Genomic DNA, 72,089 nt, shown 5'->3' on the forward strand with positions numbered 1-72,089 from the left:
GGAATAAATTGTTTTATGCTCAGTTGCTCAGCGTGTGTGTGTGTGTGTGTGTGTGTGTGTGTGTGTGTGTGTGTGTGTGTGTGTGTGTGTGTGTGTGTGTGTGTGTGTGTGTGTGTGTGTGTGTGTGTGTGTGTGTGTGTGTGTGCGCGCGCGCGCGCGGGCGGGCGGGCGGGCGGGCGTGGGCGCACTGCGCGCGCGCAACCTTGTGCCTTGCCCAGGCTATGCGAATGGATGTTTGTACGCATTGTGGTTCGTCCATGCCCAACATTCTCGGGGAGAAACTTTTGAAAATTCGAAAATTGTAAGAGACTGCTAACGAAATATTGATTATGTAGTATAATCTTTCAAACATGCACTATAATATCGATGATAAGTTAGTTGAACACAATAAAGATGGAACAACGTACGTACGTCATTATTATGGCTTAATACGTCATACCTACTTCATCCATCAGTCTGGGTTAAAAGTGCAATCAGGTACTTCCACGGGAGAAGTTTTCTCTAATAATGGCCTGCGACACTACAAGACAATTATTACGTGCAGTGGTGGCACCTCCTATGCCCACATAGTCGCCGTATGCACCCGCCTCAGGCTAGAACGCCGCGCTGATTTTTCAATCCCCCTTGAGACAGGCATTATGTGCAGTGCAGACAACGTGCACTGCAGGCGTGACCACAGATTCGTCACGCATATCGGCTCTGGCTAGACTGAGCCAGCCCTCACTTAACTATGCCCTAAAGTAAGCTCGAGAGAATGCTGTAAAGGAACCGATAATTAACACCATACCTTGCGCTATTCTTCCGCGGAGCGAAACTATACATGTGGTCCATTCCAGACATTTCCCTTCATCGAACATCCTTCAGAGGGTTTGGAGGCTGCAACAGCAGAAATGGGAAGCGTTTTGTTTCTCCCGTTTGTGATATTCGAATTCCTATAGCCCTCGCTGCACTCCTTTTCAGTACTTCCCATCTGAATGGTGCTCTCTTGAAACGGAATAAGCCATTTATGGCCAGCAAGGAAATTAGGCACAGTTGCCTGAACTCTTCAACGGACAGTATCACTTCCACGTCCTGCTTTTGGCAATTTCAACTCGAGAGGGTACCCAGAGGTTTATCGACGTTTGCGAGTCCGAAATATTGAGATATCACCGTATGCAGTGTTCTGGCTTATCCAAAATCTTTCCAAGGCAAAATGTACCCAAACAGCTGCAATCTTGGCATGCAAGTCTCTCAACCTAGCCGGACTATGTACAACACTTTGGTGTCGTGAGAAGGAAGCGGACAGTGCGCAGGAAATTTAAGGTAAGATGGTAACAGCGCTGAATGCCAGCAAGTTGAAAATAGGCTTCAGCTAAAGAAAGAGTGTGCAGTGTTAAAAAAGAGCACTGACAGATTGAAGGCAAACCTGTGGTGTCTCCAAAGGGCATCCGATGTCGAAAGCTTCCAGGCACATATGCCAGTCACGAACGGCACACTTCTTTCGTGTCACAAATGCAAACGCAGCTTCATACGCATTGCACTCTGTTGTTTAGCACCAACAAACATCGGATCATTCGAAAAGCAATTCAAGCATGCCATATCGCTAATGCCGCAACTGACTTAGTAAACCCTCGATAAGATTGGGATGAAGAGCCTGCTGCTCTGGGGGCTCTTTGACGGCTAAGTGCATTTTTTGTTGTTATGTTTCACGATGAACTCTCATGCCTTACATGTTTCGTGTCTTTTTTCCTACTTAAAAACCAGGTATATCTAATCCAGCCTTAATCGAGAGCCACCGCCTGTGCTATGTGCCCCTTTTCCCATATTTCGTCCTTTGCGTCGTTGCAACCATGGATCGTAACAAACTAGTCCAAGGACTCACTGCACTGCTAAGCACATAGCAGACCTTTGCCAGTTCGGAAAATGAACAAGCGGCTTCAGCTCGATTTTGGAGCGCGCCAATCTGACAGCAGTGTATAGCACTTGGCTAGCTGATAGCCCGACAGCTAGCATCATTTACGGCAACAGGCTGCGCAGATTTGACCTTGACACTATGATCTTGAGCTAAACAGGACAGAGGCAAAAGAGGTAACAATAAAAAGCTCTGTATGCACGAAATACATGCTCACATAAAATCACGTAAAAATGAAGTTTTCTTTTTTGCGAGGTGAATTTGAGCTTACTCAACTTACAACCTCTCGTTTCAAATCTCGAATGAAATGAACTAAGGCAAGCTTACATTCCGAAAATTCCACTGCACGTGCTGTGAGGCATGAGGTCAAGGCATTTCTTAATGCACTTTGTTCTGATTTTTGATTAAGATCAGAACAAATTGTCTTAGGAAACTGTCCATTTTCATACAGGTGTGTTTGAGATAGAACGGGCTTTTTATGTACTGACCTGCTCGTGAACAGCCTATTCAGTGCACCGTACTATATTTTATGTCTTCGGATGATTCTAAGCTCTCTCAACTACCAATACAGCTACTTGCGCAGAAACTTCCCCTTCACATAGCTGAAGCTAACTGCTTATATGCCTGTGCTTACCAGCGTTGGTTCGATTCTAAACCACCTGCCTCTTCTACTACTTAATCTGTGGCTAAAGCATAAGCTGTAACCATGTCAAAGCCGCTACAAAACCTTAACACACCCCTGGGCGGCACCAGCACACAAGACAAATGCAGCAACTCCAAAAAAAACGACGTGGACATGGTTTCATTGTTTATCCACGTTTACACAAATGTAATGAAGTCTAAAAAATCACGGCATCGTTAATTTCAGTTTTCGCCATCAAAAAGTTTCAATGGACTAACAGTGGCGTTTCATTGAAGAAGCATCAAAGCACGCGGAATGCAAGCTCGTGTAGAAGAAGTTGAAGATTTGGAGAAGAAGCCGCTCTTCGCCTTGTCGCCACTGTCTCTAATCGATTTCTTGATCTGCGATACCCCAGAGAGTCTATACAACATTGTCCCATGTCGTCAGGGGCCGCAGATCAGCCAGCGACAACCGAGGCCTGTCCCGCCGGCGTCTGCTCCGCGGTACAGGGCGACAACGTCGCGACTTCCGCGGCTGCACCCGCCCCAGCCTCAGATGTCCTCACCGAGCCCAAGTCTGAGCCGGCGGCGCAGAGATCACACTCGCACGGTGGTCGCAAGCGGAAGCGCCGTACCAGAGAACCCGGCGATGGCGGCCGAAAGTCCGGCGCAGAGCGAGGCGTTTCGACGTCAGCAAAGACCGCACCGGAGCCTGCTACGCCTTCTGGTCATTCCGGCGTGAAAGCGGAGAAGGACGCGGCCCCTGTTCCTGAGGCCGATCACTCGGCTGTTCCTTCTAAGCTTCGCCCGGATGCGTCAACCCTCGCCGCGGCCTCAAAGGTACGCGGAACGATGGCAGCATTGCGAATTTTGGCGCCGAGTTCGTAACAGCTAGTAGTCTTGAATACTAACTAGTTCGCATGTTTTGTTCCTCCTACTGTACTGCGGTCTTCGCTGAAATAGTAAGCCAGCGTTGGAGCAGACGCGTCTATTCTTAACTATAAAAGTGAATGCTTTGAGTTCGTCAACACGTTTTTCCATGAAAGATACGCGGTTGATCGCAGTGAATTTTTGAGGCGTGTTTTGCTTAATGTGCTCTGCCCTACCTTTTTAATATGTTACCGCTGTGAAAGTAACGTTGGCTTAAATTTCATTCTCCAGCTGCCTCTATAATTCCCAAGGAGGACAAGTATGCACAAATTATTTTTGTATATCTTTATAGCATTTCCGCAGAAGACTGAATGCGCAGGATGGTAGTCCTTCGATGTCAATTTCGAATAATGCAGTTTCCGTGTATCCCCATTTCCCGAAGATTGGTAAGAAATTTCATGGAACTGAGAGCGAAGAAAAGCTTTCAGGTTCAAAAAACTAGTGTCGAAACTCACCGCTAGAGGAGATGCTTCACTAAGCGCTTCTACGGCAACAGAGAGGTGGAAACAGACTAATAAAATAACTGACGGATGGGCCAGCTTCTGCGGCAATATTTAGGAAAGGGAAACTATTCAGAAGTTTGCATGATATTGTTGCAGAAATAGCTGTGTGTCTCAAGCCGTTATTCAATCGTCTGTAAGATGTATTTGAGGTTTACTTATAAAAGAAGGGGTTCCTGTGTTTTATTCCAATATGTGGACTTACAGCGAGCTTCGGAATGTGTGATGGTGAAGCAGCTGAACGGCAAAAAGACCGATACTAAGAAGACTTGACACCTCGCTGTGCTTGCGCCGTTTCGCTGTTTTATCATCCTGTGTGATCAACTCGCTGACGAGTTTGAAGAGTCCAAGAATACTGCTTTGCGATGCTTCTCCTACGGAATTATACCGCACCTGTTTCTTGTGCTTTGCTTTCCAAATTGCACAAGTGCAATGATGTTCAGCTTTCTTGTCCTCGCAGCTCATCCCATTGTTTTGCTTTGCAAAAGGAGCGTACAGAGTAGTAGTTCCTCCCTCGCACCAGGGCACTAGAATCAGGGAATGGTCACTTGCTCAAAACCATCTGTCACTGCCACGCTGACGGCGTGCCACAGCAGAGTAAAGAACATTCCGTTTAGACAGGTGAGAAAGATGGCCATCGACTAAGAGCGGCTTCCGACAACCGCCGTATTACCGTGAAAGGTTGTTCAGTCGTTGATATGTTCGTTATTCTAGTGCTAATCCACAGAACTAGGGTGAGAGAAAGTAAAACAAAACTTATTTAAAATTAGGAGGGCACTTGAACTCTGCGCCCTGAGGTATCACGCTTTAGTGTTAATGGCTGCATTGAGCGGCCTAGTGTCCTTTTTACATATCACTTTTTAAACGCGAAAACTGTTCTTTATTGCATGTTGTTTTATATCTTTATTTCTCTTATTTTGTATTTACCACAAGACAGCAAGGCTTCCCTTTTACAAGTCGAACATAGGTTGCAGAATGGTTCAGGGGTAGCGGTTCAAGTCCCGGCTAGAGTGCTTTCCTTTCCAGAGCAACTGCTCTTTCTTTAGAGTCAGTACTTAATAGTGGTGGAATTACGTCATGACCCTGTGTGACCGTTATGGATTGTTTGAATTACCGGCGCTGCCTCATAAGGTTGTAACTTCACGACCCTTTCGACCCATCTGGATTTTCTCGACGCGTCAACGCCAATGCCCAAGACTGCAGCTACGAAACTATAGCGTTTCCTTCGCTGAAACGCGTCCTTAACTCGGTGACGTTAATAAAAGTAGCTTAAGGCCCCTTCATTCAAGCGCCGTGGATATTCCAGAAGCTTGCTAGACTAAATGCGCCGAAGAGTGTTTTAACCACAGGGAGCTGGAGTTAGCGAACCTTACTTTACTGTTCAAGGGAATACAGTTGTGGAGTTCACATACACACCAGCCTCAATGTCCGCTGCTGAGGGCATACCAGTAATCGCTTCAAATGCATCATCGCTGTGATGCCTGAATGATGTAAAGTCTTAGCCGTAACGAAGCAATGGGGTTGGCATCTAAACTCTACAGCGGAGCGCTAAATGCATCCATTAAGTGCTAAATCTTTGGCATATAAAGGAAAGCCGTGCCTGCACATTTCGTGAATGTTTGATATTTACAGGCGCCGCAAAGGCTCGAATATATGGCTGAAAGCTCTACGCCATTGCCTGGTTGCGCTTAACAAAGACGGTGCTGCGTGTTTGCCCCTGGTATACGCTCACACCGCCCCATTGCACGCACTGCAGGGGTCAGCCCAACAGCCGAAGCCGGGCACAGCTGCAGCCGGATCTGCCTCCGCCTCCAATGCGGGGACGCAGGCCAAGACAGTGGCCAGCAAACAGCGCAGCAAAGCGGCGCCTCGGTCAGGCACCCATGGTGCAGCGACGCTGACGATATCCCCGGGACGCAAGAAGCGAGACTCCCTGAAAGCCATGAACGCGATGCTCAAGGCCCACTCGGAACAGTCGGTTCTCACGGTGAGTGGCAGCGGGTTTGCTCTGAAATACGCACTCAAGTCGCCGTACCTAAAGATTTCTGGTGCGCTTTCCCTGTGTCATAGGACTGCTAATGACCCGTGCATTGTGTATGGTGTACGGCATCAGCTATAGTGCCCACGTAAGGCTTGTATTATTACATGTGCCGTCGTCATTAGTAGCCTGGAAAAAAAAAACATTCAGCCAGCATTATGAGTTAGGGACGTGGTCAATGCGGGGCCTCCCACTGCAGTGCGTGTGCGCGGAAATGTCGCGTGACTTTTCGGAAGTGACGACGAGCCGCAACAGGTGGCGCCAAAAGTTGCCCCCGAAATAAAGCCTTCTCCGGCCTTATGCTTGGGCTTGCGAGCATCCTTCGAGATGGCTTAAAATTGCCGACCTGTGTAAGCCCGCTCCTTCAAGAAGTTATGTGCACATAATCAGAAGGTTCTGTAGTTTTCTTTCGTTCAAATTTAGGCAGCGCTAACTTTTAGGACGAATACACAGAGGGCATGACAGGACGGGCGCTGACGAACTATGTTTATTGAACACGTTTTTCGTAGAACATAGAGGAAATGACGACTGTGAGCGCATGCGCATCTGCGACTGACCACAGAAGGAAAGGCCAAGGAAACGGGACGGGGGCAAGAGTAAAGTGAGGTCGCTTTTTTTTTTCTTCTGAAAGATGACAGCAAGGTAGATTAAGGTGAGCAGAATGCATTTCGACCCTTATTTTCAAGCAATCTGAATTCTCTGGCATGCAGGGAGACAGAAGCCGTGCTGACACACATGTCGCATCTTGCCTTGATAAAAAATGCTTCGGATAATTCCCGAGCTAATCTATCTTTGCTCCAGGTTAGAATTTTGATTTTGTTAAGCCGTGGCTCACAGTTCTGATCGTTTAGATCCTTGCAAGAACGGCAATTGGTGGGTAGATTCAGGCATGAGTCTGATGCATTTCCCAAACTTCGTTCATGTTCCCTTGCAGGTTCGTTAACACAACACCCCGTCTGGACAACGTACACTTTGCCACAAGAAAGGGGGATCTCACAGACCACACCCGTCGCACACTGGACAAAGGGCTTAGCGTGTTTTTTTCCACAGCCGGATGTTGAAGGGCTACTACTTCTGACTTTAGGGCACATCTTGGACAGTTTACAAGGCGCAGAGAACACCATCGGAACGCCGTACTTCTTGCCTACCCTTTTTAGGTTATGGGACACTTTGTGGATGTATGGCATAACCACTGGTTTGGCGTTCCCGGGTCTTTCTTTTCTGCGTGTCTTTTTCTGCCTACCCTTGAATAACCTGCACCGGGAGAGACAAATCATCCGCCTGTCGAGCACACGAGCTGGACGGTGGATACTTTCCCAGACTTCCTACGCACCCATCTCTTTCCCACGCCCACCGCAGTCTCCGATCCATCCCCTAACGTCCGCCTCGCACCCATTCCCCGCAACATGTCCGCACACACACACGCAGGCCGCCGCCAAGCATACGCATACAACCACAAGCCACCTTTGGAAGCTACGGCGGTGGCCTACACAGACGCCTGTCTCACGGAAACCGCGGGCTCTACAGCAGCCTTCTTCCTCCACCCTTCCATCTCTACAACCAGCACTCACACAAGCTGTCCATACACCTCCCCACCCTCCACGCTCGCCCTAGAAATACCCGGGATCGCCGATGCCATCACACACTTTGTCACCGTACCCCCCGCCCCCCAATACGTTGTCTATACAGACTCGCAGGCAGATCTGCGTGCCTTCCATGAAAGAGCCCTCCCTTTCCCTACCCGATCGGCCTTAGATGCCGCCCTCTTAGCATTAAACCCACTACCGGTGACCCTCCGGTGGATCCCTCGTCACATGGGCATCCCCGGCAATGAGCTGGCTCACCAGCTTGCCTGCGAAACTATACACCGGACGCCGGGGATCCCATGGACGAGCCCACCGACGGAGCAAGCGGTCAGGGCTTACAAACGCACTGTCGACGAATACTACGCGCAGCAAAAATTGGGTTTAGCTGATTTACCACCACCGCACCCATCCTTATCGATCCGTGAAGCTCACATTCTTCGCCGAATACAGTTTAATCTCCTACATACACCAGCCAAACTTTACCTATACCGGTACACTTCCACACCTCAGTGCCCAAACAGTCCACACACATATGCAGACATAGAACACTGCCTTACACAGTGCAACGCAGCCTTCCAGTCCCCCGCCTATCCTTTCCCCCCACCCCCACCGTGGCCCATCTGGCTCGCCTCCCTGGATCTGAAGCTGCAATAGGCCCTCGTCGCCTTGGCCCAGGACATACTGAACGCCTAATAGAAAGGTTGTTCTAATAAAAGTATCACACCACCACCACGTTAAGCCGTGGTTCACAGTTCTGATCCAATGGGCGGGTAGAATCAGGCATGAGTCTGATGCATTTCCCAAACTTCGTTCATGTTCCCTGGCACGTTCGTTAACACAACGCCCTGTCTGGCCAACGTATACTTCGCCTCAAGAAAGGGAGATCTCGCAGACCACACCCGTGGCACACCGGACAAAGGGCTTAGCGTGTTTTTTTCCACAGCCGGATGTTGCAGCGCTACTACTGCTGACTTTAGGACACATCTTGACCAGTTTACAAGGCGGAGAGAACACCATCGGAACGCCGTACTTGTTGCCTACCATTTTTAGGTTATGGGACACGTTGTGGATGTATGGCATAACCACTGGTTTGGCGTTCCGGGGTCTTTGTTTTCTGCGTGTCTTTTTCTGCCTACCCTTGAATTTCTGTAGGAGGGCTTCGGCCACAGCTGGCAACACGTGATCAGGGAACCCTGCTTTTCGCAGCCTGGCTACCTCACCCCGAAAACTCTCTTGCAACATGTGAGGGCACGACTTAACAAGAGAAAGGGTGGCAATAGCCCTGTTAACAGTTTTTGACTGGGCCGAATCAAAAGGCAAGAAATCTTTCTTGGCTCTATGGCGGTAGCACCAGCATACACACTTTTCTCCGAGCATGATGTTCAGGTCCAAGAACAGGAGGCGGTTAAGCACAGGTAACTCGTACGTACAAGAGAATCTTTTTCCATGTTGCACAAATTGTTCTATAATATTCAGCGCAATTTACTCATACCGGCCTTGGTCACTTTTCTTTAAATTTACTAAAAAATCGTCTACATGTCTAAAAATTTTCAGGACATTGCCTTCGTCAGTTAGTGAAGCCAAACCGTTGTCGAATGATGCAAAAAAAAATGTTGCAGAAACTGGATCGACAATTATCTGATGCAAATGCCCTGGCGCTGTAGATAGCGCCGGTTGTCAAACTCGATAAAAGTAGCGTTGATATAAAATTCTAAAAGTGACATGAAGTTATCTACGCTTAAGCCGGCTGTATTCTGGAAGGCGACAGTACCGTTTGCTTCAATGCACTGTCTGACAGCAATAAACATGTCCTTATGTGGTATATAATAAAAAAGATCTTCAACATCTATGGAAAAGGCAAATCCAATCTGGTCTCCTTTCAACATACTGCACCTTCCAATGAATTCTTGGCGGCAAAGGTATCCAAAAGTTGCTGTAGTTTTAGCGAGGCAATCTTTTAGTGAGCAGGAGTTTTTGCTTACGCAAACAAACTTTGAGGCCGGCTCTAATCTTGGGCATGATCGGGAACCTCCTAGTCGCTTAGCCGAATTTTAGCGTTGCTTTTCATGGCTCACAGCTGGAAAAATTAAATGCCATTGCCTGCGTGCGGTGCGCTGTACATTCCAAACGCAAAGTGGCGTTTCGTGCCTCTATTTTCAGAACGATAGCGTGCCTCGCAGCGTTCTTAGTGTGTTATGTTTAGCCTGCTCATCCGTTTGGCAATACTTAAAAAAAATGTTTGAAAAAAAAAGAACAATATAATAACACAAAACGAAATGTACTCTTGAGGAACACTTTGGCTTTTTACCTGGAAGGTATGAGTAAGACTAATTACTTCTCCAATTAAGGGTCTTCGATTAAGTTCTTCAATAAGGTGTGGGTTAATTCTCACGAAGTTCAAAATCGATTGCGCGGAACGTGACAAAGGAAATTATTTGGAAAAGGCAGTGAAAATATTTGTGAAATGCGGTGTCATGGCATGTTATAATTGACAGCCAGGGGGATTATTGTCAAGTTGTGCCCGCACACCAAATCTTTACACGTGCACAAACAAAATTAGCTAATCACGGGGAAGTTCTAAAAAATGGTCTCCTATGTTTCACTATTGACTAATCAGATGATCGATAAACCCGGAGAAAAAAGCGTTTCCTAACGCACTCTTTTTTATTTTTCATATTTCATTTCTGTCATTTTATTTTTTATTTTGGGGTTTTCTCTGATTTTTAGTTTGTTAGTTCCTGTATTTTATTTATGAAACCCATGCATTCACTGCATGCGCCTGTATTCATGCTTAAGGCATGAGTGTTCGCGGCGCAGTGGTAGCGTCTGTGCTTCGAATACCAAAGGCCCTGCTTTGCTTCCCAGCCTCGACACAGTTCTTTTTTAAGCAGTGGCGCCGAAACGCGGACACATTTGCGAACATTCCTTGGTCACGACAGTATGAGGCATTAAAGGCTTCCGCCTTAATAACCATTCCTTTTATGTAGCTTTCTTCGATCGAACGCGAGTATGTTGCGCGCGATCACTACGTGTGACACACATTTTAACGTTCTGTCAACAACAGCAGTAAGGCGCCTGCGATGTTTCGTTTGTCTAATTCATTCATGGACGTCGGACTCGGCAGCGCCGATCGAGATCCGTGGCGATCACAGCCGATCGCAGTTTTACCTTCGTCGAAAACGGCTTGGATTGAACACGGCTTCAACCTAGTTACACGAGCGAAAGCTCTGTTAAGCATGGTCCCCGTTCTCGGAAATCGAATGTCAAGGTCAGGTACCTAGTGGTCATGTTCATATGATCACGTGTCACACTGCTCTAGCTAGGGCCATACCACAATGGCAGTTAAGTTCAATGTCAAGTTGTGCGGCGCTGAAGGTGCGGCGCTGAAGGTCAGTGTCTCAACCACATCGAAGTCGCGAGTTGCACCTCGAGGATTAGACCTGTCGCTCTAAGACCCTAGCTGAATAGCCGCACCAAATCTGCATACATGTGCCGCCAGGAGCGCCAGTCTATCAGTCGGAACAGTGGAGCCGTCCAGCACAGGAGACAATAGAAAAACTGATTGTAATATCCACAATACCTCCTAAGCTTCATGCTGGCATGTGGACACAATATCCGGAGGCCCAAAATTTGCTGATTACAATCGAACGATCGTTCAACCACCTTATGTGCGATGGTTTTCATACGATTCATTTGCGCGCGCTGTGTCGACATACACATAGACAGTCTTTCGCTGGATTAAGAAGTTGTTCGTAAGGCGTTGTTAGTAAACAACCCTTATTGCCAAGTGTGCTCGGCAGTGCCTCCGCTGCCTGTGACCACCAGCTGCGTCTTCTCGGCGGCGGGGGAAGCGCCTTGCTCTGTCGACACGCTTGGCATCCATGTATGCCACACAGTCTTGGCGAGAAGAAGGAAATAATTCGTGCCTCTGCTGTTAGGACTAAATATGACATGGGCAGCAGGAGATAAACATAAGCCGCGGCGTCGCTCCGAAATTAGTGCACTCCCTCTTTCGTCATGGTGGCCATGCCTTGTGTGGTACGATAACACTGAGGGAGTCCGTCTTCGGTGGGGAGGAGCTTCAATTAGCGTTAATTTCATGGCTGAAATCAAGAAGGAAAACCGATCTTGGCAGGGCATGGTAAGTGCAGAGCAGATATTGAGGTCCCTCGTAGTAACGCACTTAATTCGAAGTCAGTAGCGTGAAATGTTGTCACAGTGGTTTGATAGCTTAGGGGCTGGTGCTGAAAGCCGACGCTAGACGAAAAAAGGCTTGAAAATGTTCCCGAGCGTTGCATTGATTATTTGGCGAAGCTAAATAAGCAAACTCATACTGATCAAGCGCTCAGGTATGACCCACGATGGTATAACTGGCAATCAATGAGAGAAATTTTATCAGATAAAGCTGTCCTTTGAAATTACAATGTAAACTAAACGTCCCATAACTGCTGCTATCTGGGGACCATAGCACACCACAGAGGCGTCATCTGCGGTCCATGATGTATATCACGAACGAAAATCGAAGGATGGACAGGACGACGCTTGTCTGCACAAAGCCCTTGTCTGGTTCGTCCGCTCCCTCTTTGGTTTATCTGTTGCGCTCTATTTTGCATCATGAACGTTCAGCAACTGGCCCAACTTTCGGATTTGCTTAATCGGTGGTACCATTAGATCGCCAAATTTGCCAACATGATTCTCGCAGGAGCGCACGGCCGGTTCCAGTCGTTCCAGTCGGCTGCTCCGCTCGGAGTCACTGCAGGCGATGGGGTTCCCGATTATGCTTGTTTTTGCCATCCTGGTCGGTGCTGCTGTGATCTTCCTGCTCCTATTCCCCTGGGTACCTGCAAGGGCACATACGCACTGTGAAACCATGTCCTGCAGGTTCCACAGGTAAGCAGTAGCTAAGTTGGCTGATTGCATTGCCATGGACAGTTGCGCGGCACGGAGCCCTTGCCCTAGGCCCACCGCAACTAAATCGTGCCATAGCCACCTTTCATGTCGTTCACTCTTCATTCCCTTGCCATCGCGTAACATTTGGTGGGACGTGTGGGGTAATCATCGCCATGCTTGTCCTGGAGCTTCGATGTGCTGTGTCTGCCGTGGTCGTCAGCCTTGTGTTCCTGGTCCGCACCGCTCGGCTGTGCCCCACCCCGCCTGATCAGAGCCGACCTCGTCGTTTGCCCTGGACCCGTCCACCGCCCCTACCACAAGACACGACGAAAATGATCCTACTGATCGGGCGCCAAGCGACCCAACCGATCCAAGGCACATGAGCACACAGTCGCTCCGCCCATGCCGTTTGGTGCGCCCATGCTCCTCGGCCTTCGGCTCAAGGTTGCCTGTGTGCCGGAAGCTTTGTGGGCCAGTGCTCATCCGATCATCTCATCTCTTTAATCACGACGGCAAGTCCATCATCTTCTTCTCTTCTCTGTTGATGATGATGATGTCCTAAGGCTTAATGGCACATACCCACGGTGGGGGATTCATTCCTCGTGTCACGACCATCGTCACTTCTGTTTCGTCGTGACTGCCATTCTTCGAGATAGCGCGATCTCGACGATCGGTAGGCGACACCCGGTAGTGTCCACGGACTAGAAGACGACAAAGTGGGCAGTGGCGCGGCACGGAGAGCCCGTTCTAGACCCACGGCCATTAAATTGTGGCATAGCTGTCTTTCCTGTCGTTCTCTCTTCATCGGCTTGCCGTTACGCAACAGTATTCGCGTATGGTAATCGAGTGGAGGAAGTAGCAAAGATTTTGCTATCCAACTGCGGTCAATTATCACGGCTGTAGCCTTTGTTTCGTCGTTTTTTGAATAGACTTACTAGGCACATAAAGTTAAATTTTCTTAATATCTTTTTTTGTAAGTTATCTAAAAATTTTAGGGTGTTGCGGGAAAATTACGGCAAACGCGACTGGCGGGAAAGCACTACTGGTAACCAAGGACTGTTTTGTTAGAATAAGCAAGCCATATCCTCAAAGAGGACATTCGCATCAGATGGCTGCATTGCGAGAAAATGAAAACCCGTCGCAGGGCATAAAAGGTGAGCATACGGAAAAGAAAACATGTAGCACCAGAATGCAACATTGAGGCCCTATACTTTTTGTCAACTGTAACATAGAGCGCGCAACGTTGATGCGTGATTACGGGACAAATCTGGAATGCCTCGAAGAAGTTCGATTGGAAGGCGCGGATCATAAGCGGATTTATGCGACGCTACCTCGCTCAACGTCCCGTATGCGCGAGGTACTGTCAGGCGGAAGGTTGCCCGAGGATGGTAGGTTGCTGGCGTCTGACATTTTTCTGTCCGGAATCACCCCTATCCGGAAATCTCGGAGTTGACGAGGAGCGCCAAAACTAGAGGTACGATATCGCAGGCTTCTAGGGCCGAACTGTGCATGCCCGGTATACGCTCCGGGCACGGGCAGCTCTACTTCATTTTAGCGCCCAGCGACGCTGCAACGCGGTGGCGCTCAGTTCAGAACTCGCAGCTGATACCTTGGTGCCAGCTACGCAGTGCGACAGGAGATGAAAATAATGTGGGGCAGCGCGTGCCCGGGGCGCAAGCCGGGCACGGGCAGTTCTGCCCTAGACGCCCCCAATGTCGCAGATCTAGTTTTGGCGCTCCACGGCAACCCCGTCATTTCCGGTCAGTAGTGACTCCTGACACACCACGGAAAAACTTCAGGAGTATATCGGATAAGTTGGCCCTCAAATTCGGCGTCAGATTCGCGCCTATCTTAGGCTACTAGTTCAGGAAGTCTTCGCCCTCAGCAAGCGAGAATGAGAGCTACGAGCGCTTGGTGCCTAAAACGACGCTGTGGAGATCGTCATAACGTCTGACCAAACTAAAAGAAAAGTCGCACTGGTGAAACATTTCGGGATACCAAGATGATATCCGAGCTGAAATCAAGAATAGCAATGCTAAATGGACAATTTATTTAACCCGAACATGACTCACGGTCCCTCAGCACTATAGCCTGGATTACAGGAGAACAGAACAGAAGCTTGGAGTACTTTCGCTTTTGGCGATGGCCTTATCTCACGCACACTGCGTTTGTTGTGCCACTTAGGATGATTTGCGCAGCCTGCGAGCAGGCGAGCAATGATTTCGCTTCCAATTGATCGGCGAGCGCTTGGCCGATCTGTTTCAATGTAACTTTTTATTTCTGTTTTTGGACCAACCCTGCTGAAAAAAAGTTTTGTGATGCAGTAACCTCATAGAGGCTTTATCATAGAATATCATACAATCTGAATGATATATCAAACAATTTGTATGATTTTCTATGATATCTCTGTGATGACTGTATGATTTTACAGAAATTAATGGCATTTGTATGATATTTTTCTATGGTTTGCATGATAAGTCTATGATATTGGTACGATAAACTGTATGAATTTATTGCATCATACATCTTTTTTAACCAGGGGAATGTTCTTCCCAGTTCGTTGTCGCCAGGCCTAAGAGGCGCTCATCCATCTCCGCGCTTTCTGGAAGCGCCACTTCTTAAACTTTACGACAAAAGTTTACAACGCCTCGTCATTTCGGACACCCGCGTGGTGTGGCCAAAGTTGTTTGTTGCATCTGAGAGGAATAGCCATTGCCCTCATACATAATATGATGGAACGCCACAATTTTTCGTAATGAGAGAATTCGTTATAGCTTCGGCCGTTATAACTTACCTCTGCTGTGCTTAAAACACACAGATCGTTAATTATGAACGATGAACGTCCAAACATCTATTAACGTTTTTTGAACAGATCTATGTAACCTGTAGGGCATACTGAACTATACATATTTCACGCGGTTATCATTAATTAATTTCAGCGTATCATTAGCAGCAGAATCCTTCAAGTAAGCGCGTCCAAGTCCTTCACTGTCAAGCATACCCCGAGCATTGGGAAACAAACGACAGGGGTCTCAGGTGGGTGTGCGATGGGTGGACGCAGCACACTGGACTGCCAAAAATTTGCTGTGCGATGCTTTCAAATTGCAGCAGCTTCATCGCAAATATTCTGCCGCGTCACAACTGTCAATCAACTAAGTATCTACATTTTTTCGCAACCAATGTTCGGACCTGTGCATTTTTAGCCCATGGGTGCAATAGTCATTGCAGTATGTGTCCTTCCCATCCAAGCTTTCTTCTCAACCGTATTCGTTTCATCAGGCGCATTTAGGAATGCTAAGAAGTCACGTGAAGATTTTTAAATCTCCAGAAATTCAGGTTTAAGCACAAAAAACAAGGTTGACAGGACAGTAAAAAAAAACTATCCAATTCAGGGCATTAAGAATTATTTGTCTTTGTTAGCACCAGAGGATAGAAATTGGTACTAGCTGGATCCTCGTAGAGGCCTCTATGTTTTAAGATCGGTGTTCCACAGCTGCGGCACGTCCTGCGTTAAAAATAGAATCAGTCGTCTTTCTGCAGGGATCTCATAGAAGGCCAGCTAGATCTCACCGTGGACCCGTGCGACGACTTTGGGGCCCACGTCTGCGGCAACTGGAGGGAACGCAAGTTTTCCGACTACTCCACATCTGCGCTGTCTGACATGGTGAGCCAGTGGCAGAACAAGTTTTCAGCACTGCTGCAGGACGGCGTAGACAAGCTGCCCGCGGGGAGGAAAGCGGCCGCCATGTTCAACAGCTGCATGACTCAGACGGGGTCTCAAGTCGACGCCGTTCAGGACTTCATGCGCGCCCGGGGTCTCGTGTGGCCGGAGCAGTCGGAAGAAGGCGGGTCGCCCCTTGATGTCCTATTCGACCTGGCTTTGAACTGGAGCGTGAATCTTTGGTTCAAAATGAGGTTTCTCCCGAGCACTCCAGCATATCCAAAGCGGCGCATCTTCTTTTCGCACAGCAACAGGATGACCGTCTGGAGGGCTATCTTCAAAAACGTACCAAGAACCAAATACGACTACGTTTACGGAGCCCTCTTCAGGCTTTTCGCCAACGCCACCGACAGCGATCCTGTAACGGCGGATATCGCGCAGACCTACAACATGCTGGAGTATGTTTTCGACCTCCTTATACGGCCTGGGACGTCCAAGCCTCGAACTCCTGGTCAATTCGCTCTGCGCGATTGGGAGAAGCATTCGCAGACCGATAGTCCCGAGGAAGTGAGGCGTGCTTTGAACTCTGTGCTGAAAATTCACCCGCCCTTGACACTGGACGACTGGATTCTCTTCAGTGATCTCGCTCTGCTAAAAGGCATCAGCGATATTTTCAGCAAGTTCAAAGACCGCCTCGTGCGTCGTCACCTTGCATGGCTCTTTGTTTGGACATACGGCATCATGGCAAACCCAGCAGCCACACTGGAAATCATGCACGGCGATAAGACTCGTGCGGAAGAGGCGCGAATTCGCTATTGCGCGTCGCAGGTGGAGGCCAACTACAAGCTGCTCGTGGCCGCCATGACTATCGCCTCCTACTTCCCCAGGGAAAGGAGAGTCCTGGTCGACGCTCACCTGTCCGGCATTTTAGAGGTAAGCAAATACCTTTTACTTGGAAAGTACTACGTTATTTATTAGCTGATCTTGTACGATTGTCGCCATGTTGGAAAAGTTCTCTGTATTAAGCATGAAATGCTTTTAGCCCCCGTTGTCGGCAGTGTGGTGACGTCACGCCGAGACCGAGAGCCATCATCCGGGCACTGAAATCCGCTTATCCGGGCACTGAAATCCACTCATCCGGGCACTGAATTCCAGTCATCCGGGCACTGAATTCCAGTAATTCGGGCTCTGAAACGTGAACATCCGGGCACCGTACGAGACTTAACAAGATTTAACGAGACTCTCTAAGCCCTCCTACGCGACCGGCATGCAAGCGCCGGTTGGTCTCCAAAGGAGTCATAAAAAAAACTGCTGCCAGTGCCTTCTCAATGTTTATCAAGATATCAGTCGCTGTGCGTTTGATAATGCACGGAATTATAATTTCCGATTTCTAATAACGCGTGCAAAAAATACATAAATGCCACGATACACTTCGTTGTCATACGTGATCTCTTAGGGGCTTCGCGCATCGAAGCAAAGCCGCGCAGGCGCACAGGGGCCCGGGGGAGAAGCGCTGCGTTCAAAGGGCAAGGCATCGCGCCGAACGGGTGATGGCGTTCCTCCCTTCCATTACGGTGCGGTTCGGGTGTCCACCGAGATGGCAGAGAATTACTGCGCCATTTCCTTTCCTCAAAAAACCTTGCGTTCAAATGGCAAGGCATCGCGCTGAACGGGTGGTGGCGTTCCTCCCTTCCTGTACGGTGCGGTTCGAGTGTCCACCGAGATGACATTAGGCCCGTAAACATTTCATGCTTACTCTACTCTCGGTTACGGGAGAGGCAGAGATTTTTTTGCAGCACAAACCACTAGAATCCTTTTAAATGAAATGTAGATTTTTTCTGTTCACTTTTTCCTTATCAGTGTAGATTTTACGAGTAGTTTGTGTTTACCATCTGAGCCTACCGAACACTTGAAAAAAAAAACGTGTAGACAACAAACATCGAAATGTAGAGACTGTTGCACTACTGAGTTCATTTTCCTGTTTATGATTGTAGCTAACTGGTGGTATATTAAGCTGTATGCGATTTAAAATGTATCGCATCAATTTTTGTCTGCAGCTAACAACAACAACTGATCGGTACAGCAGTTTACATAATAGGCTACCGCCTTTCTGTTAATAACTCCGCAGAATTGGTGCATAGTTTTGTGCAAATGAGGAACCCTAAACTTATACTGCGTACTGGGGAACTCCAGGAACTGCAGGACTATTCAAGGTTAAACAAATGTAATTTTCCACTGCGCGTGGGTGAGCACCGAACACCATGGCATTTCATCACTGTGTGAAGAGAAGAGAGGCATAACAGCGAATATGACAATAAAAAGTGGCAGAAAAGAGGAAAAATGCGGTACAATACAGTACAATAGAATACAATATAATATAAAAAATAAAAAAGGGGGAAAAACAACACTAACAATAAAAACGTGACACATGACGAGTGACATAGAAAAAAAAAAGAAATAACGTCGCAAGCAATGCTTCCTATGCTTTCTGTCGCCCTTTCTGTCAGTCTCTACTCCCAACATATAGGAGATAATTATTTTTGATAGCCGTGATAGCCATGATAGCCGGTTTACGGTTTCGTTGATGCCGCTTGAGACTGAAATCTGTTGGTCAGGTGCGATTCACAGCTCTCAAGGTGGGTGTTGTCAGTGGTTTAATTAAAAAAGAAAAAGTTGAGGAAAATAATGCTGCCGGCCACGGCATATCCTATCTTATATCATAGGCACCCGAGCTACAGCCGTTACACGTTCAACGGAAAGGGAAAGGATAGCGAGGAGAAGTATATAGGGGAGCGATAGCAAGACAGGAGAGGGGAGAGCTTTGTACACAATTTAAAAAAACCCATAAGTAATCAAGTTCGCGCCACTCGTGCGCAAATGCCCAGGCTTTGTCCGGAAGGAAGTGCGCTCGAGCGGCCACTCTGTAGAATCAATTACAAAAGGTGAAATACACTGCATGTACAGAGCCGCGCTCTTAGCGTCCTGTATCGGACTAGTCGCGCGCACGGCACACTGCACTAGCGGCCGGAGTGGGACACCCGACCCTTTATACCGTCCGAGGTAGCACCAATGGTGCATTCATGTCGCGCGTGTACTACCGGGCAAAAAGCAAGCGGGAAGTCAAGCCCTCCTGCTCGATGAACGCACAGAGGCTCACAATTGTTGTGTCACGGGTGCGCATACTGCCGCGCGGCCACAGTAGCACCTCCAGACTTTCTGGGATGATTCCCAGCACCCTGCAGGCCGCGAGCATCTCCTGATGCGGAACTGCAGAAGCGGTACAGTGAAAGAGCATGTTCTCCAACGTCTCCACTGCGCCGCAGTCACCGCACGCGTCACTCGACTAAAGTTCGTGGCGCACCCGTCTCTCATCGGGCCACACGCAGCCGAAGCGCACTCAGATAGTGATCGCGCATGGGATGCGCGACAATCGGCGCGTGCGAACGACAGAAATGCGCTCCCCTCGCGCGATTCGAGGGTACGGGTGTTGCTGACGGAGGTGGTCGTAGATCACCGCATGCACGCTTTCCAGGGCGAGTGTTTCGTCGCTGGGAGGAAGCTGATGTGCGGCGGTGGCGCGCATGTCGGCGTACTCGTTGCGGCAGTGCCGTGGACGCACTGCACACGAATACTAAATCTACGCTCCGCGACACTCTCAATGTGCTCGCGTAACGCGCACAGCAACGAGGTGCACGGGCGCGTGTCTGCAGTCGGCTAAGGGTGACACGTAAATCGGAATCGCACAGCAGAACACACCTGGGCGGCGGCGGAGTAGGGGTGAGCACCACCTCCAAGCCCAGCCGAAGGCCCACTAGCTCCGCTGTGGTCGAAAAGCCCAGGGAAGCCACTCTTTGGAGGCGATGCAGCTGCAGGGCGGGGATGGTGGCCACCGCGGCGAGCGAGCGGCATGCGCTGGCCACGGTATCGTCAGTACAAACACGCAGATGGTCACGCACGTGCTCGCAGATGACGGCTCCGGCTAGCTGCTGCACCGCACATAGTGCTGCATTTTCCCGCAATACCGACGATCTCTCGCTGAACCTCCGTCGTGAGGGGCCAGGGCGCGTCAGCTAGTCACATTCCTATAGTGCCGCGCCCATTCCTTAGCGGCGCTAAGATGGTGGACTGTTTACCTCTACTTCTACCTTGATCCTTATAACCTTTTTCCTTTCTTATTCCTTCCCAAAATTGAATCGTTTTCGTAGTTGACGCTGCGCCATAGTTCTTTATTTTTGTCAAGTTTTCAGCTACCCACGATACAATAGTGCCACGGTCGAGGTATTCCTTTATTGACCTCTACTTCCCGTCTGTCTCCGCACCTGTGCAAAAAACGCCGACGAGTAGAACCCATCACTTTCCACAGGCGTCTGCTAAGGCCTCCTTGATGCATGTGTCGAAGATGGCGCATTTTTGCGTACGCATTTCCTCTGCACGCCCCTCTTTCGACGAATGTCGGCGTTTGTTGAAGATTGGGTATTCGCGGGTTGCATGGGTGTCAGGGTGCCTTCGCTAGAGCTGCGCGGCCCTTGAGGTAAAAGGCTCGCAAGGGAGATGTTGCATAAAATTGAGCATAAATAAATGAATTAATTGTCAAGAGACAAAGATGACGTGACCTTGTGATCTCGTTACAACATTCCTATCGCGCTGTGTGCAAACTGCCCATCGTGGCAGGTAATAATAATGAATGGTTGCGAGAGCTTGCTCGAGGAGAGCAGCGTAGCTGTTACGAGACCAACCTGTGGCTTTGTTTGAAGCAGCCACCCGCCCGTACAGGGAGGAGGAGGTGGATAAACTTTATTTCCGTCGAGAAATGTATCTGACGGTGTGGGGTTACAGCCCCATCAAGTGGCCATGAGCCCGTGGCGTTCGGCGACTTCTAGGGCTCTTGTCACAACCCGGATCTGTGTGTCCGAGTCGGAACTGAGCAATGCGGCCTCCCACTGGTCTGGATTCGAGAGCTGCAAGCCTCGAGGGGGGGGAGTCCCGAGGGCAAGCCCAGAGTATGTGGGATAGAGTGGCATGTTGGCCACACAGTTGACAGGAAGGGGAGTAGACCCCAGGGTATATGCGGGCATATATCGCGGGGTTGGGGAAAGTATTCGTTTGGAGTTGCCTCCACGCAACTTCTTGGGGTTTGGTGAGAGAACTATGTGCGGGGGGATATAGAAGTCTACCTAAGCGGTAGTGCATGGTTATGTCATGAAATGTAACCACACGTTCTCTCGCCGTCCGCAGGACGGGCGACACCACATCCCGGTCGACGAATCCTCGGGCATAATTTTGGGCCGCCTCGTTCCCTGGATGCGATGAGTGCGCAGGGACCCAGATCAATTGGATCGGGCGGAGTTGAAGTTTGGTGGAGTGGAGGAGAGAGAGGGTGACAGGGGAGACCCGGCCTTTGGCGAAATTACGAATCGCAGATTTAGAGTCGCTGAGGATGGTTTCTGCAGAGGTGGAGACCATCGCCAAGGCTATGGCCGCCTCCTCGGCCTCTTCAGGCGATCTGACGGGAATGGAGCACGCAACTAGCGGCCGTCCACAGTAGTTTACAGCCGCAAGCGAAAAAGCTTCGCGGTCGGGGTATTCGGCGGCGTCGACATAGACTGCTGTCCGATCTGTTAAATACTTTTTGTGCAGAGACTTAGCCCTGTGCTTGCGGCGAGCGACATGATACTCTGGGTGCATATTTTTAGGAAGAGGGGTAACGATAAGGTTACTGTGGATATGGTGTGGAAGCTGGACCCTGTCGGGTGCGGTTGTTTCGAAGCATATTCGAAGCTTGTCGAGTATGTGACGTCCCGTGGAGGTGTGAGTGAGACGCTCGTACTGAGAAGTGAGATGAGCTTCCGACAGCTCCGTCACAGTGTTGTAGACCCCTAATGCCAGTAGTTTATACGTGGGGGTCCGGTGGGGGAGATGAAGAGCCGCCTTGTATGCCTGTCGAATAAGGCAGTCAACGCGGTCCTGTTCCTGGCAGCTAAGGTAGAGGTAAGGGAGGGTATATGTGAGGCGACTGATAACAAACGCCTGAACAAGACATCGGAGGTCGGCCTCTCGCATGCCTCTATGTTTATTAGCAATGCGACGAATTAGACGAATGGTCTGCGATACAGAGACTGTAAGTTTAGCTAGAGTGTCGGTGTTTTTCCGATTGCTCTGGTTGAGGAGCCCCAATACCCTAATGGTGGATACTTCGCGTATGGGCTGACCACTAGCAGTAATGCAGATGGGAGGATGGCCGTGGAGGCCGGGTTGACCTCGGATGAGCAGCAGCTCGGACTTCTGAGGGGAGCACGAGAGGTCGGCTGCGGCTACATGGCGCTCAATGACATCGACCGCTTGTTGAAGTGCGGATTCGACCTCAGCATCGTTGCCTGTTGAAACCCAGAGGGTAATGTCGTCTGCGTATAAGGTATGGGATAGCCGGGGGATAGCGTCTAATTTAGAAGGTAGCGTGAGCAAGGCGACATTGAAATGAAATGGGGAGAGAACGGATCCCTGGGGGGTACCATTGCTACCGAGGTTTATAGGGTCTGAGAGGAGAGAGCCAAAGCTAAGTTCAGCTGTACGACCAGAGAGGAAAGTACGTATATACTCGTAGGTACGGTGACCAGGATTTAATAGGGAGAGGTTAGTGAGAATAGCTCGGTGCGAGACGCTGTCAAATGCTTTAGTTAAATCAAGCCCTACAATAGCCTTTGTGCCCGCTCTGGCAGAGGGGCACAGTAACTCTCGTGAGAGCTGGAGCATGTCTTGCGTAGAGAGATTTGAGCGGAAGCCAATCATGGTGCGAGGTAGGAGATGGTTATCTTCAACGTAATTATTGAGACGGTTGAGAATGACGTGCTCCATCAGTTTCCCAGCACAGGAAGTGAGGGTGATGGGGCGGAGGTTTTCGAGAGCTAGTTGTTTGCCTGGCTTCGGTATGAAAGTCACGTGTGCATGTTTCCATGCTGCGGGGATTTTACCCTCTCTCCAGCAATCATTCATAAAGGCAGTGAGGGCCTCAATGGACGGGTCATCTAAATTACGGAGAGTTTTGTTGGAAATGTCGTCCGGTCCCGGGGCAGAGTTAGGACGGAGCTGAGTGAGAGGGAATCTTAGCTCAGCTTCCGAAATCTCCTGATCGAGGGCAGGGTTGGCACCGCCCTTGTAGGGGGGGGGGGGGGAGAAGGTCCGGGGAAGTAGTATTGAGATAGCGCACACGAAGTTCATCGAGAAGATCCTGGTCTGAGCCGGGGTGTTGATGGACTATGCGGGAAATGCTGTCTCGTTGGGATGTTTTGCAACCGTCTGGGTCCAAAAGGTAACGGAGAAGGTGCCAGGTGCGATTTAGCCCGAGCTGTCCACGCATGTTGTCACAAACTTCACCCCATTGCTGGGTAGTCAGTGCGATAGTGTGCGCCTCAATCTGTTTGTCTGTCTGAGCTACTCTACGCCGAAGCGTTCTATTGTGGCGCTGTTTTTTCCAAAGGTTTTGCGGGCTTTCGCGGGCCTGCCATAGGTGGAGGAGACGGCTGTCTGTATTGAATTCATCAGCCGTGATAGGTGACTCTTGAGTAGTAGCAGAGACATCTGCCTGCAGTTTGGAGATCCACTCGTCCAGGTTATTAATCCGGGTAAGGGCGTTCTGAGCACGTAGGGAACGAAACTTGTCCCAATGCGTGATTAGGGTCGGGCGACCTCTCCGGCGGAACGGGGTCATGCTGAGGGTGGTCGCGAGGAGATAGTGGTCGCTGCCGAGGGTATTCCCAGTGTTGAGCCACTGATCGAACCGTACGTTTTTGCAGAATGTCAGATCAGGTGAAGTGTCAACAGACACGCTGTTTCCTACGCGGGTGGGGGTGTGAGGGTCAGTAACAAGGGTGAAGCCCGGCTCCTGTGCTCGCAACCACAGAGTGTTACCCTTTCGGTTGGCGGTGCGGTAACCCCAAGCGGGGTGGTGGGCATTGAAATCTCCTACAATTAGGAGACCGGAATGGTGCGCGAGCCTGTTGACCCGGGAAAGAAGGGTGGTGAAGTAGCGTCTTCTGTCTTTTGGAGAGCTATAAAGGTTAAAAATGAAGAGGCCTTGTTCGCCCCTTTTACGAGGGAGTAGTTCGAGCAAGACGCAGTCTACCCCACATCGTCTAAGGAGTGTTGGACGGCCGTCAGGTTGCGTTGAACCAAAATAGCTGTGTCGGGAGTGGTGACATCTAGGGGGGAGTATGGTTTATAGCCAGGTAGTTTCACTGGGCCATGAGTTTCCTGAAGGGCGATGATATCAGGGGGGATGTCGGAATTTTGGACATACTGCTGCAGGTTGCCTCGCTTGCGGCGAAACCCCCTGCAGTTCCATTGCCACACATTAAGTAGGTGGCGGGGCGCCATGGTGAAGTGTGGGTGAAGCTAAGATGGGTTGGGTGGTGGGAGCGTGCGGCAAGCGACCGTATGGTTTACCGCGCGTCGTGTGGAGGGCGGCCGTTGCGTCTCCCCTAGCTTCAAGGGCTGTGACGCGTGTTTGGATCTGTTGCATGAGGATGTTAGGTTGTTGTTGGATTTGCTGCTGCATTTGTTGTTGGAACTGGAGCATTTGCTGTTGGATTTGATGGGAGAACTCAGCAAATTTCGCTTCGAGCTTAGCATCAATTTTATCCTCTAATTTTTCCTCTAGGCGAGCCTCAAATTCCTCGAGGTCGGCAAAATTAACGTAGCGTTCTGAGCGGGAGGTAGCTTTCCGCTTAGAGGGAGGACTAGAGGTAGTATCTTTGGGTTGCGGGGGAGTAGATGAGGGCGCCTGAGGTGAGATGGTAGGAACAGGTTGATGTGGTAGAGTGGCATTTGTTTGAGGTGGTGGATCCGGTGCAAAGGGTGGACGCTTTAAAGAAGCGTTTTCTTGTTGGAGTCTATGATTGCTAGCTTTAAGGGCTGTTATCTCGTCGCGCAGGGCTTGCAGCTCTGAATCACGAGACTGAGATTGCTGAGAGTGAGAAGCCGCAGCTGCCCAGCTCACCTGGTTTTTCGTGGAGGGCTCTCGGTGAGGAGACGACTTGGAGTCCAGGGGTGGGAAGGACTGGGAGCGATTCCGGCTGGAGCGCCGGTAAGAGGAGGAGGAGCGGTTAGAATCCATTTTGGCCGAGGTGTTTCCAGACCCTTGGCGACGGGTCCAGGATCGGGAACGATGGGAGGTGGAGGCACTGTCTGAGTCAGCTTGTAGCTGGCGTTTCAGTACGGCAGCAGGCACTTTGTAGCGGCGTTTACATTTGGAGGAACCGGTCTGGTGAGGACCAGAACAAACTATACAAGTGGGGGTGCATTCATGGGTTTCGTCAGGGTCGCAAACTCCGCAGTGAGGACACTTGGAGAGCTTGGGAGACGGGCAAACGTCCTCTCGGTGTCCCGTTTTGCGACAGTTAAGGCAGGCTTCCACTTTGTTCTTGAAGATGTAGCAGCGCACAGCACTTCCTGCGTAAGAGACTTGGCGGGGGACCTTTGTCCCTGCGAAAGTGATGACAATAGATTGGGTCTTGCCTAAACGGCGGGCGTAGAGAATGCAGTGTTCTGGATTCTGGGGTATCAAGTACTCCATGATTTCCTCCTGGGTCTCATCCACGTATTGGTGGTGAATGATACCTCGGACGTATGTGCCTGGTGGGGCCAAATAGGTGGCAACTGGGTAGCTTGTCGGACCCAGGATGATTTCCTGTAGCTTCGTGTAAGTGATGGCGCGGTCCCGGTTCGGGGTGCTAAAGGTGAGGGTGTTGTGAACGAAATTCACCCGAAGGCGGTCCTCTGCGGTATCGGAGTAAGTCAAACGAAGGCTTGAGGTGATTGCTCTGCGAAGAGCGTTCTCGCCCCAGGCACGCAGATTGAGGCCCCCGCGAGGGCGAATGATGACTTTAAAGTCTTCAAGAGGGAGACGTGGCAGTGACGGTGCACCTCGAGGTAGCTTACGTGACGTGGAGGGAGGTAGCTGCTGGGACGCGGTATGCTGGGCGGACGCGGAAGGCGTCTCCGTCAGCGGTGGCTTGGGAGTGCGTTTCGATGAAGAAGCGGTGGAGCCGCGTTCGTAGCAGCGGGCTACGTAGGTCCACTCCGTGGGTATATAATCTTGAGGGGCTAAATCCTTCCCCTCCACGGTGACGACGTCCATGCTTGGCGTAGCACTGGGCCCGGCTGCGAAGCAGAGCCTATCGCCAGCGGCGGTAGGCTTAGCGAGGCTGGCGCTGGGCTCGGTGGAAACAAGTGTCCATGCAGGTCACAAAAACGAAGTGCCGGTCCCGAAATCGGGCTGGGCAGGTGCCGAGCACCTTCGTGAACTTCGGGAGACACAATAAAAGTCGGCGGAAGGTCAAAAGTCGGTCAAGATAGGAGAAATGGCCGGAGCCCATACGCACACGCGTCTGCACACCAGGCCAGGAACGCCGACCCGCCCGTCCAGGGAAGCAGCGCTTGGCCGCCCAGCATTGCGTCAGGGGTGCTATTAGGACTTCGCGTGACTTGTGAGTGTAAAATAAAGAATGCGCGTCTCTGCGAAGTAATATGCAAAGTGCAGCCCAGGCCACAGAAGGAACCCATTACCGCAATCCCGCCAGACGCTTAAGGTGGGGCTTGAGTGGCCCCTGAAGTTAAGAAAGCCCACGATCTGAATCTTCGCCGCGCCATGGTTTATGCTATAACTATAATCAGAAATATATGAGAATATCACAATAAATTGAAAAACATTGCAGGATATAATTCACGGCGTTTCATCTGGAGAACCAGCTTTTTTCGAGTGCACTACGGCATTCTAAACACGCAGCTTTTAAAGCATGCGTGAGGTACTTCAATACTGTGAAGCACCAATGCAAACAATGGAGGGGGAGGATCAAAAAGATGTGAAAAGAAAAAGGGAATGGGTGAAAGCTTGAAAAGGTGAAAAATGCATTGGTAAATTGGTTTTGTGAGGAAAGGAAATGGCGCAGTATATGTGTCTCACATATCTCGGCGGACACCTGAACCGAGCCGTAAGGGAAGGGAGGAAGGTGGGAGTGAAAGATGAAAGAGAGAAAGAGGTGCCGTACTGGAGGTCTCCGGAATAATTTCTACTACCTGGGGATATTTAACGTGCACTGATTCCAAAACGTGTATGCAGGTGTTCGGAAGGAGCTAAGGACAGAAAGTAATCACCACCTCACGGCTTTCTTAGAAAGACAGGGGAGTGACCCTAATTTGTCTTTTCTTAGTTTGTGCACCCTGCATCTCCTGTTCTGTTGTCAAATTGCTTGTTGATCAGTAGAATGAGTCCTGATTCATGGGCTACGCTCGGAAATTAGATATCAGTTTTTATCCTTAAGATATGCCCTGGATGGCTGTCTTGCCTTCATTATGCTCATCACTGTAATATTCCATATGTAAATCATCAAGTACGTTAGGTAATTCTTAACTGACTCAGTCCTTGGATGGCTGTCTCGCCTTCATTATGCTCATCACTGTAATATTCCATACGTAAATCACCATGTACGTTAGGTATTTATTATCTGACTCAGTCTGATGTTTATGAGGCGAATTCCTGAATTTTTTATCCCTGCTTATAAGATGTGCGCACTTGTGCTGGCTTAAGTCTATGCTGTGCGCTGCTCCTCGATGTGCACACTTCTTCTTGCTTGTCTTTACTCTATGCTGTGCGTTGCGCCTAGTTAAATATTGAAATATAAGGAAGTTCTCTTGCTTCGGGCTATTTTTTTTCTGAAATAATTTTATTAGGTTTGAGAGTTCTTTCTTCCAAAGCCGCAGAGTCGGGACAAATGTTTCTAGCAGCGATCGTGTCACGCAGTTATATTCTTGTGTCACCCCTGACTTACAGTTTGGTCTTGGGCTAGTTAGTCAATAGTAAACGTGGCAGAGAACTGCCACCTGCAAGCGCTGTGCTCTGCTCTGTTCTATGCCGCACCAACACATTCATCAGCCAGTTAACTTTTCACCTAACTTAACTTATTTAGTTTTTCTTACTCCAGGAAAACTAATATAGCACGAGGGAGTAGTTGAAGATTATCAACGACTGCACGTGTGCCGATGGTTCCAGCAACGTACAGTAGAAGCGGAATAGCATTTTCTGTGCTGTTATTGACGAAAATTCCAGCTGCAGGATTCTTAGAATGAACAATGAAGCATTTGTCCGCAATTTTTGTAGGGTGATTTTGAGGACAGAAATGATTGTATTCGTTCAGAGTAAATAGCAAATCCGCCACAGAGCTCTGCAAGGAAATGATAAAATTTCAGAACTGTAGCTTGAATGGCAGTCAGCCACCCTCACTTCGGATGCCTTTAAACTTATTACCCTCATAGCTTCCAGTAGAACATCACCAGATGTGCAACACACAGTGTTTGCACATCCCTGATATTATTGTGAAGCAGTCAGTCCTTCCCAATGAAAAGATATTCGGTAGTACGCGCCATGGGGAAACCCGAAAATTCTTTTTTCTGAGCACCACCTGACAGTTGACACTGCAGTGCAATGAGCAAATATTAAGATGAAAGCCTTTAGTGACTCATACTCGCGACCATCACTCTGTCGGCCGTCCGTCCGTCCGTTACATCAGAAGTGAAAGTCATAATTAGTTTATAATAGTCACAAGTCCTGACTAGCTAGTCATTAACCAGGAAAAAATCTTGTGCACGGAGAGAATGGACCTAACATCCTTCCTTTTTAAAGCCGAGCGTGCTAACCACTATGCTACGCCAAGTTCCTACCATCACATATGCAGTTCTCCTAGTCTAGCGTAACGACGTTGGAGACCGTTGCGGTAATGGCTTTTGCCTCATCACACTTCGGATCACCAAAGGGCCCCATCGAAAAATTTAGATGAAATTACCCGCTATAAGTGCGCTGCAACTCTGCTGGAGGGTGGCGAGATCGCTCTTTCCCAACGCATACAAAATATTTCGGCGAGGGCCTTCATGGACAAGAAAGCGCGAGAAAAGGAGGAAAATTTTGCCATTGTTTTGTAAGCCGATGACTTGCAGAATTTTTATAAGATGGCCTCCCTTGTAAGGGGTCTTGTGAGGTGTAGCATTTGCCAGTCCGAGAAAAGCATTGTAAACCCTCGGCATAGAATGCGATGCCGTCCCGATTCACGTTCATTCTGTAAATATTTTTGTTACCGACATTTTCTGATGAAAAATGCGGGTGTGTCTCCTTCGTATTGTAGATGGCCATCCAAAAAATTACCGCTGCCTCGTGGATGGACAACCAGACCATCGGCGTCGCTGTCGAGAAGCTGAAGAACGTGCGCACCGTGCTGTGGCCGACCGAAAAGTACATCACAGTAGAAGGCATCGAGGAGGCCTACGCCAACTTCAGCGAGAATGCCTCCTCATTCGCGCACCTCTGGATTGACGCCCGACGCAACATCCATAGCCTCTTCGGCTCCGAGGCGGGAGTCCAGGAGCAGCGGCTGCGTCTGAGCAGCGCTCAGCCGTACATCGAATACGTGCCGGTGCTGAATGAGCTGGCTTTGTCGCTGGGCGCCCTGGCACCGCCCCTTTTCTACCCGGATGGCACCAACGCCATGATACACGGCGGTCTCGGCTACTTTTATGCCCGGGAACTGGTCGGATCGGTGGACCGCGAGGGTGTCAAAGTAAGGACGCGAAGAAGTGGTGCTCGAACGAAAAGCGCCATATGAGTAGAGGACAATATAGATAACAGCTTTTATCGCGCAACCAGTGGTATGAGAATGAAAAACTAGGTAGGCTATAGGAAGTACAGCCCGCCCTGAGCAAGTAAATGACAGCCTGCCTTTTACTTCAGCATTATCATTAGATCACTAGAGTTTCGGGCGATCCACAGAGAACGGAAAAAAGCGTTGAAATACCTCGGTGGTGGAACGGGCCAACAGTTCGCTCTGGTCGTTACTGCGCGATGCGCACTGATTCAAAGTAACGTTCCTTCTTAGAAGGCGTGTGCTTTTTCCCGTGGACGACAAGACACTGGTGTGAACGAATTGTTGTCCAACTGGCTGTGCTCAAGAACCGGTGCAATATCAGTGCAAGATTGTTGACATGGCATTGCGGAGAGACCTTAATAAAGTCGGATATAGACAACGAAGAGAATTTATTCCGTCCACCTTTGGTAAAGCTAAAACTGGGGCTAAAATGTGAGGTTAGAAGTGAGAGAAATTAAAAATTTGTGCACTTCTCTCGTATATGCATGTTCCTAATCTGGGCGCATAGCCACGAGAAGAAACGGCTAGCAATTCTTTTTTCGATTTTTTGCTTTTGCTACAATAGTAATAGTTTCTCTCGACTGTGATGCCAAGGTTCATAGATTTCAAGTGACATGGAACGCTGTTTCCATTATCATAGGCGGGGCTTACCGAACGCAAGCGAGAAAACAAGTAATTAGGTGAAAAATGTTACAAAACGGTGACTGTGCTGACCACCCCAGGCTAACTCTGATTGATAACGTTCCCTCGAGCCACATCCTTGTTCTCCACTTCTTGATTCTCCGCATGGTGTACTTCACCGCTTTGTGTAGTCACCTCACGTAAATCCAGATTTTTTCATATTAATGTGCCTCCTATATGCGCGCTGTCATTCGTAGCGCTTGTTGTTTGCCCTAACCAAATGTGATTCAGCTTTACTTATTCGGAGCTGGTGCTCTGTTAAGCCCAAATAATTTTTCTTCGCCACGCGCGTAGACGTTTGACGTGCACTCCCCGTAAAATGTATATGCACCAAGTGGCTTCATTTGCTTCTGAGGCCTGCTGCATGCCACGTTATGCATTCTCAACGACCGTAACCTCTCAAAAGAGGAATGGCATCGCGTCGTCAATCCCGCCGCATTTGCACTCTAGATATGCTATGGAGCCCCGCTTAACAGCCTGGAAGCAGACTCCTTGGAATGTGTACTTTTGACGTGGGGAGTGCCTCTATAACCAGGAAAATTAGGGGACGACGCCATGGCTTTTCGTCCATGTGCATTGCATGTAAGCTACAAAACTAACGGCAACTGACAATTTTACTTGTGGACTACCGCACTCGTCCTGCATAAACACGTCACCCATCTGCATTTAATCGGAAGAACTACTTTGTAATATTGTGTTGCAATTGAATCGGCTTCTTAGGCATCGTTGTGGCGTTGAACTGAATGTCATTGTAAGCTTATGGTTATCTTCTATATGCGCGCCAGTTTATTTTATAAGCAACTGCATCAGTTGCGCTACATTTCGCAACTAAAATGACATTTTCTAGCGTCCCGTTCATTATGTCTTTCATAGTGTTGCACCAAATGAGCGAAGTCGTCGAGCTCACTGGTAATTTTCCAGGTGAACCCACTGGGCTACATTGTACCCTCCTGGCTAAGCGAGGCCGTCAAACCTAGATTCCGGCAACGCGAACGGGGCTGTCTACGCTATAACGCCAGCGTATTCCCTGAAGTACCGGCGATGGAGGTTGCGTTCGCAGCCTTTCAGCAACACGCCGAAAAGAATGAACTCCAGCTCTCTGACGTAAGTGGCCGAAAAATCTTTTCTGGTCACTTACTGTAAATTGGCTCTCGTTTTTACCTTGCTAAGCAGGAGTGTGAAAAGTAGGTGAAGCAGACTCATTTGAAAGAGCTAGACAAACATCCGCCCTTGGATGGTTAATATCGAAAATGATAATGAAATTATTCGCTATGTGGCATAAAGTCGCAATATAACCATCGCCAATCGCAGTGAATTTCTCTCTTCTTCGATATTTTAAGAATAATGTAGCGATAAACTGGCGCAACCGAGATAAAAGCACTTACGGGAGAGGGGGTAGAGTGTTTATAATGGGTTACCTTGAGGCCACCGAAAAAAACGACCTTGAAATCTTCCTTGGACATATGCACCTTCCAGAAACCCTTTGATTTATCACGCGGCCACCAACCGTCATCTAAAAGACCCTTTCAGAACATTCCAGTGCTTGGGCTTACTTTCTTCGAAGAATTTTTTTTCAATAAGTTGCGAAACTATAAGCATCGAAATAGTCCTTTAATCCGCCGGTACACCAGTCCTAGCGGTTTGTTTCTTTTCAAATTTCTTCTTTTAATTCATTTTATAGCACTGTATGAAGCTCTGTGACTCACTGTCGATTTACGCTCATCCATATAGCATCAATAAGGCAGACCTCTAAGTCGTTATTGCGCTCGGCTGCTGTCCCGAAAGACGCGCGTTCGATCACGGCCGCAGCGGTCGAATTTCGATGGAGGCGAAATTCCAATGTCCCGTGCACTGTGCAATGTCAGTGCATGTTAAGGAGCCCGAGGTGGACGAAATTTCTGGAGTCTTTCTCTACGGCGAACCTCACAGCCTGGGTCGCTTTGAGAAAATAAGCCCCATAAACGTTAAACAAGATTACCTCTGCGTTACACAATGCAAGATCTCTATCATGGGTGCAGTTTTGGTGCCGATAAAGTCATCTGAGCTTGCTCCTCCATGGGGACGAGAGCTCTCGCCATGACGCCTATGTAAGGTCTTTTGACTCGAATGCCATCCTTGAGGCGCCTGTGGACAATGCCTTAAAACTCATATCGCAGGCTACCCTCTGGGTATCAGAGAAGCCAACAGCCACAGAAACCAAGGGGCACAGGGGATGTTTAATTAATTTATTTATTTTGTGGTGTTGATCAATTTATAATATTACTGAATATTTATAACGAGCCCCTCATTCCCCCTTTTCCTTACCCTCTGGGTAGTAATTCATTCTGCTAACGAGGCGCATACATGAACACGGAAAGCAGCAGGCACGCCATTTTTCTTCAGCTCCTTCACCATGTCGGTCTTGAAGCAGTGGTATCCTCGTCTCCACAGAATATATTATCCTGGTCACGACTCTTTGCTTAGCTTCGCCACCAGCAGTCGCACTCGATGTGTCAGTGGCATCATATCTTTTCGCATGCCGTTGGCACAATCTATGGCTGTCACATTTTGCCGCGCAAAAGATTTCTAGTACAAACTTGAAATTGTTCATTGCCTGTAGGCGACGCCGGTCATTGTCAGATTATCCCCTATGTTAGCGTAAAGCCTATTTCGGTTGACACATCCGCTGGGGTAAAAATGTACAACGCGGGAAGGTCATCTTGACTACTTCCGCAGGTTTCTACAGAGCTAGTCAGTCCTTAAAATACAAACGTGAATTGAGGCAGAGTTTTTATTAATTAGTTGGCCGAAAATGTTTACTGCAAAAATGCGAACACGTGCAGAGCATGTCAACAAACATCAACTTAAGTTGTTTCCATCAATGTAACCTCAGCGTGCGTTCCATGAGCGTGAATTAAAGTCTCGAAGGTTTTAAAACTGCCGTGTGACTACGAGCTCTGTCGCCGCAATATGAGCCGATAGAATCAAATCGATGAGCGCAAAATTGTTGCAGTAATCAGAAATATGGAAATTGCCGCCTCTCACAACAATGGGTATGCGCTGAGATTCGAAGTTATCCTAAGATGACGTGTTTGTGTGCAATTGATTAAACAATAAAACCATTATTTTTTCTTGCAGTAGTGGCTCCAGTGTTTGCAGGCTCCTAAGATAACTTTAAGCATGCACCTATGTAATGTTTGCCTCGTAGCCGACTGAAGTTGTCGCAAACTGAGCTCGTAGTCGTTCACCTCAACGCCTGCCTTCGTTTTCTCCCGAGCTTAGTTTCACACGTGTAGCAACTTGCAACTGCCCTGCGATGTCGCTCGCAGGAGCTGAATGAAGCCAAGGTGTTCTTCATCACTGCCTGCCTTACTAGCTGCGCCACGGAAGCGAAGAACAACCTTTACGGCGGCGACTGCAATAAGGCGGTGATGAACTTTGCTCCCTTCGCTGAAGCCTTCCAGTGCCCCGCGGGCTCCAGGATGAACCCTGGGAAACAGTGCACTTTCTTCGACTGACCGCTGCTTGCAGCCAATCAGTGCACGGATGGTTCTATTGAACTGCACATAGATTGCGCTGCTTATTGTAGTACTGACAAGTTTTTGCGCGTTTGAAGTTGTTTTTTTTTTGCAATGTCATTTGTAAGATTCGTCACTTCTTCTGTGTTAGAGCTCTGCATACAAATCCATTCTGATCTTCCTGAAAGCATAATTAGTTTTTTTGAATGGGCTCCTCTATTATAAGCAAAATGAAACTGTTAAACCAAAGGAAACGAAAAATTAACGTCACATTGTTTAAAGCTCGCTGTGTGGTGCAAAATGGGCTTATACTGAGCAGTTTTGTGCACAACGTCTCGGTAGCTCGCAAACAACGATACCTCATATATGCGGAGCTTAGGTGTGAATAGACTTTTTGTGTTCTCGATTCATTTTACGTGATTGATTCCGCGTTCTTGTTTAACGACAGCCCTAGTAAGTGTGAATATCGCTGCGGAACTGTGAACCTGCACATACCAACGGCAAGGACATGCTCATTTTAGAAACTCCAACGAGAGGAGCAAAAGTCGCGGTGGAAGCACGCATTAAGCTCAAGCTTTTTTTTAGATTCACTGACGTGTGCGGAAGGAGATCCCGAGGACTGCGTCATGTATACAGGAATTTTGCTTGTTATATTACACTTCGTGATTGCATTTCTTCATTCGTAACAGGAGGGACTGCGTCTAAAGGACTTCGAAACCTAAACCTTTTTATCACAGTGCATGACTAAATGAACTCTTCCCTGTGCTGTGGATCGTCAAAGGATTCAAAACGAACTTTGTGAGCAGTGTGCCCGCTTTTCTAAACTGAACTCGCGCTGCGAATTGGCCATTTTGAATTTTCTTCTATCTGCTGTGCTCACGTACGCTACTTGCTGACACGCTTATCTCCTGTACCGTCAGATAAAAAGATGTATATAGGCCATATTTCGACCAGAAGAGATGAACTTCAAAAGAAAGAAAATTGGTTTGCTCACCCACTCCATTTTATATTTGTATTGCACACGCGCAGAGGATAATAAAGCCCAAAAACATTTCATGCTGTTGGACAAAATTAAAAATCATTAAGCGTTGCTCTTCCACCTCCTCCGTTAAGGAAGCTGCTATATAAAAATACACCGCCGCGGTGGTTCAGTGGTTATGGCGCTCGGCTGCGGAACTGAAAGGCGCGGGTACGATCCCGGTCGCGGCAGTTGAATTTCGATGAAGGCGAAATTCTAGAGGCCCGTGTACTGTGTGCTGTCAGTGCACGTTAAAGAACCCCAGGTGGTCGAAATTTCCAGAGCCTTTCACTACGGCCTCCCTCATAGCCCTAGTTGCTTTGGGACGTTAAACCTCAATAAATCAAACCAAACCAAACCATATAAAATACACCCAGTTGCGTGCTGTTGCACGACACTTCGTTCAATTTATTAACGGAGTTTGTCACAGTGGGAGCACAAAAATGAAGGAAACAGTTTCTTGAAGTGACTTGCTCGCCGCTTTGTGCATGAAAAATCGTCACTCAGGAGATGAACCGCAAAGCTTGATCAGCGAGATAGACAGGCCGAACAGAAAGGTGGGTCTAAAAATTAACATGCAGAAAAACAAAGTATTATTCAGTAGTAACGCAACAGAACCGAAGTTCACAACTGGTAGCAAGGTGCTGGAAATGGTAAAGTAATACGTCTACTTAGGGCAGGCAGTGAGCACTGATCCGGATCATGGAAGGAAAACAACTGGAAGAATAGGGTGGAGAACATAAGACAAGTTCTCTCAGATCATGAATGGCGGTTCGCTCATGTACGCCAAGCGAAAATGATGCAACAGCTTTATCTTACAGAAACTCACGTATGCGGCAGAAAATTTTAAGGCGAAAGCCTTTAATATCGTTGTAAGCATCAGCTGTCGACAGAAATGTCACGCTTTTCAATTGATCGAAACGGTCGTGACGTCACAGTGCGCGAATTTCAAACGGGGCCAATTGCACTTTGGCTAGTAACCATGCAACCGATTGAAGGGATCGTTAGTGATGCTCCAAGTGGACTGAGCTTAGTTAATTGCTTAATTACCCAATTAGCCTAATTAACCTCTCTAGTCAGGCCATATAAATATATAAAACCGAGTAGGAAATTGATCGAGCTCGGGAATCGAACCCCGGTCTTCGGCGTGCGAATCGAGCATGCTATCCAATCCGCCATGCCAGCGCGATGGTTTGGAATGAACAAAGGCGCGTGTAGTGAATACGGTGTCTTCGCTCACTCCCATCCTCCTCCCTTTCCTGCTGGCGAGGTTCAGGTGTCCACCGAGGTATGAGAGACAGATACATTTCCTTTCCTCAAAAACCAATTTACCGACGAGCGAGGCGTAGAACCGAATGGGCGATGGCGTTCTATGGACTCCCTGGCAGCGTTGGAAGAAGCTGTCGCGTTCCACTCTTAAACGCGAAGCTTAACATCTTAACCACACATCAGTGACCACACATTAGGTCAAAAAATTTTGACGGCTGTCCATCGAGATATGCGAGACAGTTACTGCGTAATTTCCTTTCCTCAAATACAATTTTCATATTCTTCATTACTGGCCCTCTTTGTTTTCTTTCACTCCCACTTCCTCCTTTTTTCTACGGTGTGGTTCAGGTGTCCACCGAGATGACAGAGAATTACTGCGCCATTTCCTTTCCTCAAAAAGCATTGCGTTCAAAGGGCAAGGCATCGCGCCGAACGGGTGGTGGCGTTCGGTGGACTCCCTGGCAGCGCTACAACACGCTCTCGCGTTCCACTCCTAAAGGCGAAACTTAGGCGTCATTAATTAGCAGTCAATTAGTATTCCGGTGCTAATCAATAATTAAGCATTAATTAGCTATTTGTCTTCACTTAGTAATTAGTACTCAATTATATGTGACACCACCAGTGCCACAGAGGGAGTCAAAGTGGTGCGGAAAACGCTTTCGCCTCTACACAATTTAGACAGTCAAGTGCCCCCTGAATCTTTTTTCTCTCTCTCTCTCCCTTTCATCCAAACTCTTATCCCTTCTCAGTCCATGCTCTAATTGAGGTAGAATTCACCAGTGCTGCTCTGCCGCGTGCTTTCCTTTTGCATTTATTATGTACAGGTGAATAGCAACCTCTGCTTCCTGATTCTTGGCCGATCCCCCAGTATGGTTATGTGCTTGGTTTGGTTTATTGGGTATGTGCTTGGTTTGTTTTGTTGGGGTTTAACGTCCCAAAGCAACTCAGGCTATGAGGGACGCCGCAGTAAAGGGCTCCGGAAATTTCGACCACCTGGGGTTCTTTAACGTGCACTGACATCGCACAGTACACGGGCCTCTAGAATTTCTCTTCATCGAAATTCGGCCACCGCGGCCGGGATCGAACCCGCGTCTTTCGGGTCAGCAGCCGAGAGCCGTAACCGCTAAGCCACCGTGGCGGGGCTGGTATATGCCATTATTTGAAATCCTGATAACTTCATGAGGTTTCCGGTGCGATTTCGCCCGTCGCCACGAATTTCCGGACGGCGTAACAGTGGACCAGAGCCTCTTCCGCGGCTGCTGTTCTAGGCTAGGCTTCTTTGTCGCAGTGCAAACGTATTGCTGGGATGTGCTTCTTTCGCGCAGTTTTTTCCCTTCCCATCTCCAGCACCTTCGAAAGCCAAGAGGCGAAGAATATCGTACAGTACCCAGCATTTAGTGCGATCAAACCTTCAGAGGGCCCTTGAACACTAGGTCTCGGGGTAACCTGTGCCCGCGGAAGAAGTTTCGCTTCTTAATAACACTTCTAGCCTATACACATATATATATCGTGATCCACGGCTACTACGGTGACCGGGCACCAAATTCTGCAGTGACAAGGCACCAAGGGTGTCAGGTGTGGGCGCACACCTGCAACTATGCTTACGGTGCATTCACACCAAAGACCTTTGCCGCGATCCGCCGTGGACCAGACGTAAGATAACATGCTGCTGCCGCTCCACGAGCTCCGTTCCTAGCCCGCGGGCGGAGAAATACCACCTGCTCATCTAATCCGCGTTCACATTTGCAGAGACAGGTAAACAGATGGCTAGTCTAGAATGTATTTCACCATCCTCATTTAATGAACATGGTGGACCAGGCGCTAAACTCGGGGACCGGAAGTGGGACGTCGCGTGATGCTGGTCAACGCCTGAATCCGTACTAAACGGATCAAAGTACCAGAATGGTAATCTTCGGTTCCGGAGTGCGACACAAACTTGGTTTGTATACACGGACACAAGCCACGGCTCACCAAGCATTCATGCCAGCAATGCCGTTACGCTGTATAATAGTGGAAGAAGCGCAGATCAGACTACATGTTTTTGTTAAATTCTTAGCCAATTTCTACAAACAGCCTGCGTAGCTGGCAGATGGTCCGTTTTGTTGTCATAATTAGAGCCGAATGCCGAAATGATGCGCCTCATGTTCACAGGAGTGTTGTATCCTTAATATTAACATAGTTTTTTACCCGTAGGTAACAATACTATTCAGACATCTTTTGTGATTACTTTTAGAAGAGAAACTACAAAGTAAAGATCCCTCAGGCCTGCTGCATTGACCATCGCTCTCAACCTGCGTATACAAGTTATTGTACGCAGGCTTTGCCTGCAACGCAGCTCGTTCGTGCACCATTGTTTTAGCAGAAAAAACTGAGCGGTGTAAAGAAAAGTCATCATATTGTCGCTCCACTCTTTTATCTCTGTCTTGTTCGTGACATTGTGACAATACGTGTTCCACTGCTACTGGATGCTTGAGTTTTGTGTATACTGTATACAGGGTCTGTCCTGAAAGTAATGAGACAAGTTGCTGTATGGCACGTGCACGCGCTTGATCAGGAAACCGCTTTTTGGAGAACGAGGGGGAACCTTTAGCTTCACAATGGAAAGACCTCATTTGGCTTCCAGCAGATCAAGTAGTGGACGTGTTCAAATGTGTACCCCTCTTTCGTCGCTGCGTCGAGGTAACCATGGAACAGCGCGACGCGGTGAAGCTTTGCAATAAACGGAATAAATCACCGACCGAGGCATTTGACAGCACGTGGTAATGATGCAATGTCCAGACCGCAAGGGTTCCAATGGCGCAGAGCATTTACAAATGGCTGTGAAGACGTTCAGGGCCACACAGTCAACGTCACCGTCCACAACCGCCATCGACGGGCGCCTGGACCGTTGCTCGTCGTGAACGTCGTCATGACCGTTTCTAAATACTTTGTGCCATTAGAACACGCGACCTGGACATCGCATCGTTACCACATGCTGTCTTGATCACGTTGGTTGACTCGGTAGGTGACTTACTCGGCTTATTACAAAGCTTCACCGCGTAGCGCTCTTCCAAAGTTCGCTCCATGGTTTCCTCGACGCAGCGCCTAAACATGGTACATGCTCGAAGGCGTCCACTCGTTTCGCCTGCTTGCAGCCAGCTATGCTCGTCGCATTGTGAAGCTAAAGGCTCCTCCTCCTTTCTCTAAAAGCTATTTCCCAATCTAGTGCACGCTTGCGTCATGCCGCGACTCGTCTCATTACTTTCAGGACATACCCTGTACTCTGGCGTGATTTCAAAGCGGTCACTTAGGCTTGACCTACTGCGAACAGGATGCTCTGGCGCAGCTAAATTTGGCAAGAAGCTCGACAGCAATACATTAGCTTAGCTAACCGAAGGGCTCTTATACCCTTCACCATCATTTTTATTGTGGTCAATGCCACCACCAAGGCGCAAAAATTTAATTTTCTGTTCAATCGTAAAAGAACGCGATAACCTGTGAATTGCGGTAGGCTGCGCGCGTGCATATTTCAGAAATACGAGACACACATTCACTGAGCTCATGCTTACCGAGCCGACAGAGAGCTCTACCTACCACCACACTCCTCGCGTGATAATTACCATAGCGGCAAGGCAGCTTGACGTCGTCGATAAACAACCAATGTAAAAAAACATCCGAAGTGCAATTGAGCGAGGAAGCTTCGTGAAGAAGGTTCCGTTTTCTATTGAGTCTACGAGCGTTTCTGACCAAGTACCTGAGAGCTGTTTATGCTGTACCACGCTGTGTTGCCTCGAACGGACCCAGAGCTCTAGTGTAGACCATTAATTATTGTACAGGGAGAAAAGTGCCCGCTCATAAGTATTCGACTGCTCCGAGTTCGCACAGCATGCACTATCTGTGGGCGATAGCGATTCACAGCCGAGAGTGACAGCTGTTTACAGGGTATTTCTGCGCGATGTCTATCGGCAACACGAGCTGAAGACTATCAGGAGGTATGTAATGCACATTAGAGTTTGGAGTTGTTCATCGGATTGGTGGCATTTGGCTTAGTGCGGAAGTCGTGTAGGGAGCCGATCCCGAAGTGTTTGTACTGACATTATGGGTTCCAGCAGTTTAAATAATGTTTTTTTTATTATAAACCACATGCAACAGAGCATTAGCATTAGTAATGCCGTGGTAACGTGCATATCACCTGATTTTACTATATTCTGATACCTCTTATCTGAGCGCGTGCAGCAATGATAGGGAGGCCATCGGGTATACATTCTAGACGCGCTAATGTGCGCTAGTGCGAGCTAGTTTGCGTGAGCTCGGACCCCACTCTAATTCAGGTCGTCTTGAGAAACAGCTGTCCAACGTCTACCGTGATTGTCTTGCATCAGCACCGCGCTCTGCTTTCCTACCACGAAGCGATCGCGTACCTGCCTTCGTCGTGGACTACTCCCTTCGGTCATCAGTTGTGATCAAGCCGGAGGATGACTTTCGAAATTTTGTGTCTTATTCATGAAAATGCCCGTTTATTAATATGCAGTTTTATTCCTCCTAACATCTTCTTGTCAAGACTCCGGTTTGTTTCGACGCTGTGCAGTAGGGGATCATGCGATAGATTGCAGGTTGACATCTTGCATTTGGCTAATAATTTTATACTTAACTTCTCGATGTCAGGAAAGAAGGTACATATGGTTAGTTAAAAAATATTTACAGTAACAAAATATTCCTCATAACGAAAAGGAGCACCCCGAGCATACGCGCAGTGGTGTTTTCGGGAACTATGGTCGCAAATATCTTGATACATATTAAAATGGGCCATGTCAAAATTGTAGAGCGTATCTACGAACGCTGTGATGTGCATGCAGTTATTTTTGGGGCGTTCCCACTGGTTTCATTTCTCAGACCAAACGCAGATTTTGCGCACGGAAACACTTCTGATTAAATTGGCAGTTTTTGATCGAAAAGTGAAAAGAATGTGGAACCACAAAAATTCTGTGCTGTATTCTACACAAGGTTTTCGGTTAAAAAGCATAAAATTGAAGTGTACATGTTGTACTAGTGGGAAAAAAACAATCCGCAACCTTGAAGAAAGCCCGCTAACAAAAAGACATTGCGCGACGATGAAAGAAACTAATTTTTGTGTATATATATTTTGAAATTTTATTCGGACACTGTGCAGTATATGAATGTTCATGAGCATTAAAAAGCGTTGCATAACATTTATGGTGCCTCTGTTAAACCAGCAATAAATAGACAGTTTCTACGCACACTTCTTTTTTGCACACCAGTTATGAATAGCAAAAATGTCTCCAGGAGACCTGGCTTTTCTGTTTACCGTAGAGTGCGTGAAGTTGCTGGTGCCGATTTGAAACGTATTAATTTTTCTGATAAATTTTTGCTAACCGAAATTCTTTCGCTAATTTTTAATGTCATCATATCAACAAAGAGAAAACATAACGGCTTTCGGTTCTCCACTACGCAATCTAATGTGCTGAACCATGTTTAACTCACTGATATCATCATCACTATCAGTCAGACTATGCGCACTGCAGGGCAAAGGACTCTCCCACGTCTCTCCAATTAACCCTGACCTTCGCCACTTGCAGCAACCGTATTCCCGCAAATTTCTTAATCTCATCCGCCCACCTAACTTTACCAAGAAAATAACCTCTGCATAAATTTCGGGAAAGCACACTACCGAAAAGATTGTGCAAAAAACAAATATTTCGCCATTTTTATACGTTCTGCGGGTATTTTTATATCATTGGCTGTGAAAAGATTGAATCTCCTCGGAAGCAGCAAATACCAATGGTAGACACGGGCACCTCAAATAGGTTATGGTACGCACCTCTAAATGTACTCTGTGCAGTCAGCTCGCGTAAGTTTTGCTGGGTGTCGTCTCTAGCTGAACTTATGAAGGCGGATTGCGAGCCATTTCTCTGAGTGTTCTATGTTTCTAGCTTAAAACTCACAAGGCATGTTGCAGCTCATGATATAATCATCATCATTATAATCAGCCTGACTGCGCCCACTGCAGGGCAAAGCCTTTTGGTAGCTGCGGCCACCGTACCCCCGGAAACTTTGTAATCTCATACGCCAACCTATCTTTCTGCCGCCTCCTGCTGTGCTTGCCTTCTTTCGTAATCCACTCCATTACCCTTAAAGACCAGCGGTTGTCTTTCCTTACAGTGTTATGATTCAAATGCTTCTCGAACTCCGTTCTGATTCCTTTGGAAAACTGGGTATGAGCTGTGCGAATTGGCTAGCCGTTTTGAAACATTGGTTTGGTTTATGGGAGTTCAATGTACCAAAGCGACTCAAGCTATGAGAGACGCCGTTGTGAAGTACTCCGGAAATTTCGACCAAGTGGGGTTCCTAAACATGCGCTGACATCGCACAGTAGATGGGCTTCTAGAATTTCGCCTCCATCGAAATTCGATCGCCGAGGCCGAGATCGAACCCGCGTCTTTCCGGCCACCAGCCCAGCGAGATAACCACTGAGCCACTGCGGCTTTTTTTCTTCTTTATTACATGTAAATAGCGCCGAAAATAAAAATTTAAGCATGCTGACGCCAAAAGACACCAGGTCACCATGCACCTGCATTATTCTACCTCCCAAAACATCAAAAGTCTGGGACGAACACATGTATCCAGAAAGGGGGGCCAGCTAGGCGGCTCTTGCAGGGCAGCATATACTCCCCGCACCAAAGCGCATTGTTCACAAAACAAGGATTTCGACGACCCTGGTGATTAGGCGTGGCGGTCCATCATACGGCTCTTCGGGCGACTAAATAGTCCCACCAGCATAGATAGATCATAAAGCAAAACATAGTTTTTTCTCCACAATAAAAAAACGGATAGTGTAGGGCGTGCTGTGATTGCCCTTCATTATTTTTCGTTGAAATATGTCCCAGAATAACACAGCATCAATGCACAGAATAAAATATGGGTCAATTATCTCTGGTGCACTGCACATGCGGCGATTCATCGTCCATGGCACAAGCATTGCCTTAGCATGAAGCCATGCCTTCAGAGGCTGCGTAGATGTCGCAAGTTCAAAGAAGAATATATTTGCAGCAGAAGAAATGCATATTCGCCCCGCACCTTTTAAAACACTTGTGTCAGGGAACTCTACAAAAGATTGCCGATAGAAGGGTACAGTAAACAAATACTCTATAAATTCCTTAGTGGTCTGCCTTATGGAAAGGCTATACAGGTAGTCTAAAAAAAAGAGCACAGTGAGGAAATTGAAGGTGTCAGCATCTTTCTTAAGGAATGCCCATAAAGGCCCCTCACAAGTGTGTCTAGTCGGTGAGAAGAGGAAAGTAAAATGGGCACTGAGTCGTCTAATAAGCACACCTACAAAAAATAAGAGGTTTGCCGATTTAAAAAAAAAACGCCAAACAAGCGGATGCCCGAATAAGTGAACAAGGACTATTTCAATAAGGGAGTAATTACTCATTGGCACCCACCGAAGCGCAGCCATACGGCTACAAAGGAAAGCTATACAGCTTTCTCAGAAACTTCGTAGTTAAACAAAAATTCGTCCTGGTCCGGGGTTCGAACCCGGGACCACCACACTCTGGAGAAATAAATAGGTTATCTCGACGCATGGGTTCCCATTGGGACCGCAATAAGAAGGTAGCAAATATTCTGTGCATCACTTTCTTCCTCGTACAATGCAGAACCTGCATCGCATACACATGTTTTACAAATAAAAAAATGTTGCAGACATGAGCCCGAGCAAACGCTGACAGTTCCCCACCCATTCAATCTTGGGTTTGTCGCCTCGCGGAGATGATCTGTGAATCCCAGTAGTCCCCACTGTTGCCAATTTTGGGAAGAAGAACCCCTAGGTAGTGAAGGGTCCCGCAGTCTCAGCTTATGCACCATGATAACTTGGCGTTGTACCCCAATGACCCAACCAATACCTCTTGGATTTTCTAAATTAAGAACCGCACCTGAAACCTCACAAAACTGTTCAGTCAAATGTAATGCCTCAAGCACACTCGTTTTGTCAGAACCAAAGAGGGCGACATCATCTGCATAGGGCATAATATTAATTTCACCCTGCGCTAAGCAGATACCACGGAAAGTTGCGCTGTCATTAATACAGAGGCAAAGGGGCTCAGAACATAAGGCAAACAATAGCTATAATGCGAATAGTTGATTTCAATAGAATAGCTCTGGTTAGCTCTTGGTTAACAATTAGCCTTGTATAGACCTCCTTATAGCACAGTTTTAAGTCCGTAGGCAAAACATCTCCAACATATGGATGCTCTAGGACCGCAAAACAAGAAATCTTGGCGACTTTTATCAAACGCTTTCGCAAGGTAAGTCTGATTTAGAGCTACATGTCCGGTCTCATATCATACTGTCTCCAATACCGATCATGCAATAAGAACATTGGTTTGGATGCTGCGGTCTTTGATACCGCAGACCTTATGCTTTCCTGTTAAGCGAGCAACAGCTAGCTGCAAAATATTGCAAAGAACTTTTGCAGAAAGTTTGTAATCTGCATTACACAAAGAAATTGGACGATATGCCTGAACTGTTTTCAATGAATTTGTATCTGTGCTTTTACAGTATGCACTAAAGTGTCTTTACAGTAGTCTGTGCTTTTAATACAGTATGCCCCAAATAGAAAGGGGGAACCAAAAACCAACATCGTAAGAAGCCTGCTAAACCTGCATTTTAGACAGGAGCCACGCAAGTGGAAAATGTTTTGAAAATTCGCTAGTAATGCCTTCTGGCACAGGAGATTTCTGAGCTTCAGGTCAGAAATAGCAGTTTTAATTTATTCCAAAATGATAGGCCACTCCACTACAGCACGCTGTTCATCGTCAAGTCGTGGAAAGACTTCGAATAGGCGACTGTAATCTCATCTCATATTTATGCCCGTACAATCTCGAAGCAGCTTCCGGTAATAGTCAAAGAAAGCATCAATAAAATCAGGACCATCGCTGTATGTGCAAGCACCGTACTGAATTTCCATTATTTCTTTATCAGGAGCAGTCTGCCTTTCATCACTCAGGCCCCGTCTAATTGGTTGCTCATCCAGAAACCTACGGGACCGAAACCTCATCAAGCCCTTTGTATCTTTCGGTGTCAATTTGCTGAAGCTCTGCTTTTATTGCAACAATATATTCGACGTAGACACCTGGCCTTGTCCTCTATCTCTCATGTAGCTCAACCAAATTACGGCCGAGCTCTAGAAGGTGGCGTCTCTTCAAAAACGCGATTCTTGCTGAGGCTTCAATAGCAATGTTTTTTCTTGTTGTTTAAGTTAGTCGCATTTCCGCAAAACTAAGAGATCATCACGTGACCATGCGTCCTTAAAGCATGCAGATACAGGACGTTTGAAGATTTCATATCACAGCAAAAAGCTGTTCAGCTTCCACACCTCCCATCGAGGATAGAGTATGCGCCGACTAGGCTTTGCTATCTGAAGAGACACCATGCAGTGCTCACTGAAGAATATGGGCCGCACGCAGTAACTAAAAACGCTGGCTGACATGTCTGCTGTAACGTAAATCCTGTCAACCCGGTCACTAGACGAGCACTGAAAATGAATAAAATGAATGTTATGTCCCTTACATTGCGCAACATTCACCAAGTTGTATTCGCACGCCAAATCAGTAAGTAAAGCAGCACTAGGGTCATAACGCGTACTTAACATTGCGTGGTCTTCATTCCTACAAACACAATTGAAAGCACCCAACAGCACAATTTTACGATCCGTGTTCAAATGGTGGAATAGTCACCGGAAAAATAGCGTTCTATCACGCTGCTTTACAGTGGCATAAACACAAATAATTCGCCACTGGACACCCTAAATTGCAAGATCACAGCATGCGAGATCACAGCCAAGTCGCCCGTAAGTACTTGTGCGATACGGCGCGGGAGTAATCTCCAGTGTGTTCGCAAGCTATAGCATGCACATTCCTGATAAGCCTCTCGAGTGACTAACGATAACATTGAATTCTGAAAAAGAGGCTCGAGAGCAGCTTCACTCACATCAGAGGACAGCTTCGTTTCCTGGATGGCTGCCACAATCACACAATACTTTTTATGCCGTGACTGATATTGCCTTCGACGGTTACGTAATCCGCTAATGTTGAGGATAGCGACCTGAAATTCTGCGGCGCCCGCCAATTTTGGCGTAGGTCTTATTGAGCGCAATCCCCCGTGCTGGGGTTGCGTGCTTGAAAATCGGCGGCCTGTGGGGCAGAAATCGCCCTTCGTTTTGAGGTTACCGTTCCGAATGTGACCACACCAGGTGCTTTCTGCTCATCGATATAGACACACACCCCATCATCGGCAGGTCGCTTCAAAGGTGCGCTGTTGTCCGCCGCCTCTTGTAAGAAAGCCAAGGCGTCGGCCAATGAAGCCGAGTGGACGACATCGCACGCAACCACCCTCACGGCCGACGGGGCACCGAACACACTAGAGGCCGACACTTCAGGCGACACACTGCTGCACTCTGGCGACGTAGGGGCATCGCCGGGGCAGAAGGCATGTAGCATATTCACTGGCTGTTGCGCCTGCACTGACTCTACAGAAGGGGTGTTCTGCTCTCGCGATCGCTGGGAGACAGATGGCTCTTGAGCAGCAAGCACAGGACTCAAATTAGCAGGCCCAGGCAGATCCGGGTCCTGTGGTTTTGGGTCTGGAGACGTGGATTCCTGTTTGCCTGTATTTGCATGTGGTCTATCGCCGTTATACGGTGCAGAAGCCTTCGGTCCATCTTCTGTAGGGAGCTCACGACTCAGTTCACCCGACGATTCCTCAACACCCGACACATCCATAATGTGTTCTGACACCACTTCATTCTCATGTGGCCAGCTTCCCTGGCGTAACTTGTCAGCATAACTCATAGCACAGTTGCCTACTGTGTGTCCGAAGCGTCGGCACTGGGTGCATCGAGGCGTACGACACTGACGCCGTACATGGCCCACGCGGCTACAACGAAGACACAGTGGAGGCCTGTCTGGGAGCACAACTAAAGCTTGTACCCTGAAAACGTGAAGCTTAAGCTGCTTTGGCTCCCGCTCTATATGGAGCACCGGAGGACTGAGGAAGCTTAGGAATTTTTTGGAACTTTACAAACTACCGAGCGTGAGAAGTGGCGGTGCCCGGAATGGAGCAAATGGAAACAGTCAACCGCGAAATCTCGCTCACACCTAAGGACGGACTGTGAGCAAGCGCAATTCTTTACACGCTCAACTAGGCTACTAGCGTACCCGAGCGGGCACCGTGTTAATCTGGTTGGTTGGTTGGCCCCAAGTAGAATGGCACATACCCACTACGGGGGAGTGGCCAAGACACAGGCGGTGAACTGTTGGAATGATTAGGAGTTTTAGAGGAAAAGGAGTATTAATAGGGTATAGGCTGACAGATTGGACGACGCAACGAAAGGGGTCCTGTTAGCTGGGAGATCGAAGATGGGACGACGGCTTTATGTGCAAAATTTAATGCAACATATGGAATGGTTCAATGTTGTATTGACTGAAAGAGAGACATAAAAAAATAAATAAATAAAAAATAATAATAATAATAAAGGAACTGTTTGATAATCAGAAAAATGAAAACAAATAGAAAAATACATAAATAAAATTAATATTAACATTGGAGTCGCTGTGTTTCTAGAAGAAATTTTTGAACTGCACAGCGCGCACTCCTGTTGCTTCGTCCAAGCGAAGTAGCGCCAAAGGAAAGAACAACCTCAGCGGACACAGGCAGACCCAGCTGGTGAAACGGAATTTCCAATAGGCGCCTCCTCAAAGAAGAGAATCGGCGGCAGAACAGCAGGTAGTGATGCACTGTCTCAGGCTCGGCACAAAATGGGCACAGTGGAGAAACCGCCAGACCAGATCTGTGAAGGTAGAAATTTAGCAGAGGAACTCGGCATCGCAAACGCGCGAAAGAGACCTCCAGTCTGCGCGAACTCCAGTCTTTGCTACTCCAAGGGTGCAGAAGGTGCTGATATTCGGGAGATGAAGTAAGCGCCAAGGCTGAAAATTCCTGAAATATTGTGTAACTGCGAAACCTCACCGCAGCTGTATATGCGCAGGTTGGCAGGACAGCAATTATTGGGCCACAGAGAGAGGCCCTTGCTAATGAATCAGCAACCTCATTTAACTGAATGCCCACGTGACCCGGCACCCAAAGCAACCTCACCGAATTTAGATGGAGCGGGATCAGCTGCTTAAAGAGGCATAATGCCCGAGACTCACAGGGTGATGATAATGAAAAGCAAATAGATAGAGAGTCCGTCATAACCATGACTTGGGAAACGGCAGGATCTAATTTACGTAAGTCTAGAATGAGAGCTAATAATTCGGCCAGATAAATTAGAATGAAGTCAAGGAGACGGAGAGAAAAGGACGATCCCAATGCAGGTGAAAAAATGCCCACACCTTCCTTTTCACGATCCTGCGAGGCATCGGTAGCAATGAGAATATGAAAAGGAAAGGACCTTAGGTGGTCCTGTAACAAACCGTGAAGGAGAGGAAAGGGCTGTAGCTTGGCATTGGATGGGAAAATGTTATCAAATGCAATCTCGACTGAAGATGAGATGTAATGCAGTGGATGGATATCTGTGAGCTTAATGTTTAAGGGATTGAGGAGAGACTGCACGAAACATATCTGCGGAGTATGCAAACGAGACCAGGTGGCATTTAAAAAGACAGCGGGTTGACTAAGAAATATTACATTGGATGTGTGGAGAGGAGAGTCGCACAAATTTAATAAGGTTTGGACTGTTAAAAGGCGAAATCTGGCTAATAAAGATAGAATTCGCGCCTCAAGGTGCAGGACAGCATTAGCTACATACTTTGGAAGTCCCAAACAGAGGCGCAACGCCTCACGCTCCAAGAGCACAAGCGGGCGAAGTTTATAGGCAGGAGCTCCTGAGAATAAAACACATCCGAACTCCAAAATTGGGCGGACATACATTTTATAGATCAGCAGAAGTGTGTGCTTTCTCATCCCTGACCTAGCGCTGAAAAACCTACGCAGGATGGCAATGGCCCGAACTCCTTTTACAGAAACTTGCTCAATGTGAGCCCGCCAGGAAAGAGAAGAGTCATATATCACTCCAAGATACTTCACTGTTTGAACCTGAGGAATTATATGATTTCTATAAGCAACGCAGATATTTACAGGATGAGAAACCGGGAAGACCAACAAGGCGCATTGGTTCACATTGAGGGACAGATGAATAATTTCTAACCAGTTGTCAAGAATATTGAGGTAATCCTGCAAGATCTGATACAGAGAGTGAATATCTTTTGCAGAAGCAAAAAATGCGATGTCGTCAGCGTACACGTAAGTTGTCACTTTATGGATGCGTGGAATGGAGCTTAGAAAGATGTTAAAAAGAACAGGGGAAAGAACTGAGCCTTGCGGTACACCTCTTGTCTGTCGAAATTTCCTTGAAGAAGCATCATTTCGGCAGCAATAAAATTCTCTATTTTTCAGAAAAGCAAAGATCCAGGCTACGAAATAGTTTGGGAAATTAAGGACCTATAATCTGTGTAACAGCATCGAGTACTCGACGCTGTTGTAGGCTTTACTGATATCCAGAGTGACAAGCGCGGCAAACTCTTTAGTGCGGCGAGCTAATTTAATACGGCTCTCAAGGTCAGTATGAGCACACCAAATCGAACAGCCCGGCCTGAAACCAATTTGATAAGAATTCAAGACATCATTTGCAGAAATGAAATACATGATACGACGAAGCAGGACCCGCTCCACCAATTTCACTAAATTCGATGTTAATGAAATCGGGCGTATGTTGTCAGAAGTGAAACCCTCCCCTTGTTTTTTAAGTAGTGGAACTATTTCCGCAAGACGCCACTCATAGGGTATCCATGGACCTTTAAGGGAATGGTTAACCAGAGCCAATAGATCTTCAGGAGATTCGGTAAACAAAATTTTAACCATAGATGTAGTGATCGTATCGGGGCCAGGAGCCGCTGGTGATAGACGCAGAACAATTTGCGAAAGCTCAGGCATAGTGACCTCACTGAAATCACTTGAGATGCATGAGAATGTAGGTGGAGAATGAAGTGCAGATGTGAATCGGCGTTCTAGGCCACCCGCAATTCCCTCTAAGGCCTGAGTGATGTCAGCAGGGGATTGAACGAGGGATTCAATATTGACAGCCGGTGGAATCACTTTCCTTCTCCTCATAAAATTAAACAAGGCCCGTTTATTTCCTGACTGAGAAAGAAAATCATAATGACTTGTAATATACACCTCCTTCGCGCGGGATATAGTGCACTTAAATGTTGCTGCGACATACTTATAATCCAACCAATTTTTTGGGCATTGATTTAGGAGGAGTTTCTTCCAGGCTGCTTTCCGCCGTCTATAGGCACGCGTGCACTCTGCATTCCACCAATTATCGGTGATTGCATCCTTGGATCCTGTGACAATGAATTGAGACTTTTGCCTTGCGCGTTCCAACATTGTGCATATATGTGTATCTTTACATTCGGAACTTGTAGTGGTGTTTCGGTCCGAATCGATTGCGCGAGCTGATTTGAGAGTGTCTTTAAAGCGACCGTAATTTATGAAGGTGCGCTGTTGTCGTTCGGGAAGAGTTAAGTTACACGCAACCCTGAAACTAATCGGTAGATGATCACTGTTTGTCGCGCAGGCAACAGGCGCCCAAGACGTGACAGAGACTCCTGGGGAGGAAAAAGTTAAGTCTAACACAGAGCGGCATAGACCACGTACAAATGTGGGCATTCCTGAATTGTTGCAGACTATGTTGTTGTCGCAAACCCAATCAAATAGTCTAGAGCCGAAACAATCTGTTTTAAACCCCCACGTCACGTGGTGCGAATTAAAATCCCCAACTAATAAAACCTGAGATCTGCTGCTAGACATCAATGAGTCAAGGGGCCGAGTGTCATGCACACCTGAAGGGAAATATGCGTTAGCTACAGTAAAGGGCTGTTGACCTGGGATATCGAGATCAACCGCAAGTATTTCGCACTGATTGTAAGCATACTGAAAAGAAATGAAGGCCCTGTGACAAAACTTTAAGGAAATCAGCAACAACAACCCTCCCCCTCGTGAAGACCTGTCTAGCCGGAACAAACGGTAATGTTTGAGATGATAATTAATATCTGTAGTAAGCCATGTTTCCTGTAACGCAATTACATCCGGTTGAAGTTGATTGCATAGGCATATTAAATCTGTTGAAGCTGAGAATATAGATCGGCAATTCCACTGGAGAACACATAACGACCCTATCTTGGCGGGCGTGCTGGAGCGGCAACTGCCGCTTCGAGAATCCTGGTCTTAGGATTTTGATTTGCATGACGTTTCTTGGACTTGGACTGGTGACAAGATGGACCCGGAATACTCAAAGGAGACCCACCTCGTTTTTGGGCGCGGGTATCAAATTCCATCTCAACACATTCATCAGAGGATGCGTCCTTAACGCTGCTCGGGAGAGATTTTTCAGGAGTCGTTTGTCGCTCATGCTGACTTTGGCCCTATGTAGCGCTATTGATGTCCACAGATGGTGGAGGAGCAGCCGAAAACATAGAGGACAAGGGCGGAGCGGCGTGCGCTTGCAGCAGATTAGTCATCTGGGTAGCTACTACCTGTGAAATGCACGTGGATAGTTTCCATAATACGTTCCATTGCATTCGCCACTGCTTTTTGAACCGCAGCGGTAATTGCTTGTGTCCAAGAGGCGTCCATTGCAGGTGGACATTTGGCAGCCGCACTAGAGTAAGATGAGGCTCTTTCTTTGACTGCGGCAAAGGCTCTCGTCGCGTGCATCGACGTTTATCTATTATCTCTAGAACTTGCGCTTCTTGAGCTCGTGCAGGACAATCAGCACAGTTGGCAGAGTGGGCACCACAACACAGGCAACATTTTTCTTGCTGTTCAGGGCATTCTTCTCTAGCATGGCTTTCGCCGCATGCACAGCACCGTGCGCCCGAATTGCAGGCTTTGGCGCTGTGGCCAAATCTCCAACAGTTCTGACACTGAAGGGGACGAGAGTTAAATGCATCAACTCGAAACACTAGTGGCCACACTTTGATCTCTGAAGGGCACACTACTCCAGCGAATGTGGCTATGACGGAGTCTGTAGGTTTTTTCACCCCCTCTACCATTCTGCTGCAACGATGGACCGCAATGACACCCGCAGACGAGAGGTTCTCCAGCGTTTCCGAAGGGCTCAATCGAGAGTCAACACCGCGGACTAAGCACTTGGAACATGCTAGATGAGGCGGAATAAATGCGCTCACCGGGTGGTTGGCGAAGGAGGTACACTTCAAAAGGTCGGCGACACTATCCTTGTCCGGTGACTTGCACAATATACGACCCCTGCCGAACTGCCGCACATCTGTGATTCGCATGTAGTGAGGCAATGTTGTCTGAAGGGCCACCTGCACCGCTTCCGGGTTGTTCAAACGAATCGCGCCTCCATCAGCATTAACTAAAGCCACAGGAATGCTGGTTACTCCACTGCGAAAAAAGACATCCATTGGGAGCTGGTCCTGTGGAAGAGAGGCCGACCAAGGGGAAAACCCTTGGCCGGGAGAAGAGGTAGACATTAAGCCGTCGTCCCGCGCCCAATCACCCTACAACCCCCCCCCCCCCCCCCATCACCCTCTACAATCTCGTGCTGTACATTGCAAACCGTCTTCTTCATGAACTAACACTACTATCAAACTAACATCGGCTCTTTAAGCTATATGGCGGTAGTGAGAGAGAGAAGTGAGCTGCATGCGTTGGCGAGGACAATGTTGTGGTAGAAACACGGCACTACAGCTAGACTCTTTGGCGTTCACAGCTTTTCTGCAGTAACGCGTCACTAAGCACAGACCACTGGCGTACAATGGGTAATTTGGCATTGACGATGAAAAAGTTGAAGACGCCCATTACAGTCTCCCTGGGTCAGTGAACACCACAATCCTGCTGTTTACGTGGCGGTGGCGTCCCCGTGCAAAAAAGTCTACTTCGGCACAGTATTTCGTGTTTAGCAATGCTGAACCGCGCAATTTTTTCAGTTCCTTCAAATATTTCGCGGTAAGTTTGAGCATTCTCTGTGTAGACATTTTGACGCATAATCCATCTGCACGCAAATCTGTTAAATCCTTTAAGGAAACTCAAAGCTGCTATTTTGTTAACTGGTTTGAACAGTACGGCTATTGTAACAGCACAGGCCAAAAGGTGTTGTATACCTTTTATTCTGATCTTTGTTTCGAAGAAAAAAGAGGCCCTACAAAGTCAACGCCAGTGACGAGGAAAGAAGCTTGCAGTCTTCTAACGGTTCACAGGCATCGGTGGCGTTTTCTGTCAAATGGCGTACCTCACACGTTGCGACAAACGAAACACTCCAGTATCAGTTTCTTCGCCGGCTGCCGCCGTCACTGAGCGCAATATCTTTCTCGGACCAGCGTAAGATAGGCAAGAGCGCCGGCATGAAAAACCTTTTGCGTGGTCTTGCTGGTTAATCAGAGTACACAACAGAGAATCCCTTGGAAGACGAATAGAACAACGGGCTGCATACGTTTTGTTTATACTTGGTGCTCTTCCTAGGACTCGATTGTCGATCGTCAATTTGAAGGACCGTAGGTACCCTGGAGGGAAAGCTCAGTTTTACAACAGAGAGCTGACTTTCACTGCATACTGTTGCTTTTGCTCAACCCCAGTCGAATACACCTCAGCATTCTCCGCTTCTTCAGACGAGCCCCGCCGCGGTGGCTTAGTGGTTACGGCGCTCGGCTCCTAGCCCGGAAGACGCGGGTTTGATCCCGGCCGCGGTGGAAGAATTTCAATGGACGCCAAATTCTAGAGGCCTGTATACTGTGCGATGTCAGTGCGCGTTTAAGAACCTCACGTGGTTGCAATTTCCGGAGCCCTTCACTATTGCGTCTCACATAGCCTGAGTCGCTTTGAGGCGTTAAACCCCAGTAAACGAAACCAATGAACCAAACTTCTTCAGACGAAAGTTCTACCCTTCTGGGTCAGTTTACTAAGCTGTGCATGTGTCTAAATATCCCCGCTGTTACTCGCAGTAGCCTCGTTATTGAGCTGTAGTTCTTGATGTTTAGTAGAGGCTTGTACTGGATCCTCCTTTGGATCGTATCTGCGACAGTAGCCAATTCTTGATGCAGCACGTCACAGTGTCCGGCGGCTATAAAAATTTGGCACGGCCAACATTCCTTATCTCTTATGTAGTGCGGAGCATGCCACCATAATCTAGAACTTAATAGCTGGACCAGGCAGATGCCTCTTGCAGGTAGATCAGCCGGGTTATCCTTGCCAGGACAGAATCGCCAGTGTGAAGGACCGGTCAGTCTATCTCTTGAACTGTATTGCACACAAACGTCTGCCTCATACTTGGGTCTTCGCGTATCCAGCAGAAAACTCGGTGTAAGACCGTCAAAAAGGCCACACCGCTCAGATCAAGGTTACAGCTATGAGAAACATTGCGCCACATTCTCGCAGCCATTAAAGCTGATATCAACTTTAGCCATGCAAGAGATACCGTTTCAAGGGGGCAGCGCTTGTCTTCGATCGCAGCAAATCTATGTCAACTTTTTCGCAGCATCCACGTACGCATAACTACGGTGCGGCACCTTAGGCACTCTGACTTGCATCTGCGAAAAGGTGTAGCTCTGCTTTGCGTGTACGCTCTTGTACTGCATCTCCCAGATACCTCGAAGTTCCGAAATTCTTGAATGTGATATCTTCACCTCATTTAAACTAAGTGTCCACTGTACGCTGCGGTAAATTGTCTTCCCATTGAACATTCGCTTTCTACATGTCTTCAATAAGATGGAAAAAAACAGCGCGAAAGGGACGGAAGACAAAGATGAAGGAAAACACACGGACGAGCGCTGACTCACAACTAATTTTTTATTCAGAAAAAACAGACATTTATAGTTAAAAGTCACATGACCTGACGTCACTCGCGCACATGCCCAGAATACAACAGTCTAAGAACTATATCATCAGTCAAGATTAAAACCTTACAACGCGATTTCAGAACACTGATTAACCGAAAAAACACGAGACAGCCAGAAAAAAAAAAGCGAGTGACGTCAGGTCATGTGACTTTTTTAACTATAAATGTCTGTTTTTTTCTGAATAAAAAATTAGTTGTGAGTCAGCGCTCGTCCGTGTGTTCTCCTTGATCTTTGTCTTCCGTCCCTTTCGCGCTGTTTTTTTCCACCCAAAATGAACGTATACCAACTCGCCCAACTTGCCATTCTTCAATAAGAATCTCGCCCGCACAAGCAAAGATGCGAGAAAACCCAGAGGATGATAGACCACTATAACGGTTTGAAGTACGAAGCGCTTCGTGACTTGGTGGTGCTCGATGAAGGGAATCATACTTCGGGGCTTAAATGAAAGTGGTCTGTCCGCACATTCCAAGACAGCCCTAGAATATTGCTCATTCGTAGTGAAAGACAGATGTCGGTATTTTCTGAGGCAGAGCTTTACTTGAACTCGGCGGTCACGAAAGGTCTCTTGTTAGCGGTTTTTCGATTGCCACTGCCGAGTTCCTGAAAAATATCCTCTTATTTCTTGTTGCATTCTGCATGTGTCGACACTGGTTTTCGATAAACATAGAATCCCGGAGGAGTCTTACTGTATTTGCATAGCGTTTCTCAGCACCTCGAGAGAGATTGAGAGAGAAGGGTGAACGGAAAGACAGGGAGGTTAACTAGGCGACGTCCAGTAAGCTACGCTAACCATGGGAAGGGGGAACAGAGGTAGAGATAGAAAGTGGACAGAGCAGAGGGAGATCACTTTTCCACGCGTCCCTAGGCCATTACTAGCAGGCAACATAGGGCGCACACTGACAGGTTACAACGTTGAACTCAGTCCTGAATCCTTCGAGAAATAACACGTGCATTTAGTTTGTTTGCTTATTTGCCGGGGCTTTCCTTATATTGGTCATCTTTGCCGGAAACGGACTTCAGTTGTGAATAAGTGTTTGTCCTGCGCTTCTGTTCCTTTTGCCCACATCCTTTGCGATGTTGCCCTTAAAATGTATGATGGACTCCTGTTTTTAATTAACTATATAGTGAAGAGCGTACAGCTCTGTAATCGGGTCCTAGATTCGAAAGACATGGGAGAGGCCTTTGCCCTGAGTGGGCGTAGTCACGTTGAGGATGATGATGACCACAGCCATGATTCAACTTGCGTCCACGTGTTCAGGAACCGAAAGCTCTACCCAAAAAGAGCTACTGCTGCGTCATTCATCGTTTACGTCTGCACCTCGTGGCTGGCAAAGGCATCCTCACGATTAAACCAGGCGGTCATAACTATATGATGCTTGAGGCAGATCGCTGTGCAGACATGTCCCACCTTCTCAGATAAATTTTTTTTCAGGAGAAAATTGCAAAACAGCATTGAAATTGAAAATGATCTTTCATTCTTCTCATGTGTAGCAAAACATTTCTTTTATAGTGTTTCCATCGATCACATCGAACAGCTGAGACTGTCTTAGAAAGCCACAGGGAACGCTTTGAACGATAGCAAAACCGTTAAAAGAAAAAAATACAGGACTGCCGTTGAGTGGCCTGCGGATATATTGTTTGTTATAGAGAAATCTTCTAATTTATGAAAAAAATGCCTTCATTCACAGTTTCCAGCTCAAAAATGCTTTCGTACGAATTTGTTGCGTAAGTAGTAAGGATTCGAGTGACCACAAAGTGATTATTTCTAGCGCAATATTCCTGTCGTAGAAAAGTAAAACTTCTAGCGGCTAAATTAAAGCTTTAAACAGATGGCAGACAGTTCGACTGACATTGAATTCACAGCTTCCGAAGCTACCTTTAATTGAACGTTTAGATATGTTGGCATGTTTTGTTAGGGCCGATTCGTTCGTAGCTGCACCTTACGAGCAAGACCCGATAGCGGTAATTAGTTCATGCTATACATTGGTCGATCGCGGGGAGTGCTCATACCCCTCCTGATGCAGTGTTGCAGCGATTAAGTTATGCGCTACTGCACCAGAAGGTAGCCGTTTCAAACACAGGCCCCTGTGTTGCTTGTGAGACCCAGGTTTCTTTTCCCGAGCAACCAGTCATCACTGATCACTGATTAACGTGTTACCTGGCACGGTGGGCAATCTGCTCACAATCGGATGGGCAGGTTAGAATCCACAATATACACAATGTCACCTAGACTGCACTGTGCCAAGCACCATGCGTCACGCTTGCCCGCGGCAGCCATTGACGCTTGCACAGGCCTCACTAATATTGGAACATCAATACTCAAGTTGAACAAGTACGGCATGACATAGTATGGTATAATATAGAACACGGCGCTTAACGTCTCAAAAAGGCATATTGGCGCTGTAGACAAATTTGGTCGGGTCTGCACAATAACTAGTGGTACGATTTTACAATTACATTTCGCGATAGTCAATTACCTAGTTTTACGAAACACAGGGAAAGCACAGTCTCGCAACTTTCCGCTTGAGGTTCCAATTCGGCGCTGCAAAAGTGCCGTTTTACTAACTGCTTTCGTGAATTTCTGGAACATCATGAACATTACCTCATCTTTGTGGCGGCAGTTTAGCGCCTCCTGCAGGGCATATCCTTTCATCCATTTCACCCACTATTCCAAACATTATGAAGGAATCAAACATCGTATCGGTTCCTTAATATGGCACCTTGTTGTACCTTGATTCATAAAAACACAGTTACAAAACTGATCAGGCGTTAAAAATCTCAGAAATCGGTATGTCTCAAATTTGTCACGATGGGCATTTCTTCTCCTTGTGCAAGGTGGGTGAGACACCAACACAAAACTACGCAATCGTAGTGATTGATCTTCAAGTAGTTGTTTTTCGCTTAGAGATATGTATGTGCCTTGCAGTAATGTCCAGATGCATCTACATTGCAATAACGTTCAGATGTATCTACACTGCAATAACGTCGAGCCATTTTCGGGAGTGACTGTTCTCGGATATTCTAATATGCTTTTTCTTCTGCTGTTGAAAACAAAAATCTCACTTTAGCTGGGTTCGGCCACTGTCTTTGTCGGGGTCACTGCTCTTATTTTTAAACAAGTCACAACTTTTTAAAAGGCACAAATAGGTTTCATAACCACAGTACCGCTTATTCTTACAATACGCGAATTGAAGATGCGAGGATGCCGCTTTTTTCATACAAAATGGGAAATCGGGCAGCGATGGGGAACACGGATGCCACATGACAAGGTTTTGACATAGGGATTTGTCTTAATTGAAGTAAATAATTTCACCTTTAGCGAGGATAGTTCTGCACATGCACTTGAGATGAGTAGCTTAGGTCAGCGTGAGTTAGGGAAGGGGGCCATATGATTGATAGAGGAAGATTAGGCCATGTGCATTGTCTTAAAATTAGTCGGTTTGAAATGCAACCGAATAAAAAATGCAGAGAATTGTTTCGAATATCGAATTTATCTGTTGAGCACGAACTAACACCTAAGGGGCAAGATGGGCAATGTTGGCCTTGTCTTCGGATTAGTGTATAGTGCTTGCTATTAAAATTAGAAGAACTATAGAGACTCAGCACCATATCAAAACTATTACTTGTAATGAAGTTTGTGCTACTTGTTTAGGCAGGTTAACGCTATGCAACCTGCATTTGTATTCGTGCAAAATGAATACGACAACGTAATAGGCTCGAAAGCGGTATGATACGAACTCGCAAAACCTGGCGGGACAGTTTTGAGGACTCTTGTAAATTACAGCCTTCCTTACATATATCTCTGTGCAAAAATAATGTGCAGTCATCATATTACTGAAGTGATAGCGATACATTTGGCGGTTTATTAGCACTCAAAGCCAATTGTATAAATTCCTTAATTCCCTCTGCAGCCCCAACGTTCATGGTACACTTCCGTTGGAAGCGTAAATGGCCATTCAGTTTTCGTTCAGATGATGCAACTCTGTGAGCGCCTCGTTTTTTTCTTGTTAAAGTTTCGATTATTACAGCAAATATCTTTTTCTGTTAATGCAGAGGTTCTTGAATACTGGAAAATCTAGAAAATCAACTCTTTTGAATGCGTCTCCCCAGAAAGGCTTCACCTGATTTATGCGTTGTTGTTCTAAAACAATGGCGACCAGTATTTATTAAAGAGAGGCTCTGTTCCTAAGGTAGTTCTCTGCAACAAATATGTGGTGGGAAACCTTGTCAGCTCTACATTTGGCGTTTGCACTTCATTGGCCTTGTTTTCCTGCACGTGGCCGCAAAAAACAGAAGTAAAATCCTTGCCATCCTTAACAGATTTATACATATAGTAATTATTGAGTGATTGATTGATTGATTCAATTTTATTTCACAGCATACGTACAAGGCATGCTTGTGAAAAGATGTGGATCCCTAGCTAAAAGCTAGTTGGGATCCATGCAATTCAGTTTAAATAGAAAATTGCAGGCATCACTGAAATTAATTACATACATATAAATGCTCACGAAATTAGAAATATATAAATGGGTACTTAGAGCAACAATATTCAGAGCACCAAGCCTCTTTAACAAACACATACAAACGCACAAAAATACATGGAAAGAAAAAACGCTGGCTTCATTCATTGTTTATAATATTTCTTCAATGACACAGGAAAGTTTCAGAATGTTTCAGCTCACTTGGAAGCTTGTCCCATAGCTTAATACCAACAAGAGCCATCCTTCTTTCTCTATAGTCATTTTTCGTTATCGGAAAAAGGAAGTTTCTATGAGTGGCGTTGCGAGTGCATAGTGGTGGGATACAGAATAGCGATGAGTGTAACGGGTAATTGTCTTTAAGGCATGTGTGTATTCTCAAGACAGTCCTGTATTCAAGTAATAATTGTAGTGGCAGTATATCCATCTGTTTAAAAAGTGGAGCAGTGGGGCCGTTCTATCTTGAATGTGAAATGAATCGAATTGCCTTTTTTTGCAAGACCCTAAGTTGTTCCAAATAAGATCGGTAGTTGTGGCCCCATGATTCAATGCAATATGATAACTGGCTTTGAAAAATTAAGAAATAAATAATTCTGAGTGTGTCATTACCGAAATAATCTCGGCATTTGTAGAGTGCAAAGCATGTTGCAGCTAACTTTTTACAAAGCGCCTGAACGTAGGGCTTCCAGTGTAGGTTCTCATCTAGAATTATTCCAAGATAAGTGATGTTATTGACAAGTGCAATAGGTGTTCCCAGCCACTGCACGGAAGGCAGGTTTTCATGTTTTGTTTTTGTGGAGCTCCTAAATATTATGCATTTTGTCTTATTAACATTTAGAACAAGTTTATTGGAAATAAACCCGCTACACAAAGTTTACAATTCTCGGTTTGCGGTGCTAATAAGTGCCATTATAGATTCATGAGCACATAAAAGAGCAGTGTCGTCAGCATACATAAAACCAGAGAAGTGCTGTGTGAAATGCGGCAGGTCATAAATATACAAAGGAAAACAAATCGGACCAAGGACTGAGCCCTGAGGCACACCCACCGTAACTGTTTCGAAGTCAGATTTCACACCACTAAGTTGGATCATTTGCCGCCGATTATTGAGATAACTTCTGAAGAATTCTAAACTAATACCTCTAAACCAGTAATGGACCACCTTTTTTAGTATTTTTCGTGATGAACAGTGTCGAATGCTTTCTTAATGTGCAAAAAAATTCCTAAGACTATTCTATTATCATTTAGGAAAGTGTTGATCGTGTTTGTTAGCGATATGACGGCAGTGCCAGTGAATCTGTTTGGTCTAAAGCCATGTTGTTCAGGAGATAGCAAGGCTCCTTTCTCGAGAAATATTTGCACTCTCTTAGCAACGAGTTTTTCAAAAAGTGTGTTTATGCAGCTTAAAATGGAAATTGGGCGGTAATTCTCAACGTGGTTACGGTCACCATTTTTGTGAATCGGTACTATTCTAGCTAGCTGAAGCAGATCGGGATAGGTGGAGGAATAGAAGGCAAAGTTGAAGACTTTTTCAAGTGGCTCGCATAAGATATCAATGCATTCCTTCAGCGCAATAGAGGCAACGCCATCACATCCAGTAGATAATTTCGATGGAAAATGATTAGCTGTATATACAATCTCATCCACTGTAATATCAAGGTATGAAAAGGTCACTACAATGTTTTGCAGAGGAGCGAGGTACTCAGTGCCGGGGCAAGTATTTCCTATACTTGCACCAACAGTGGAAAAATATACATTGAACGTTGTAACTAGATTTTCAATGGAGATCCCCAAGATTTCTATGTCAGGCATAATAAAACGATTTGCTACGGGTTTAATAACAGAGTTAATGATCTGCCACGTGACTTTCGTACTGTGGGCATTTTTCAAAATAAATTGGGAGTAATACTCTTTCTTGCGGGACATTATGTCAGCAGTAACTAAGCTCCTACCTCTCCGAAACTTTACTAAGTAATATGAATTACCTCGCTTTTGTTTACATTTGGTATGCCAGGAAGCTTTTGGAACGTGTTTTTTTATTGAAAACTCGAACCAATATAAATATCTCCGCTGCATATAGGAGACCACACATCGAGAATTTCAGTGAGTGCCATGCCGCAGATCTTAATATGTTACATCTCCATCTATGCAGTTCATGTTTTTCAACTGTGGAGGACTTGCCCTGTCTACTTGCCAAATGATCGCAATGCAGTGATGTTCGGGCTGAAACATAAAAGAAGTTTAAAGTTCTAAACACACACGAGATCTCTCGTTTCTCGCACTTATTAGAGACTTATCTTACATTCTACCCCGCTGAGGGCTACCTAGCGGAGCGCCAGCGGAACGTAGGGTCCATAAAGAGTTTTAGCGCAGCATTTAATACGCCCGAACGAGCGTGGTAGAACGGAGCGCTGTGCTGCCCAACCTATTTGTGAAAAGCGGAATTATGCTTAAAGGAATTTAAATAACGCTTCCTTTTATGCGAAGCATATTACGAGCTACACTACAGCCCCTCGAGCGCGGCGGTGGAGCTAACATTGACCTTTAGCGTGACCACGTGACACCATGTGACAACATGACGTCACAGCAGAGGAGAGATGGGCTGCCGGCTCGCGCGGTCGGCCGCGGCGGTTGGAGGCTCCACATCAGAGGCGCTGCAGCTGACCACGTGACGCTACAGCAGCGGTATAAAGCTGAGCTTGCCTTGCTCTCCGGGCACTTACGAGGCGGTCAGGTGTTCGGATGCCGCCTAGAAGCAGGGCTGATTTGAACGAGAAGCGAAAACTTCAGCGTGCCACAGAGACCGATGAAGAGCGGGATGAACGTCCGGCTAAGCGGCGGGCTCAATATGCGGCTCGGCGACAACGTTCTACAACAACTGAAGAACAAAGCGAGGAACTTGTCAGCAATGCTTCCACTAGTGCTGCCACCGAGTCCGTCAGTAGTTCTACAAGCCAATCCTAGCCATCAATATGCTTCGCATCTGACTGGGCTTAACCTTAGCTAAGCCTCAGCCATTTTATTATTATACTAAAATCATAAATAAACACACAAAGACATTTCCCTCAGAAGGCAAACGTCTTCTTGCGTGCTTAAGCATTTCCGCGGCTTCTTTGCTTGCAGGCGTGCTTGCACCGCTTCCGTGCCCGATGAAGCAGACGCGCCAACTTTCGCACTGGAGGCCGCCATGTTAGGCTCTGATGAAGCTCGCTCACTGGGCTGACCAGATAAGGGGGCTAGCGTGCCGAACCGTAAACCTGCTGGTCACTTTAGCGTTCTGCGCATGTGCAGCGGCGTCTCCTCCCGTCCACTGGCTTGGGCCGCTCTGCTGAGTCTCTGTTATTCCAACTCCGGGCTCAGAACGGAAGGAATCAGGCACCTTGTCATAAAACACGTAACATTTATGTTTAACGGACATGATCTGATAAAGTTATATAGATGAGGTTACCCACCTTAAAAAAAGCTGTGTATCAGCGTTGACAACTCTGTCAACATTTCTTGTCATAACCTTTTTCTTGTTCTTCGGGTGGCTTAAACGTCGTTAGGCTTCGTGTAAAAGAGCAAAACTTGTGCTCGCCGCTTTGGTGCTCATTTTCATGGCACAGAGGGCGCGCCTCAATCCATTTTTTATGGTGGCGCAACGAGCACTACTTCTGTGCGCACTGAAGCTAGAACCATGCTTACTTTGAAACCTCACGATAGTCTCGCCCTTATTGGTTAGTGATGGCAACCTGGTCTGAGTCCGTCTTTAGTGGACAGAAGGTGCAAAATGGTTAAACAGAAGCCTGCCATTCCGTCCAGAAACTTCCAGAATGTTTGCGGAGAAGTGGACATGTCGCCTGCTGAAAACTTATAATCGGTAACTGGTATACTTTGGCCGGCAATAGGGACGCGAGCAGTACATGGTGCGTCAACAACAGATCCTCCCCCATCCTCGATACGCATACATGGTGTTGCTGGCGTGAGTAACTTTATGGAGGCGATGACGGCGAAGTTCATCACCGGTGCACGGGCGCGCCGGTGCTCAGTCAAGAGTTAAGTGTTGAGTTGAGCCAAAACAGGATTTCTGGTCAGGGTGAATGATGCAGTGTCACCTCCGAAAGCTGTATCAACTAGTTTCCCTAAGTGGAGTGGACTTACGGGGCAGCTGACGAAAGGCAGGGCGAATGCGATTAGCTCGAGAGACGCGAAAGAGGACTGGCGGAAGAAGGGTGCACACTGCTCTAGCTGGAAGCCGCGTGACTAGTGGGCCAGAATCGGTACTGCGGGTTGTCACTGTAGCGGGAGTAGAAGAACAGAAGAGCAAGGTTCCGGGCTAGTTGGTAATGCATTTGAAGGAAGAAACAGCGCGACGAAAAACGGACACACGAAGAAATGAAACGCACACGAGCGCTGACCCACAGCTGAAAGTTTATTCAGGTGGAAAGACCCTTAAATAGAAAACATGAGGGGTGGAGTAGAAGCACCGCGGGGAGGTGAAGGCCTTGGGCAGAAGCAATGTGTCCAACGCGGGAGCGGTGATAACGGATGAGTTTGTCGTCCGCCGTACCTCCCGATTATGATGACGCGGAGTAGAGCAGTAGCTGAGCCGGAGAGTAGAGGGGAGAGGCAGGCGGACGGTTTGGCTGCCAATGGAATACACCGCCGATGAAAGATCCAACTCCATCCAAATATCTTCGCTGAAGTGTGAATAGCACAGTGCATTATTTTTTTGCATCTGCTGGTGAGGCTACGATCGCAAGGCTTCACTAATTATATAGAGTCTCACGTCTAGCTAGTGCGTCTACATGAAGAAAGACTCGAGAGTGGTGCGGCGACGAAAGGAGTAGTTGGGGAAGATATAGACGCGCCTAGGGAACGTTACAGCTTGCTAGTATTAGTAATGGTGCGGGATGTGTCGTTTCGTACAGGTGCGCTATTATTCCGTGCTTATATTTATACAAAGCATAGTCCGCCGAACCTGTATCTGTTGTCGTCTATAAATTATCGTCCAGTGCATCTTTAGGGGCCGCCTTTTGGGAACTTTGGCCGCGCACTTCATTCCAGCAAGCCACGAAGCAATAAGGGCTTAAGCCTATTTCACGCTGAACGAAGTCAGCGGTGTTTAGTCTGAGACTGGGTGGCTATAAAAGAGAAACACAGTGTGCAGCACGTGCCCTTGACACATACACCGCCCTTCTGTGCACCAACGTGTGTGAGGAGAGAAGCACATCACGCTCTAGGCAATATCAGTGCAGTATAGGAACTTGATAGTGGAGCAAAAACAGCCTGGCCACATCGTTGTGCATAGGAGCGGAATATGAGGATCTGTACGGTAATAACTAGCGCGCCCTTTAGCATTAGTTCAACCTTTCTATTCACTTATCTTCTTATCTCCTGCGAAGCATTTGTTGCGGCCATACTCTGTAACGCAGTCAGTCACAGCAGTATCGAAGGTCACGTGGTAAGTATTCTGCTCAGTCTCCTGTTGAAAGAGCTAGCGTGAGGTTGTCGGTTGGAATAATGAAGAGTGGCGTGGAGCTGATTTGCGAGTTGTTCACCATGCAGGGCTCTGTGCACATCTATTGCAGGACTGTAATAAGCTTGTTCCACTTCAATACTAGCTATCTGGTTATTCCGGCCTGTCTACAGCAGTAGAAAGTCGAGAAATGAAAGTATAGTGCTACAATAGATTTGAACTGAAGTCCTGTTGATGGTAAACCCGCAGTGGGCTTACACAGCGTACCCTGCCACGAAGGGAAGGCTACAGGGGCGGAATGTTCGTGATTGCGTCAATCCGCACAAATGTAACGTGGAACGTGCGATATGAGGATACGTACAACACACTACATGCGCAGCAATTGACGAGCATATCGACAGTGAAGTGCCAAGGTTAGGCTACATGCACCATAAATAGGCGCGTAAGTGGAAGATTGAAGAGTCAAAGCAGTAGCTCAGTTAGTAGAGCACCGTACGTAAAAAAATACAGAGGTCGCGAATTCGGATGCCACCAGCAGCATATGTGTGTTTTTCTCGTATTTTCTAATCAATTATATTTTGTCAAAAAAATTGCACTACAGTTAAGAACCCGATCTAACAAAACACGGTTTTACGAAGTTGCCGATTTAACGAAAAACTCATGATCCCCAGGCAAGCACCAATAGGGTGTAATGTTCTCAGCAACCCGAAATAACGAAACAATCTTGACGACCAAAGCCAAGCTTAAGAACTTTGTCTCCGAAGAAATTAATGAAAGAGTAAAAATAAAGTGGTTACTTTACTCTCTTTTAACACAGAATCTAGCAGCTTGTTGGTAGCGTGCCAGCAGTAACACCGATGCGTCCCAATCTCGGCTCTAGATTTCGTTTCAAGAGACTGTACACTGCGCCGCTGCACGGAATAATTCACTAATTTCAAGAACAAGCATTACAAGAGCCTGAGGCAGCCTTCGGGCAGTTTTCGTGCGCTCAGGCGAGGGTTAGCGGCAATTACCGAGCGGTGGTATGTTTTGGGTGCCGCTACGTTACTATCTTAGATTTAGAAGGGCCGAAAAATACAGTTCTCGGTTTTAGGACTGCTGCGATCTGAAGAAATTCTTCGAGGCTGCCGTTCACTTCCCTAAACCGAACATTAACTGTATTTACTTTCCGTACATCCACACAACAAAATTAAAAAATAGGAGAGCGATAATCTTCTATCCTCCTCTAAGTTTCGTAGTCTGTTGCATTTTTTATAATCTGCCGAATAGTTCGGCGGCACGAGCGCACAAATGGGCGCCTGGCTTGCTGCCTCCTCCGGGGTAGCTCATTCAGTCTATAGTGCCATCTATAGGAGGTCCATGCAAACATTTGGTCGATGCAAGTTTCTTGCAATCAATAAAAATGTTTTTTTCTTGACTGCATCCTACTGAAAGTTGGCACTTGCATTTGAAATATGTCCTGAATATTGAATATTGACGATATATTGCATTTTAAGGTGAAACTACTGAATGCAAGTGGCAGGTGTATTCTCCTTTGCTGGAAGAAGCAGCATGTTCTGTCTTCATAGGTTTTGCTCCATTACGAAAAGTTTTCGCGAAGTATAGCCACTTATATGTCACACTTTTCCTTTGTTTCCTGTCTAAGTGAATACACATTGCAAATACTTGAATAGAACTAGGGCTTAAGAGGAAAAAAACTTTGGGGGCCTTCTTAACTGCCGTTATCTCATATTCAAATATCTCATAACCAAAACACCTTTTAGTAGTGGCCCCTCTCCAAATATGCGGAAGGACCCCCAAATTTCGGAACTTGGCATACACTAGAAAAAGGAATTTGCAGATGAATGTTGGCAGTTGAGGTTCTTTTTAACTTCTCTTCTCCTCGCTTGCTGTTAGTGTTCCCGACCACCATCGTACATTTGTGCCATACAGGCGTCAGTTGCGATCTCAGATCCATCTGTGAACAGCCAATAAGGCTTGTTAAGATCCGGAGTGCTCAGCATAGTCGCCCGACAGGGTGACATTTCCAGTTGTTTGAACACCCCTGGTGCTTCGTCTGACCAAGGGATTCGGTTTGGTACTCCACGACATGTTTTAGAGAGCAGCTTCACTTCTAACTTCAGGCCAGGCCAATAAAAGCTGTATTTTATCCTTGCCTTCGTTTTCTTGGGCCCGAGATGGCCTCCCCACAGGGTACCATGTGCCAGCAACAGTATCTCCTGACATCTTTCGCACGGCATTACCAACTGCCTAACCTTGGCACTAGCGATCGTGTCCCAGTGGTACAGCAGTCCCTACGATATAAACATGCCCACCTTTCCGGTTTTCGCGTCAGACCACGCCTTTCGGAGGCTTTCGACGCTCACCTGCGCTGCACGAAATTTTTCCCACTGGCTGAGAGTATCCGGTGCATCCGTCATTTCTTCATCCTGCAATTCGGTCGGCAGCGCTTCTGCACTTGTTTCAAGTACAGTAGCCTCAGATAGCGTTTCGCTTCGTGCACCAAACTCACTATCCGGCTGGCCTATTGTAACGTCAGATTTAGGCATCGACTGCTACTTTACTGGTTTAGCCGCGACTGCTACTGCTTCCCCCTGGCTGGCGTGTGATGTGTGATATCAGGTCCCAGTGTTCTTCATAAAGAAGACAGTCCGCCCCTTCGGCCAGTTTATTGGTACGCTCTGCTTTCTCCTACGGTGAGCGCTTCATCCCTGGATGTTTTCTGCGCTTCCACGATAGCTCTTATGCCCTGGGGAATTTCCTCTGCCATGCTGCTCTCCTCTGTCTCACTGTCCACCGTGCTCGCCATCATGCTCCGCGTTGTGACCATACACCCCTTTAAGTTTGTGCCTTGAGCCCTCTAGGGAATGCTTTGGTTTGGTTTGGTTTATGGGGTTTAACGTCCCAAAGCGACTAAGGCTATGAGAGACGCCGTAGTGAAGGGCTCCGGAAATTTCGACCACCTGGGGTTCTTTAACGTGCACTGACATCGCACAATACACGGGCCTCTAGAATTTCTCCTCCAAAGAAATTCTAGCCGCCGCGGCCGGGATCGAACCCGCGTCTTTCGGGTCAGCAGCCGAGCACCATAACCACTGAGCCACCGCGGCGGCCCCTCTAGGGAATCGTAAGAAATCCCGCTCACCAGCGTTGACGCCGACGCTCCCTTCTGTCGATGCGCTGTGCCGCTCCCTGCCGTGAAGCCGCTTCCTGAAGGCTGCTTGGGACGACTGCACCCCGAAGGTTCCTGGGCCCCAGTGCCTCTGAAGATCCGCTCTCACGCAGTTCCGCTGTCGCTGACGGTCAGTCGAGCGCTGTCTTACGGTGATGTGGACCTGTCGACTCTGGTATCTTCGCTCGAGCCGGTGGCGATGGCTGCAATCCTGTCGGCTGCGCCAGTTGCGGTTCTTTTTAGCTTTTCTTCTCCTCGCTTGCTGTTGCGTGGCGAGGTCAGGCCGTATCGTTGCCGTTACGGCCCGGTCTTGTGATTGGCATTAGCGCGAAGGAGGATGACGACGATTTTATTTATTTATTATTTATTTATTTTATTTATTCGATACTGTCAATCCCATCAGGGATCGTAACAGGGAGGGCATTCAAAACTACAGAGGCGCACAAAATATAGCAATGGTAATTAATCAAAGTACATAAAAAATATGACACGAGATTGTACATTAGACGATACGTATAACAAATAAACCAGAATGAGGTGCATGTGACATGATTTTGGCGGACAATAATACCACAAGTGAAAACACTAACGCAAGGAAAAACTTCGTAATGACATACATGAACTCTATAGATACTAAGATATAAGTAGTTGATTTTCCACACGTGTGCTAAAGGAATTCAATGATGGATTACTAACAATGGATGTGTTCAAGGTGTTCCATTCGCGTATAGCACGAGGGAAGTATGAATATTTGAAAGTGTCAGTACGGAATGAAAACTCGTTTAGAGTGTGTATGCGTTTATTACTTGTTTGTCGCGTTTGTGATTGTGATATATATCTTGAAGTGTCGACTTTTAATTGATTGTGTACGAGTTGGTACATGGTTTTAAGGCGCGCTAGTTTTGCTCTGTTTTGAAGGGTTTGTAGTCCTGCGTGTTTGAGTAGTTCTGTTGGTGAGTCTGTCAACCTGTGTTTATTAAATATACATCTGACCGCGTTCCTCTGCACTGCTTCTATTAGTTCAGTAAGCTTGTTAGTGAAAGGAAACCAAACAACTATAGCATACTCTAGAATTGGTCTGAAATATATGTTATACGCAAGAAGCTTTGTTTCTGATGGTGCTAGTTTGAGGCGTCTGTTAATGAAAAATAACTGTTTTAAGGCGGTTGATGTGACATTGTTAACATGAGAATCCCATCTGAGGTCAGAGGTTAGTGTTATGCCTAAAAATTTATATTCGGACACCGAATCAAGAGGAATGTTGTTTAATGTGTACTGGAAATTTGATTGGTGTATCTTTCTGGTTACGGATAAAGCAACTGATTTTTTAACATTAATAGTCATCTGCCATTCTTCACACCACTTAGTCACTGCTGTTAAAGCGTTATTTAAAGCTATATGGTCATTGACGCAGTTAATTTCCTGGTAAAGTACAGTCATCGGCAAAGAGTTTAATATCGTGAGAAATACTAGTAGGTAAGTCGTTCATAAAAATTAAAAATAATACTGGGCCAAGAACACTTCTTTGTGGCACGCCGGATGTGACATTAGTTGTTTCGGACTTAGCATTGTTAATTTCGACGAATTGAGTACGGTCAGTCAAATACTCAACGATCCAATCTACTATAGGGCCAGCTCCAAGGATTGCATTAAGTTTCATAATAAGTTTGGAATGTGATATGCGGTCGAAAGCTTTTGAAAAGTCTAAGAAAATGAGATCGATTTGTTTCTGCTGATCAATAGTGAAGGATATGTCATGTGTAAGTTCGATTATCTGTGTGACTGTAGAAACTCCTTTCCGAAAGCCGTGCTGAAAAGGTGTTAAAATTTGATTTTCCTGTAAGGAGGTTATGTGCTCTAAGATAATGTGCTCTAGTAACTTGCATACAGTGCTTGTTAGTGAAATTGGTATGAAATTTGAGAGATCTGATATGCTTCCTGTTTTGTGTATAGGTGTCACTTTAGCTATTTTCCATTCTTTAGGAATGGTGTGCGATGACAATGACTTGTTAAAAAAGTATTACTAAATATCTTGCTACCCATTCGGCATATCTACGCAAGAAAATGTTAGAGATTCCATCAGGTCCTGATCCTTTCTTTGTGTCCAAGTTTAATAAGGATTAAGACTCCTGCTTCTGTTACAGTAAGGGGTTCTAAATTATTTCCTGAGCAAAAACTAATACGAGGCTTAATTCCATTGTCTGTAGTGAAAATAGAAGTAAAGTAGTTATTCAGCGTGGTTGCAATATTTCTGTTTTCCTCTGGAGAGGCTTGGTTATCTTTTCGTGATTTAGGGTTCAGGTGACGCCAGAACTTTTGGGAGCATCTTTTAAGAAAAGAGTCAGCGTATTAGTAAAGTAAAATGTTTTAGCTGTTTTTATTTTGGTTTTTAAATAAGTGATGGCCGAGTTTATTTTTTCAATTCTTTTTGGTGATGGATGGCGTTTCTGCACTTTTTTAAGCCGTCGAACTTTTCGCTTGGCATGAATTACGGTTCGAGTTATCCATGGATTATGTTTGCGTATTCTCTTAGTCTTGGTAGGCACATACTTAGTAACGCAAAATGACACAACGTTTTTGAATCTCTGCCACAATGTTTCTATGTCAGTATTAATGTCATCTGAGAGTTGCTGAAACGGTGTTAGTTCGTGTGATATCAAGTATGGTAGTGTCGTCAGCTCGGTTGTAGTCTGAATACGTTATTGTAGATGGAAAACAAGGGGCACTATAGTGATGCGGAACAGAACACATTACAAGTTTGTGATCAGACAGGCCATTTAAAATTTCAACCTTTGTTTCTGGACAGCAGAAGTGACTACTCAGGAAAACTAAATCTAAAACATTGGAGCTGGTTCCTTGCACACGTGTGGGTTCTGTTACAATTTGCAAGAGGTTAAAAGAAAGCATTATATCAAAAACAACATCAACGCAAGGTGAGGTATGGTGCAGTGTATTCCAGTTAATATGAGGAAGATTGAAATCCCCTAAAAGTAGTAGTCTCGGCCGCTTCTGCTGCATATAAGTATACAATGAATGAAGTATGATAGGATCAGAACAAGGACTAAGATAGACGCAACCCACAACGATTGCAGAATCAGAACAGCAGAGTTTGCAAAAAATTGCTTCAACCCCCTCAACTTCAGGTAACGTAACGAAATGTATATCTTTTCTTATCACTAATGCCACGCCTCCGCCTCGCGTCAGCCTGTCCTTGCGTGCTATGGAGTAGTTGGGGGGAATTACTTCAAAGTCTTTGATTTCTCTTGTCAGCCAAGTTTCTGTCATAGCCATGAACTCTGGCTTTAAACCTAATAATAAAGATTCCAAGGGACCGAGCTTATTGATAATACTACGTGCATTAATGTCCACGAAAGTTATTTGGGACATTGTGGACGGCGCGTGCGTAGAGCCCGTGTACTTGTGTCTTGGTTTTTTGCCTCGGTTAGTAAAGGTGTAAGCCGATGAGCTGCAATTGGTGACACTTCACATTTTTCGTTGTCCCAAAAGTACAATTCACCGTTTATCGTTGTAGAAACAACAAAAATTTATACATATGAGATTAGCATGATAGTACAGTGAAGACAGAATCGAAGAAAGGGAGAGCAACAACAGAGTGGAGCCGCCAGAGCTCTCCCGGTCCAAAGCTCCTGGCGAGAACCCCTAGATTCCCGCCAACATCTCCTCTTAACCCCTCAGCTCATCGCTGATTGGGCCGGCCTTCTCATGACGTAACCATCGCTGCCATCGCTGATGTGCCATCCCGCTGTTCGAATATACTCCGTCATTGAATTCTAGGG

At 47.1% G+C, this 72,089-nt stretch overlaps 1 protein-coding gene across 1 annotated transcript; it reads left to right on the forward strand.

The window, feature by feature from the left end:
* Positions 1 to 5,816: 5,816 nt before the first annotated feature.
* Positions 5,817 to 33,980, forward strand: LOC149324770 (membrane metallo-endopeptidase-like 1). The gene is made up of 6 exons (XM_089565276.1): positions 5,817 to 5,929; positions 12,269 to 12,456; positions 15,997 to 17,050; positions 29,287 to 29,718; positions 31,405 to 31,587; positions 33,792 to 33,980. Exons 1-6 carry the CDS (start codon positions 5,885 to 5,887, stop codon positions 33,978 to 33,980), a joined length of 2,091 nt encoding a protein of 696 aa, XP_089421402.1. The 5' UTR covers positions 5,817 to 5,884.
* The last annotated feature ends 38,109 nt before the right edge of the window (positions 33,981 to 72,089 follow it).

The sequence above is a fragment of the Amblyomma mixtum genome, unplaced genomic scaffold (genome assembly GCF_055824585.1).
Source record: "Amblyomma mixtum isolate Tamu unplaced genomic scaffold, ASM5582458v1 scaffold_18, whole genome shotgun sequence".
Taxonomy (NCBI): domain Eukaryota; kingdom Metazoa; phylum Arthropoda; class Arachnida; order Ixodida; family Ixodidae; genus Amblyomma; species Amblyomma mixtum.

Coding starts and splice junctions, on each gene's coding strand:
- LOC149324770 (XM_089565276.1), top strand. CDS start 5,885: ATGAACGCGATGCTCAAGGCCCACTCGGAACAGTCGGTTCTCACG. Junction 12,457..15,996: donor ATGTCCTGCAGGTTCCACAG/GTAAGCAGTAGC, acceptor GTCTTTCTGCAG/GGATCTCATAGAAGGCCAGC. Junction 31,588..33,791: donor ATGAACTCCAGCTCTCTGAC/GTAAGTGGCCGA, acceptor TGTCGCTCGCAG/GAGCTGAATGAAGCCAAGGT.